Here is a 72,089-nt window from a genome sequence, read left to right as displayed (position 1 = left end):
AATAATAATTGACCTCTAAGGTTTGCAGAAAGAATTTGAGATAGGGAATAAGGTGTGTTTTTTCCCTCCACTTGAGTTCCAAACTTTTGAGAATCTGGATTGACAGAACATCACTCTTTAACCTGATGATTTGCAGTGGCTTCACTGAAAATTGTCATGAGATGACAGGAAAGATGAAGGCTGTTTCAGACAAGCAAGCCATCACTTCACAGTGCGATGGCTGGACGATGAACCTGCATGTTTGGACACATCTGGAGGCTTCTGAGAATCTGGATATTAAGCTAGTCTAGGGAAGAGTGGAGCTGTGTGATGAGCACATTTTAAGAAGTGGAGGGAGGCAGAGCCAAGCCAGGGGTGGGGAGAAGGATGGAAATATAAGATACTCACTTATTTGAATCCCCTCACTGAGTGAACAGAGAAGAGCGAAGCTGCATGGCTGTGTTCCAAAATATTTTGCTCAAGGAAACTCCTCCAGGAAAACTAGGGTATTGCTAGGTTTTTGCCAGTCGCTATGGATCCCAGCATATACTGATAATATCTGTACAAATTAGCAGCCAATGAGCTTTGGCAGCCTGTGTGGTGGAGACTGGACCTTTATCCAAGTATATATTTGTTTATTTGTATTTACAAATACAGGTGTATTTCCTTTTCACAAAATGCAGGGATTGCACAAGAACGGCACACACAGTAGACATGAGCTGAGAACCATCGTGATTCAGCAATGCATGCCACCTATTTATCCCCATTTGATTGACAAATGCGACTCTTCCCTTCACACCTTCAAGGTGTTGACCACTATGAGTCCCCCTGCAGACATGAAATTGCTTTGAATAGCTGGTTTTGTCTTGACCTTCAGCCCAGGGCAAAGAGGGCCAGTGGGCAGACAGTGGACATGCAAGACCAGCACAGAACAATTTTCCTTCTATCACCTGCCATGGAGCATGGATCAAGGAGGGAAACTTTAGTACACACGATAAAAGCCACTTTTACAGATCAAATTTTAAGGAGGCCAAAGCAGATTGATGGAACAGCTTGCCCTCTGCAATAAATCTATTGCGATTTTATTTTTTGAAAAATATGATACTGTTTTAAACGTAATATGCTACAGATGGGTGGAGAAAATCTGGAATGCTACCAAATTTCTTAGCCTGTGTGGTTACACACTGATGATTAATAGCTTAGGATACAAAACTGTGAATGTCTTCATTTAGCATTAAACTCCATGGCACTAAAACACAAATAAAACGAACGAACCTCTTGTTCTGACCGTACTGTCATCAGAGTGTACGATATCAAATACTGCTGCACTTCACTTGGCAAAGCATCCTGAGCACTGATGTCACTGGTCCCTAAACGTCTTGTCTACAGAGGCTACCTTCTTATGGTGATCACTCGTAGCCGAGTAAGATTGTCTTCCATAAACACAGTTTTAACAATGAGTCCATAACCTGAAGCACCACTTTAGCTAATGGGGCCTCCTGCTGCTGCCGCGCCGCCAGAGCCCAATTTCTGTTCTTATCCTGAAGCAAAGTTCTTAACCTGAAGCATTATTTCTGGGTTAGCGGAGTCTGTAACCTGAAGCGTATGTAACTCGAGGTACCACTGTAATAATATTCTATCTGATGTTATCACGTACATAAATAATTCACTCACCTTCTTTGGAACATCCGTCCCTGTTATCTCTCTGAGGAAAGCTTCTGGTGTTTGGAGAATAACCCATTTAAGCATTTTCTTCGTTTCATTATTTTACATGTCTATTACATATGGAAGAATGATCCATCTATCTGCTTACATTTCCAACATTTATTTGACACATTTTTATACATCTTGGCCAGTTTTAAGATAGTTTCTTCTAAGTGCAGAGCAAGCACAAGGTCCCAGGTTCAATCCCAGAATCTCCAGTAGGGCTGGGAGACATTTCTTGCTCAAAACCTTGAAGAACAACTGACATCCCCTGAGCTAGATGGGCCAGTGGTCCATCTGATGAGGCAGCTCCCTATGTTTCTAAAGCCGGCTTAAGCCATGCTAATTCCAAGCCAGTGTCCGTCCAAGTCTCCCCAAGCCAAGATGCTGAGAGCAAACAAGGCCAGATGCTGATGCTGACAGCCTCTGTTTCCCACAACATCGGCTCTCTGGCAAGCTCACGGAGAAGCACCCAGTGGTTTTCCCATGAAAATATAAATAACTTTTTAATTTAAAATTAAAACAAAACATGTTATCCAGAAACATATCATCCTTATTCCCCCCATTCCCCTCCCCACAGAACCCACCCACCCCCACCCCCTGACTTCCCTCAGTTCCAGTCTTTGGTTTCTCTAAAAATGCTGTTTTCTGCATGTTACACAGTAGTATAAATCCTCAAACTATTTAGCTGATTATTATCAATAAAAAGTTTGTGAATGTTTATTCAAAACCAGCCAAGGAGTCCAGTTTGCTTTGTTGCGTCTTCAAATACTTTGTAAAGGGTTCCCATTTATCTTTAAAGTCACAGTTATCCTTGTCCCGTAGCTTGTATGTCAGTTTTGCCAGTTCTGCATAGTCCATCAATTTTTCTTGCCATGATTCTTTAGTTGGGGTTTCTTCAGTCTTCCATCCTTGTGCTATTTAAACTCTCACGGCCGTTGTAGCATACATGAAAATGCTGACAGTATTAAGATAAAATTAACAGTGTAACTAATGTTCGAGTGATGTAAAAGTGGAGAACTGATTAATAGGTTTGTAGTAAAATATGCAGGAATGAAAGATTAACAAAATGAACCAAGGAAAGAGGAGGGAAGTCATTGGATAGTTAACAGCATGCAAAATGTCTATTTTAAGATGTAAAATTGAAAACTTAATAAAAATTATATTTAAAAAAGACATTTTGGTAGCTGAGATCGAAATGGGTGTTACCCAGGAAAAAGGTCAGCAGTTCGAATCCCTGCTGCGGGGTGCGCTCCCGCTGCTCGGTCCCAGCGCCTGCCAACCTAGCAGTTCGAAAGCACCTCCGGGTGCAAGTAGATAAATAGGGACCGCTTACCAGCGGGAAGGTAAACGGCGTTTCCGTGTGCTGCGCTGGCGCGCCAGATGCAGCTTGTCACGCTGGCCACTTGACCCGGAAGTGTCTCCAGACAGCGCTGGCCCCTGGCCTCTTGAGTGAGATGGGCGCACCAACCCCAGAATCTGTCAAGACTGGCCCGTACGGGCAGGGGTACCTTTACCTTTACCTTTACAAGAGGGAGACTGGCTTCACCCACTTTAAAGGTAAATGGACCCCTGGCCATTAGGTCCAGTCGTGGCCGACTCTGGGGTTGTGGCACTCATCTCGCTTTATTGGCTAAGGGAGCCGGCATACAGCTTCCAGGTCATGTGGCCAGCATGACTAAGCTGCTTCTGGCAAACCAGAGCAGCGTACGGAAACACCGTTTACCTTCCCGTCGGAGCGGTACCTATTTATCTACTTGCACTTTGACGTGCTTTCGAACTGCTAGATTGGCAGGAGCTGGGACCGAGCAACAGGAGCTCACCCCGTTGCGGGGATTCGAACCGCCGACCTTCTGATCGGCAAGTCCTAGGCTCTGTGGTTTAATCCACAGCACCTCTCTCCTTATGGTAGGACAATTCCTTGGAGGCATTGCATAGGTACGATCACCCAGCGCACTTTAAAATAGCATTCGGGGATGCCTCCGCCTCGTGCAAATTTATTGCAAGCAAATATTTTCACCTGAGGTCTAGTGAGCTGACAGCAGCATTCTACCACAAACAGCTTATCTGTGAAGTGGAATCGCTGCCATGAAACAAGGGTGACTTCTGGGGTCGAGTGTTTCTTGAACGCACAGGTATTCCTCACGCACAAAGGATGTGTTTGCATTATAAACCTGAACGCAGGATTTCAGAACAACGGGTGACCCAACACTCGACACTGCAATGTGCCTAACCGGCGTGCAACCTTTCATTCGACGCGAATCTCTTTCACGTTTACAAAAAATTATATAGCACTTGATGGCAGCCACTGTAGCAAAACCTTGAACCCGTTTACGATAAACATTAAAATTTATCTTTCCAGAACAAGATGCACTGAAAATACATGGCGTGTTGGTGGCGTTTCTAATTCCTTCCATTACAAAGCTCTTGACTTCGCAGCTTTCAACTGCTCGTTTCTAACATGCGACAATGGCTCTGAGAAAGAATGGCGTACTGTGGATTACTTCCAATAGCACAGGTTGGGGGTAGGACTTACAGTTTTATAACCTCCAATGGTGGAACCAGGTTGGCTGTCCTTGGCTAAATTGTGTAGTGCATTCTTGACTCTCTCATGGTGGCTTCAAGATATCTGTAGCCTTAATAGCAGAAAATGTTCAGCTGAACATACTCATGGATATTCCATGAAGCACAATGCTGGAAGATGCAAAATACATAAAGGAAAATTAATTTATGGCAGGAGTCAGCCATGGGCCGGTCCACCGTCCCTCAGACCATGTGGTGGGCCAGAGTATATTTTGGAAAAAAATGAACAAATTCCTATGCCCCACAAATAACCCAAAGCACACATTCTACTCATGTAAAAACACAAATAACCCAGAGATGCATGTTAAATAAAAGTACACATTCTACTCATGTAAAAACACACTGATTCCCGGACCGTCTGCAGGCCGGATTGAGAAGGTGATTGGGCCGCAACCGGCCCCCAGGCCTTAGGTTGCCTACCCCTGATTTATGGCTACCATTCCCTCTTCTTTTTCTTTGGCGATCACTCGTAGCTGAGTAAGATTGTCTTCCATAAACACGGTTTTAACAGTGAGTCCGTAAGTGACTGTGGAGACCAATTCTGGATCCACACGTCCTTCCACAGTGGAGACATAGGTTTCCGGGCAGGAGTTGATCGTGGTGAGGGTTTGCCACGCATGTCTTCCTCTTAGCACGCTTCTCCCTTGCGTCCTGAGTTCAAGTGTCTTCAAAGTCTATGACACCTTTGGTAAAGGCTGTTCTCCAACTGGAGAGCTCACAGGCCAGTGTTTCCCAGTTGTTGGTGTTTATACTACATTTTTTTTAGATTTGCCTTGAGACAGTCTTTGAACCTCTTTTGTTGACCACCAGCATTACACTTTCCATTTTTAAGTTCGGAATAGAGTAGTTGCTTTGGAAGACGATAATCAGGCATCCACACAACATGACCAGCTACCATTCTAGATGGCTGTAAATGCAACCACCCTGGGAACCGTTTCTGCGTTGGCTTAAAGGCAAGATAAAAGCACATGCTATCTTGTGGTGCAGGGAACGATTGCAATATGTGGAGAAAGTGCAGCAAAATTTCTGCCTTGGGAGAAAGCGCCTTATTCCTCCGCAACAACTGGATGACAGCTATGCTTTTATCGTTCTAAGCATTTTCATCTGAAAATGCCCCTGAAGTGACCTCTTGTTCTCTTCTCTCGCATTCTGAAATTCCTTCTCACCCAAGGAAATTACATTGGATAGCTTTTCTGTTTGCAGGGAACTTTCTGGCATACTGCTTTCTATTTGCAGGGAGTTAAAATGGTGCTTTTGAATTACGGTGCTAGAGGAGACTCTTGAGAGTCCCATGGACTGCAAGAAGATCAAACCTCTCCATCCTGAAGGAAATCAGCCCTGAGTGCTCACTGGAAGGACAGATCGTGAAGCTGAGGCTGCAATACTTTGGCCACCTCATGAGAAGAGAAGACTCCTTGGAAAAGACCCTGATGTTAGGAAAGATGGAGGGCACAAGGAGAAGGGGATGACAGAGGACGAGATGGTTGGACAGTGTTCTCGAAGCTACCAGCATGAGTTTGACCAAACTGTGGGAGACAGGAGTGCCTGGTGTGCTCTAGACCATAGGGTCACAAAGAGTCAGACAAGACTAAACAACAACAAAAGAAGGAGGAGAAGGCAGTGAAACTGTTCTCCTTCCCTATAGCCAGTAGTGTTTTGCCTCATACTACCACCTCAGCATTCTTGCACCTAATTCTCATCTCATTCTGCTGCATGTTTAAACAGTCTTTGGTGATGCTCTTTAGAATCACAGAATTAAGGCTAGACGGGAATCTCCAAAGCCAGTCAGCTTAACAGAGGATGCTCTAACACTGACTAAAGCATACTTTTGATTACTATGTAAAGAAACATGTTGCTCTTGAGCACCCAACACAGAGGAGAGGTGGTTTGCCCATGCAACAGCCTTGGTGAAAGGATCGGGATGTTGCCCTTTTGGGATGGGAGTCAATCACGTGCCTGAACATTCACCTTGTGCGTTACAGATGACTGGGATGTCTGGCACAAGAAATCAGCTTCCCCAAAAGATCAGACTTTTCTCCATAAGGAAAAAGGTGGGAAACTGCCCTTGGAAACAAACAAATGCTCCATAAACAGACCACCTGGAAGCATCCGAAGCACCTAGGACTCAGCTACATTAGTAAAAAAAAAAGCCAGCGTTTTAAATGCATTATAAACATGCAACACCAGGTGGCGCTGTAAAGAACAAAACTTTTCTAAGTGATTTTACATAGGGTTTTCTCTTTCTTCCATTATAACAATTTAATGTATGACTTATTCATAGCATCCCACCCCCTGCCCCCAGCCATGTGTAAGTCAACACTTTGACTGGCAATTGGACTGGCGCTACTGAAAAGTCTTGTGACATCAGGAAAAGATGCACATTCTGTCTGTGGCGTTAGATCAGCAATGGCTCTTTCGAAACACGAGCAAGTACCTGATGCCATGGCCGAGTGCGAATGCAATGTGTGCAATGCAATTAAACTCCATCCCTGTGATTAAGCTTTCCATCAGAATGGCTTTTAAATGGTTGACAACAGCCTGATGAAGTATTTTCTCCTGTGTATTCATTTGCAAACAACTTCGCAATGGCAATTGTTTCATCTTTGAATGGACATGCCTAAATGCGCTCTAGTTAAATCCATCCAATTATCCTGCAATTGTCTGCGCGGGTCGCATGTGGGACGTCCTTTGCTTCCCCCAAACTGTGAAAATTCAAGCTTATCCATGTAGGAGGGGTGGCCATCCTGTGTGTGGGTTTCTTATTTTACCCGAAAAGGAAATATCCCTTATGGCCCTTCATCTTTTTCCTATTCTCCTTCCAAGAAGCTACAACAATGAGGAAAAACGACAATGCCAGTGTGGTATCATGGATGCCCTGAGCAAATGGCCTTTGCATTTTATCACTTTTCTTAGGCAACTACAAATGCAGTATTCCCACGAGGCCAAAGACTGAACTTTATCTAGAATTCAGCTTGGATTTACTATAATTTGCTTTTCATTAATCCCTCCGTTAGCTACAACAAGGGAAGCATAGCCTTGAGCAAAAAGTGGACGGACACAAGGTCCAAATTGCAGGAACCTGGGCAGCAGCATTTCGATTCTGTTAACGAGGATAGCAGTATTGAGCTCAGCCAAATAGAGCATAGGTGTTGCCACTGGAAAGAAGGGAGACTGCAGGCTGGTAAATGTCTTTTGACAAACTTAGCCCAATGGGATATCAATTCTATTTAAGCAGTATAATTACACTTTTAATAATAATTACCCTCATCTGAGGTTTAGCTAATGCTGGTTTACCTAGTATTAGTTACTCTTTGCCCCTGCTTTCTTGTCATATCCTGCCTGCCCAAAGCAGATGTGATTCATGCAATTAATTACACCGCTGAGGATATGAAGTTGCCCTATAGTGGTCCATTTAATCCCTTCTGGCCAGCAGACCAGATCTAATGGTGGCCAACCCTCTGTGGGCCACATTTCAGAGATGGGCAGGGCCACCCACCTTTCCATCACCTGATATCCTATATCCCCTGGCAGCAGTGACATAGCAACCTCTGCCGGCACCTGGGGCAGAGCTTATTTTAAGAAATTGCCAAAAGTTGCTGAGTTTTTTTTAAAAGATACAGTGGTACCTTGGGATGCGAACGGGATCTGTTCCTGAAGTGAACGCAACCTGCGTCTGCACGTCTGTGCGTGTGTGTGTGTCATGCTTTGCCACTTCTGCGCATGCGCGCGCGGTGAAATCCAGAAGTAACGCGCTCCGCTACTAGTGGGGCCCTAAGCTATAGCTTGTTCAGCTTATACATAAATCCTGAGTGCACCCGGTGTCTGCTTTTAACAGGGACTGCATCCAGTTGGGAGCTCACGAAGCGGATCCGAGCGTATCAGCCAAATTATAAATGGGCACCGAAAGCAAGTCGCACTGCCAATGCTGTCGGGAACTCCCACTCGGCGCTAAGCAGCGCTGCTTTTAGCAGACATCGGATCCAATTGGGAGCGCCAAGAGGGGCTTCCGCTTGACGTCTGATCTAATTGGCACCACACGCGAGAGCCACAAAGAAGCCACACATATTTGTGGCTGTGGCTTTAGCTAATACCCATACGATGTCACATGGCATCAGGTGAATGACAGGTGGGCGTGGCTGGGGAAAGGGAGAGCCCCACAAGCCAAATCAGGACTCCTCGTTGGCTTAATTTGGCCAATGGGCTGGGTTTTCTCCTTCTCTCTCTCATGGGTTTCCAAAGGCCTCAGCCAGGGGGCATTTCTGAGGCTGCTATACAGTGCAGCCTCTCAAACAGCTTCCATAATAATAATAATAATAATAATAATAATTTATTTTTTATACTCCGCCCATCTGACTGGCCACTCTGGGAGGCTTCAAACCAAATATCATAAACAATACAGCGTCAGACATTAAAAACTTCCCTAAACAGGGCTGCCTTCAGGTGTCTTTTAAAAGTAAAATACCGTATTTTTTGCTCTATAAGACTCACTTTTTCCCTCCTAAAAAGGGGAAATGTGTGTGCATCTTATGGAGCGAATGCACACTGTGCAGCTATCCCAGAAACCAGAACAGCAAGAGGGATTGCTGCTTTCACTGTGCAGAGATCCCTCTTGCTGTTCTGGCTTCTGAGATTCAGAATATTTTTTTTCTTGTTTTCCTCCTCCAAAAACTAGGTGCGTCTTGTGGTCTGGTGTGCCTTATAGACCGAAAAATACGGTAGTTGTTTATTGCCCTGGCATCTGCTGGGAGGGCGTTCCACATGGCAGGCGCCACTACCGAGAAGGCCCTCTGCCTGGTTCCCCGTAACCTCACTTCTCACAGCGAGGGAACTGCCAGAAGGCCCTCGTGCTGGATCTCAGTGTCAGGGCTGGATGATGGGGGTGGAGACGTTCCTTCAGGTATACAGGACCATGAGCTACAGACAGTTGCCATGGATGATAGGAGCTGTTTTCCAACAACATCTGGACAGTGCTAGTTTGGTGAAGGCCACACAGTTCCTGGAAACGCCAGGAACTGAACATACAGAATGTGTGCATGTTTTCAGCTATCCCACCCTCTTCATCCCACTGCAAGGACACTCTCTGAACATGCAAAATGCTCCCCTCCCTCTATATTTCTGTATGCTGTGGTATTTATTCTTAGACAACTCCCCCTAATCTTGGACAGCTCCTGGCCGCTCCAAGCAGCTGGATTTTTTTTTTTTACCACAACCAGAGCGGGAGGCTGAAGGAAATGGTTTTGTTGTTTTGAACCTCGACTGACTGTAGAACGAAAAAGAAGTTTTGAGTTTTCACAGCTGCCTGGTGAGAAGCAGCCCAAGCGGCAAGAGAGCACCGTTCCTTCTGAAGGATGAAGGCTGTTTTTCAAGATTCATTCTACCACCTGTGTGCCTGCTTCTTCCGATGTGTCTCAGTTTGAAGATGGTAAATAAACCCGTATTACAAACTCCCAGAAATCTCGAGCATTCTCCCCTCCAAAGGAAATGCTGTACCCAAGAGAGGCTGTACCCAGAACTTAGGAAATGAGCCTCTTTCATTTCTGCAGTTTTAAATCATTGGTGGGTTTTTTGGTTTGTTGCATGGGAGTAGCCAGGATTTCTGTTAGGGGGCTGACTTCTGAAGGAGCATCTCCACCCCCATCGTTCTGCCCAGACACTGAGGTCCAGCGCTGAGGGGCTTGTGGCGGTTCCCTCACTGCGAGAAGCCAAGTTACAGGGAACCACGCAGAGGGCCTTCTTGGTAGTGGCACCTGCCCTGTGGAACGCCCTCCCACCAGATGTCACAGAGATAAACAACTACCAGACTTTTAGACGACATCTGAAGGCAGCCCTGTTTAGGGAAGCTTTTAATGTTTGATGCATTACTGTATTTTAATATTTTGTTGGGAACCACCCAGAGTGGCTGGGTGGGGTATAAATAAATTATTATTATTATTATTATTATTATTATTATTATTATTATTAATACGTTTCCAGTACGTTTCCGAGCACGATTCAAAGTGTTGGTGCTGACCTTTAAAGCCCTAAACGGCCTCGGTCCTGTATACCTGAAAGGAGCGTCTCCACCCCCATCGTTCAGCCCGGACACTGAGATCCAGTGCCGAGGGCCTTCTGGCGGTTCCGTCATTGCGAGAAGTGAGGCTACAGGGAACCAGACAGAGGGCCTTCTCGGTAGTGGCGCCCGCCCTGTGGAACGCCCTCCCATCAGATGTCAAAGAGATAAAGAATTACCTGACATTCAGAAAACATCTTAAGGCAGCCCTGTTCAGGGAAGTTTTTAATATGTAATGCTGTACTGTTTTTAACACTGATTGGGAGCCGCCCAGAGAGTCTGGGGAAACTCAGCCAGATGGGCGGGGTATAAATAATAAATTATTATTATTATTATTATTATTATTATTATTATTATTATTATTATTATTATTGGCAGGTTGTGTGTATGTGGGAGAGACAGAACCTCAGTTAGTTAAGTATTTTTATTTATTTACTTGATGTTGGGGGGGGAGAGTTGCCCCCCTACCCCTGATTGGCTACACCCATGGTCTATTGTACTGTCTTTTGTATTTTTACATTTTGTTCGCAGGTAGTGTTGGCTTTTATTGGCAGTTGTAAGGTGCTTTGTGGCAGAACGCGCACCTCAGAACTCCCTGCCTATATATGTCAGGCAGGTGCCTTCATTGTATGCTTTCTACAGCTGACAAAAACATTTTGTTTAGGCGAGCATATAGAAGAAGGATGAAATGGATATTAATGAATAGAGGATGTGGTTATAGAGGAAAAGATGGACATATGTGTGCAACAGGAGTGAGAAACCTGATTTTTTATTAAAAAAAATGGATTAAATTAAATAATTTGGTTTGATTCGTGAAAATTTGGAAAACTAATAAAAATAATTTGGGGGGGGGAATTAGAATGCTGCCATGTCTTTTAACCTGGCTTTTAGCTTATTGTTGGTTTTAATTAATTTTAATTGTTTTAAATAGTTGTTTCTAAGTGCTTTTTGCTGATAATTTTTATTGATTTATTCTTTCCGCAAACCACTTGGAGGTTGTTGTTTTTTGAATTGCACTCAAATGATATATAAATCTTGTGAAATAAATAAAACAAAGAATATGTCAAACACTATAACATAATATAAAGTCATGTACTCTCAGTATATTGATGCCAGGATTATATACAATGCAAGCAATACTGGTCATGAATAAAAGTTAATAGCAACAGACGCAGGGCCCTCAAGAATTAATGTATTTCTAGGCCACCATGTTGTATAATATGAGGGCGGTGTACAATATTAACACATAAATCACCGTTTAAAAACAACAGCAGATAACACTGGTCAACAACAAATTTGTTGTCTGCGTTTTTTCAGTTGATTTAGGACGAATCTGATGCACTGAATCCAAAAATCACATTGGTTTTGCTCAATCAGGTCAAGTTTTTGAGCTATGGCCACATGTCTTTTTTATGTTTTTGTTCACGTACGCTTGTGTGGAGCATTTTAGAAGAAGTTGGTGGGGGTAAAATGCCATGTCGAATAATTGTTTTGATTGGAAATGATTATTTTAATGACAAGAAGTATTCAGGTTCAATAGTTCTGGATGATTATGTCGAAAAGGGATCAGTTTGAAGTCATAAAACCTCGAAATCTTCCATAAATCGGTGCGGCAAAGCATAAAGTTGAGGGATCAAAACTAAGTTAATGGGGCAGCCGCCCCACGAAGAATTGTCAAAGGACTCTGCCGAACTGTTGGCATCCAGATTGAAGGGAAAAAACCTCCTCTCTGACAGTGCTTGCATCAGCTTCTTCCGCAACAGGCATCAAGAGTACTTCCGTTTTTTCTCGGAAGAGAAGGACTTGGTGTACTGTGCAGATATTGCGCAGCTTCTGCTCAAGCTTGGAGTGCCACAGTACGAACCCAAAGATTGGAGACTGTTCATTGACAGCAGCAAGCGATCACTGAAATGTGTTCTACTACACAAGGGCACCCAGTTTGCCTCTATACCCCTGGCTCACTCGAGTACACTGAAGGAGAACTATAAAGCGATGAAGTATGTGCTGGAGAAAATTGGTTATGATCAGCATAAGTGGTTTATTTGTTTTGACCTGAAGATGGTGAACTTTTTGTTGGGACAACAAAGTACCCATGTTTCCTATGCATGTGGGATAGTAGGGACCGTGCTCAGCATTACACGAAGAAGGACTGGCCTCTGCGGGAGGAATTGGTGCCTTGCAAAGAAAGGAACGTCATCAACGACCCTCTGGTGGACAGAGACAGAATACTCTTCCCACCGCTGCACATCAAGCTTGGCTTAATCAAGCAGTTCACCGAGGCTCTGGACAAGGATGGTGACTTCTTCACTTACTTGTGCCAGGCTTTTCCAGGATTGACCATGGAGAAGTTGAAAGCTGGCATCTTTGACGGTCCTCAGATCCGTCAGCTCATCAGAGATCCAGAGTTTGGAAACTCAATGAACAAAGTGGAACAGGAAGCATGGAAGGCATTTGTTCTGGTAGTGAATAACTTTCTTAGCAACAATAAGGCCAGAAACTATGCAGAACTTGTCAACAACATGCTGACTGCTTTCAGAAACCTGGGCTGCAACATGAGCGTCTAGATGCACTACCTATTTTCACATATGGACCGGTTTCCTGAGAACCTGGGTTCAATGAGTGACGAGCAGGGGGAGAGATTCCATCAGGACATGAAAGAGATGGAGACCAGGTATCAGGGTCGCTGGGACGCAGTCATGATGGCTGACTACTGTTGGACTCTGAAGAGAGACCTCCCTGCCGCTGAGCATTCCAGGAGTTCCAAGAAACAGAAGTTCAAGCCCTGAAGTCTGAAAAATGGTGAAGCTACATGCAATTTACGTGTACTTACCTTTATCAATGCCCACCATTCAGTTTACAGTAATCAATGTTTCTATCAGGTAATCAAATATATGTTGTTGGAAAAACATTTTTTTCTCTTAAAAACATATTTAGCATGATATGTGTTGACAAAAATCAGCTGATAATGTCACAAAAATGTAATCGATTTTGTCACAAGACCTGATTTTTTTCAAATCAACATAGCACAAAGACCTGACCTGATGGAGAAAAACGGATGCCATTTCCTGATTCAGCAGTGCAAATATACCCTAAACCAGTTGTAGAAATCTAGACAACATTCAAAAAGTAAAAAATTGTTGCCCAGTGTAATCATTACAGTGGTACCTCGGGTTACATATGCTTCAGGTTACATATGCTTCAGGTTACAGACTCCGCTAACCCAGAAATATTACCTCGGATTAAGAACTTTGCTTCAGGATGAGAACAGAAATCATGCTCTGGCGGCACAGCAGCAGCAGGAGGCCCCATTAGCTAAAGTGGTGCTTCAGGTTAAGATCAGTTTCAGGTTAAGAACAGACCTCCAGAACGAATTAAGTACTTAACCTGAGGAACACCTGTAATGTAGCTGGCCAATCAAAAGCAAAAATCGATCAGGTGCAAAAGCACGCATTAGGATCCACTTGTGGAATCCTTCTGTCATGCTGCTGTATATATACATCTGAAGCCCCGTTCTCTAAGATTTATAAGTCAGTCCAAAGGAAGGACACTTGCTAAGTGAATTAATGAGGTCTTCAGCTTGTGGCATTTCAGCAACCCAGCCCTGTATCCTCACTTTCTGTGATTGTGAGGGAGCTTCCTGCAAATGTTCCACCCTTGGGAGGCTGATGTGGTTAGTAACAAGTTCCATTTCTTGATTGCTTATTGAAACTTGAGTAAACTTCCATACACAACAATTTTTCTTATCAAGTAATTTCTGAATGACAGTGTGTACTTCCTTTGGCCACTAGAGGTCTGTTCAACACTGTAAAAAGAAATTGCATATGCTGGCCTTATACTGTGTTCCTTGCATTTCAAAATATGGATTACTTCAAGCATCATGCACCACCACCGGTGATTTATGAACCACACCAACAGCCAATGATGCTCTGGAATACAACTTCCCTCTTGAGTTTTCTGTTGAAAAGAAGACCAAAATCCACCATTCAACCAGCCTTGCATATTCATCTGTACACCCACCCCCCTAGAATTTCAGGGGGGAAATTGGCCACAGATAAAGTACACAGTGATAGATTTTAGGGACACAAGAAGAAAGACTGGGAGAGACTTGTCTTAAATAATTTTCTGCTTCTTTCTGGCAGATGGCAGCTACTCTCAAATTCCATATAGCTTATAAAACATTCACAAGCGATGGCCCACCCTTTTCCACCTTGTCAGTCCATTCTCTGCTCTGTGGTGCAACTGTAGTCGGTTTACACATTAGCCCTCTCATTTCTGTAGAAGCCTCAGTGTGACTGCAGAGGCCATAAAGCACGACAGCCACTACAGGCACATGCCTCCAATGAAGAAATTAAATGAAGCATTATTATAAAGCGTGAGGCCCTGAACGTCTTTCATGCAGAGCCATCATCCCAACTCAGTAAATCTGTCCTTGGATAAAGGCCACCAGAGCCAAACACCTTTTGCTCTTTCCATGCACATTGTATATTGTTAACTAGAGCAGATATAATAGATTCCACCAAGGTGCTTGCTCTTGCTCTGCTCCTGGTAATATTGCCGATGTTCGGTCATGTTGGATATGTACCATGCTTTACATCCTCCCACACACAATGGAGTGGCATTAACATGGAGCTCATACCACATGATTTGTCCTAACCACATGTACACAAGATGGTACCTGAAGTAGGAACAGTCACAGAAGCAACAGTATACAGTGCTACCTTGGTTTTCGAATCTAATCCATTCCAGAAGACCGTTCGAGTTCTTAAATGTTCAGAAACTTAAAACTCAATAGCCGACAGCTAGTCCTCAGGATCTTGCGCTCAGCAGAAGTTGTGTGGCACGTTCAGCTTCAGAGGCGTGTTCGAAAACCGAAGCATTTACTTCTAGGTTTATGGTGTTTGAAAACCGACATGTTCATCCACAGAGATGTTTGAAAACTGAGGTACCACTATACCTTATTGGTAACATGGAAACACTGTCCATACCTTCCAACATTCCTCAGATGAAAATAGGGACATTTCTCTCTCCATCCCCTCCACAACTGACCCTCCTCAACCCCACATTTTTGGTGTTGCCCCCCCCCCAAGCATTTCTTATCAGAAGAAGGGTGAGTGCCGCCACCATACAACACACACACACTCTAACATCCAGAGAAAACCCCTTAATCCTGGTTTTATTTTATTCTTTGGTAGAGAACAACAACAAAAAAAAACCATACACCAATAAATATTTTTTTAGAAAGGGGCAAGAATAGATGCAGATGCGCAAAGCATTAAAAAATAAAAATCAAGACTCCTTGTGTCCCTCTCCCCCAGTGGCGTAGCGTGGGTTATCAGCACCCGGGGCAAGACAAGTAATTTGCACCCTCTAACCCGTGGATTTCCCTAACCCCCAGATGTTGCGCCCGGTGCGCCCGGCCCCCCCTGCACCCCCATGCTACGCCACTGCTCTCCCCCTTTCTTCCTGCCCTTTGCATGGGCCTCTTCTCCTCCTCCAGTAGCAGCTATGAGCTGCCCAAGGGAGGAAGCCAGCAGCAGCAGTGGCCACGAAGAGACCATGGGATGCTCCCTTGCAGCCACCACCCGGGACAAGCAGCAGCTCCTCCTCCTCTCTGAGCTCAGCGGTGGTGGCACTGGTGGAGTAATCGGGGCATTTTTGGATCAAATCAGAAGCCAGGGTGGCTTTTGAAATTCTGGGACTGTCCCTGGAAAATAGGGGCACTTGGAGGGTATGCACTGTCCAAGACATTTATCGCAAGTAGGAGCAGCGACATCATTTATCGAAGCTGGTTGCTTTAGACAGAAGCAACTGCAGGCCAATCATTAAGGCCTCTTCTAAATAACTATGCAATTATCTCAAACTGTGATCCGTGGGTCCCAGTACTTCCTTGGGACCTATCATAGTACATTTCTACTATGTGTAAATGTAAGGTAAAAGGGTAAAGGACGGTTAAGTCCAGTCAGAGGTGGCTATGGGGTTGTGGTGCTCATCTCACTTTCAGGCTGAGAGAGCCGGTGTTTGTCCACAGACAGCTTTCCTGGGTCATGTGGCCCGCAACAGTACACCGTGATGGAAGCCAGAGTGCATGGAAACGCCGTTTACCTTCCTGCCACAGCGGTACCTATTTATCTACTTGCACTGGTGTGCTTTCAAACTGCTAGGTTGGCAGGAGCTGGGACAGAGCAACCGGAGCTCACCCCGTCGCGGGGATTTGCACTGCCGACCGTCTGATCGGCAAGCCCAAGAGGTTCAGTAGTAAACCACAGCGCCACCCTTGTCCCATGCTACTAAATGAATGTTCCTCAGTGCCAGGGTTCCCATCATACCAGGGCCTCCCACCCTCAGATGGATTCTCATAACTCGACCTTGTGCCTGGAATCCCAATTAACTCTCCATTCTTCCCCTGGAGCTCATTTATTGACACATTGGCATGTGCTTGGGGGGTAAACCTGACCCTGCCTCAACAATATGTCTCAGATCCCGATCTCGCAAAGGCTGCTCACAGCTTGACAAACCGCGATGTGCACATTCCCGCAAGATCAAAATCCAAATAATTATGTAGCAAAGCACTGCCAAGTGGAAGAGCACACAACGGTTGTTGGGAGATGCCAGAATGGTACTCTTTTTGCTTTGCTTTCAGGGCAAGTGTGGCTTGGCCCTTGCCCCTTTATTGATGATAATATAATTCTCTGGATTTAGTCGCTAACACTTTCTTTTCCGCTTGGCAGGGAGCAAACGTTTGCTGAACCCAAACTGAGCATGAATTCCATTCTAAGCTAATCCCGCTGCTCAATTTGGAAGTGTTCCCGAAACAACACACTCCTCCGCTAACATTTCATGCCAAACGAGAACTTGCCTTCCAATGCCTTCACTAGCTTCTTTTTTTTTTCTTTATTCCCATTTAACGGGACAAGGTAAATATTGGGCTTTACTTATACATTGCCAACATTTTGCTATGGATGTGTATGGAAAACAAAGGATCTAAACAGATTCCTATTGCTGCTCTCCCAGCACTGTTTCCTCCAGGTTTCCCAGGAAAAGGAAACCTATTTTCATCGGCTAAATGTTGGAGTTATGTGACCCACAGGTCAAGGAGATAAGTAACTATACAACCTTTAGAAGACATCTGAAGGCAGCCCTGCACAGTCGTACCTGGGATCTCGAAAGGGCTTAGTAGCCAAACAAATCAGCTCTCAAACGCCGCAAACCAGGAAGTAGGTTTTTCGGAAGCCGAACTTCTGACGCGGCTTCCACGGCTTCTGATTGAGTGCAGGAAGCTCCTGCAGCCAATCAGAAGCTGTGCCTTGGTTTTTGAACGGTTCTGGGAGTTGGACTCCCAGAATGGATTAAGTTCGAGATCTAAGGTACAACTGTATAGGGAAGTTTTTTTAAAAAAAATGTTTAATGTTTTTATATATGTTGGAAGCCACCCAGAGTGGCTGGAGCAACCCAGTCAGATGGGTGGGGTATAAATAAGAAAATTATTATTAGGGAATAGAGCATCCCTATTTTCATTGGAAGTGTGTAAGAAGAGAGAGAGTGTGTGTTTGTGTGTGTGTGTGACTGAAATCCCAATTTACTCTACGAGATGTACTATATATATGTAATGTATTGTAAGTCTATTAATAAAGCTTGTTACATTGCAAAAAAAGAAAAAGAAAAAAGGATGGCATCCTAAGCCTGTAGTATAGTCTGCGAGCAAAAACAATAAGGCCATTTCTATATATTTTGCTAAATCAAAGTGGTACTCTGAATATTCAGCCCTTTTCTAGATTTATTATTATTAACAATAATTTTATTTATCTGAATGCACGTGAAGCCCATTCTTCACCATGGAGTCTCATTGTAGGTTCCATATAGTTTTTTAAAAATAAATATGCTGCAGAAGAAAAGTTTGGATTTGATATCCCGCTTTATCACTACCCTAAGGAGTCTCAAAGCAGCTAACAATCTCCTTTCCTTTTCCTCCCCCACAACAAACACTCTGTGAGGTGAGTGAGGCTGAGAGACTTCAGAGATGTGTGACTAGCCCAAGGTCACCCAGCAGCTGCATGTGGAGGAGCAGGGAAGCGAACCCGGTTCCCCAGATTACGAGTCCACTGCTCTTAACCACTACGCCACACTGGCTCCTACACTGCATAGTTCATAGCAACCACAAAACCATCAGTCAGACTGGGGATGGGAGACATGTGGCCTTCTGAATGTTGCTGGACTCCAGCTTTCATAGGAACATAGGAAGTTACTTTATACTGAGCCATGCCATTGGGTCCATCTAGCTCAGTATTGTCTACACTGATTGGCAGCACCTCTCTAGTGTTCCAGACCAGGTCCTCTCCCATCTCTACCTGGAAATGCCCAAGGATTGAACCTGGAACCTCTGCATGCAAAGCATATAAATATATCAGCATCCACCACTGGGCTACTGGGCTTCTCCCATCAGTCCCAGTCAGCACGGCCAATAGTCAATGAAGATGGGGGTTGTTAGCATCTGGTTCCCCATCTCCGCGGGTTCCCCGTCTCCAAATTAGACCATATCAAATGGTGCATTATGATGGTTGGGTGCAGTGCTTTTTTCAAGAGGTACTCTCCTTTTCCTACTCATATTGAAATACTGCCCCTCAATGAGGCCAAACTTAGATTCACAAAATGTTTAAGGGTATGTGTACCCCTTTGTCCCCCCAGGGGAAAAAAACACTGGTTGGATGTCTCCCACAGTGTGGATTGTACACAGTAACTAGTCTGTCACATACATGCAATTGCCAACATTCGCAGCCTGGTTTTTTTCCATCACATGGCAAAATGTTAGGTTGCTGAGCATTCCCAAAATGAGTTTGCCAACGTTCCCCCCGTAATTCTCAACAATCCCATGAATTCTGACACCGTCTACACCAATATAATATATTCCTGACTTCTGTTTTAAATCTGCTAAGACAGTTCTTCAGATTTCAGAAGAAACTGAAACTGTTATCTGATTCCCTCTCTCCCTCCCCTTCCCAATTGCTTCCTTTCATCTGATTTGTTTAGTGGAACTTGGGAAAATTTGCTTCACAACGTGCTCTTTTTCGTCTGTGTGTGTCTGTGTTTTTCACAAAAGTGCTAAGCCAAGCTGGTGCATCAAGGAGAGTTTTAACTCTTTAGGGATATCAGGTTTATATCCCCATCCTATCCTCCTAAGTAAACATGCAGTCGGCAGTGGCAGCCTTAAAGGATTAATTAGAATCCGTGGAGGAAAGAAGGAAAAGGATAATAAGACTTCCCTTGCCTTAGATAAAACCATCAGCGGTTTGTGAATTGGGAGTCAAGAATCGCTGTTGAACATGCAGTTGGTTGCCAGTAAGAGAGAAAACGTTATATCTAAAAATTGTCTTATATTTTTAACCCTTCATTTTAAAATACAAACTTCACTGCTGCTTTGTCTTAAAGAAGGAATATATAGTCATGTGTTATTAAGCATATACACCGCACAGCAATGTAAAGTGAATCAAATCAAATCTAGATCAAGTTGAGCCCCTGCATTATTCTTACATACCATGATAAATGTGGTATCTAAACCAGTTTGGGGTTTTGTGCAAGCAAATGAAGTAAATAAATATTGTTGTGGTTGCATGGCGGTGGTGCATGCATACGTAAGTTGGTTTCCAACAGCCACTCTCTCAGCCTTCTGTCACATTCTTGTGTGACCAAGAGATAATACCCAAGGGAAGACCCAACTCCAGTGGTGTTCCTTCACTTCTTTCCACAAAAGGGAGTGACTGTTTTCTCTTCTACAGAAAACATAAAAGTGCTGCGCTTGGGGATAGCATTGAAGGGAATTGTTGTTGATTTTTAATTTATTGAAAATGCTGACCTGCCTTTCGGCAATACGATCCACAAGGTAACCACCATACAACACAATTTGATTAAAAGCAACCTCCAAATTTTAAAAACCTCACACTGAATTCTAAGCACCACAAAGTGTGTTCTCCTTCATGGAGAGCACGTGTTGCGGTGGGGTCTGCTGAGCCACCCCTCTGTTACCAGGCAGGGTCTCTAAAGATGGCCTGGGGCAGTGATTGGTTCACTGGGTTGCTGGGGTAAAAGTTATGTTGCAATTTTGGTGGGAGGGGTAAAATGTTTAAATACTCTGCACGCAGCCTGGAGCTTTCTCTTTGCTGTGTGCAACGGATCACCCGCCCACCCGCCCTTGAGTAAGGGGTTGTTGCATTGACCTTGCTATGCCTGTCATGGGGTCGTCTGCCGTTGGGGCAGGGGCTTGGTAGGAATTTTGTCCATCTGGCTGATTGGCTGGGCCATTTGGTTTTTGCCTACTGCGTAGCAAATCGTCACAACTTGTAAGGTTGCGGTTAGGCATTGGTTATAAATTGGTGGAGGAGGGGTTAGGATAGGCTGGGCCTGCCCCACCATGGTTGCTGCGGAAAGGGAATTCCGTTAAAGGAATCCTGGGGCTTACCATCTTTTCGTCCAATCCCTGGAATGGGACTAGGGCCGGCAAGCCTTCGGGGAGCAGGCGGGTGAGAATTGAGGGTCTGTGACTCAGCTCCATTTCTCCCCGACTTGCTTTCCCCTGCACTGTCTTTCGGTGGTGCCCAGAAGTCAGTTCTGTCCCCAGGCAGGGGGACAGATAGTCTTAACCAATGCCTAAACAACCACTCACGGTTTTGTATTTAAATAAAGTTGTGGCCAAAATTGTGCCAAAAACCTTAAACAAAAATTAAGTGTGCGTTGTGAGTTATTTGGGGGGTGGCTTGGGGACCTCGACACGCAATAACCCTGCAACAAAACATGTCTCTCCTGTAATGGTCTTTGCAGCCACAACAGGCACTGCAACCTTCCAACTGTTTGACTTCACCCCAAAGGTGCACTCCTCCATTGTCTCCTGAGACAGACAGTTGCAAGCAACAATAACTCTAAAACTTCCTGTTACTAAAAAATCTTTTAAACATGTCTTCTAAGCTGGCATTCAAATGGGTGTATGGGGAGGGGCCTCTAGTGGGGGACAGGTCATGTTCCTTCTCGGGTAGTTTGTTCAACTTTGGTGCCCACCCTGCACTCAGCTCTCACTTGTGGATCCTGGATGTTGTCAGCATACGACAGGGGCCACACCCCTGGTGAGGGTAGCCAATGAGTGTCAAATCCTTGGTGAGTTAGGGACTTCCTCTGCATGTGAAGATAAACTCCAGTAGATTGAGTGGATGAGACCAATAGTAGGTCCAATGGTCAAGAAGGCAGTTTCTGCATGTGCTATAGCGGGAAATGAGGGGCAGATGGGGCTTGGCAACCTGGGAAGGTAGCTCATCTAGGAGGAGGAAAACTCTGATCCTAAACCTCTGCTACCTTGTGGCCATACTCATCTGTGAGAAACAGTTCATGAGTAAACCCTGAGGAAGAATCCATTCTTTGAAGGACATTTTCTGGAGAAGAAAATGCTCATCCGTGAGAAACACTTCATGAGTAAACCCTGAGGAACAATCCATTCTTTGAAGGACATCTTCTGGAGAACAGAATGCTAAGGAGTAAACCCTACACAAATCTAGTGTGGAGTCCCTAAGATGGTTGGATGGTGGCTTATATGCCTTCTTCCAGTAACTCCTGCAGCCAAGATGGTGCCAAACGAACTGCTCTGCTTTCCTTTGGACCACATCAATGAAGTCCTAAGTCCGTGACATTGCCCCTCCCTTTATTCCATAATACTCCTCAGGAGCACCCACTCTTCTCCCTATTAATTTCTCCCATTGTGCATAGCCACCTGCAGAAATAAACAGTTCCTGCTGCTGGGCTGCCTCCATTAACCCTACCTTTAACCATTACAAAAAAGCTCCTGTTTGCTGTGAGCTACTAGCATATGCATCTGATTAAAGAGGCTGCAGTCTCCCTAAGCAGCTTTGCTGGCAGCCGATCTTGGAGCTGTTGGAACATGATTGTTTGGCCATGAATCAGCCACATGGTGTAAACTGAGGCTGAAGCAGCCAACACTAGCAAGCGCTGAAATCTGGAAAGAGCACTCTGCAATTTCATCTGTGTTCTACTAACCCATTTTTCATGATGCAATACCACTGGCTTTGGTGAAATGACATAGAGGGGAAATGAAGCCCTGCTACACGTGGGATGGATCCCTTCCCCATCTCATCTCACACTGTCACATTAACGAACAAATTTGGCTAACAAGCCCCTTATTGTGGTTTTGGCATACACACAAAATAACACTTGTTTGCTTCAACATTAATTAATGCAGAACAATTGTCACACTGATGCATCATTAACATGAAACAGAATTTCCCACTTGGTTTCAAATTGGGTGTTGTGGGAAAGCTGGGAGAATCTTATGAGGCAGCTGGGTTAAGTTGGACTTGATGCAGTAAATGCCTAAAATCTGATGGAGTGGTACACGTTGCTAAACACAGGGTATTTGCTGAGTGCTTGGGGAATGGCTCCACATATTTGATTTTTTGCCACCGGAAACATTAGTGGAACCTGGATGCCATGCAAAGCAGTATAAACTTTGAATATACAGTGGTACCTCGGGTTACAGACGCTTCAGGTTACAGACGCTTCAGATTACAGACGCTTCAGGTTACAGACTCCGCTAACTCAGAAATAGTGCTTCAGGTTAAGAACTTTGCTTCAGGATGAGAACAGAAATTGTGCTCCAGCAGCGCGGTGGCAGCACGAGGCCCCATTAGCTAAAGTGGTGCTTCAGGTTAAGAACACTTTCAGGTTAAGAACGGACCTCCAGAACGAATTAAGTACTTAACCCGAGGTACCACTGTACATCGTAAGTGACCATTTTGGCCTGGAGGTAAGACAAAGAGGCCATTTGGTATAACCATTCATTTGGTTCTTGGTGTATCTCCTTTACCAAAGGTGTCATGGGCTTTGAAGACGCTCAAACTCAGGACGAAAGGGAGAAATGTGCTAAGAGGAAGGCACGCTTGGCAAACCCTCACCGTGATCAACTCCCACCAGGAAACCAATGTCCCCACTGTGGAAGGACGTGTGGATCCAGAATTGGCCTCCACAGTCACCTACGGACTCACTGTTAAAACCGTGTTTATGGAAGACAATCTTACTCAGCTATGAGTGATCGCCAAAGAAGAAGAAAGAAGTATCTCTTGAAGTTTGTCTGTGTTGCAACTTGCTTTGATGACTTGATTTGAACACATAAAGCTACTTGCTAAACACATACTGATATGTATTTATTTCACTGTGTGTCTCTTCCAAGCAAGGTGCAGAGGTTGGCCACACAAGAATGGGTTTTTCCCCATTGGTGGATCTCCTATTTGTGGACTGCTTTCCCCAAGGAAACTTGCCTGACACCATAGGAAAATAAGAAGAGCCTCCTGGATCAGGCTGATGATTCATATGGTCCAACATCCATTTCTCACAATGGACAACCAGATGCCTATGGGAAATCTGCAAGCAGGACCAGGGTATATCACTCTCACCAACCCACCAACAATTGGCATTCAGAGGTATATTGCCTCCAACTGTGGAGGTAGAACCTAACTTTATCATCCATGAATTTGGCTAATTCTCTTTTAAAGTAGCCAGTGACCATCATTACCTCTATCGGAAACAAATTCCATAGTTTAACCAGGTGCTGGGTGAAGTACTTTTTTTCTAGAATCTTTCAGCATTCAGCTTCATTCGACATCCACAAGTTCTAATATTATGTGATGAGAGAGAAAAAATAATAATTTTATAACACTTTTGGGAAAGATCAGAAATCAGGATGACCAAGTATTTTTAAAAGACTGGAATAATTTTCTAATATATTTGGAGAGATCGCTGTAAACAGTAGAAATCATTGGCAGGAATACAAATGACACTTGTAATGTAACATGGATTTTGGATACTATGATTATATAACAGATAGATTGCAGTAAAAGATGCAGGAATAAAATTTAGAATTGGAACCCATGGAAGGAAGGAAGGAGGTCTCAGGGTTTGAAAGAACCCATTTTTTAATGTGTGAAAATGTTATGTTTATGGTGTATAACTTTTATGTTAAACTAATAAAATTTTATTTTTTTTAAAAAAGGATTTGTACTTTTTATAGTATTGTTGGGCGAGCACTTTTAATAACTTTGTTTCAACCCCCCCCCTTTGTTGTCTGGTTTTGAACTGATTTTAGCTGTTTTGTATACAGCAATAAATAAATGTAATAAATAAATAAAAATCAAGGCATACAATTGCAGGAAGGAAGTGGGGAAAAGGTGACAATTGGATAGGAAAAGAAAATAGTATGGGGTATTTTATGAGAGTTAAGATTACAGTAGACACTAGGAGTTTAGCCACACAAAAGCAACAAAGCAGGCTTATACTATTGAAAACGAGAAGCTCTTGATCTTCATATTGTATGGTCAGTAGACTCAGCCAGAAATTGCTCAACTCCAGGCATCCCCAAACTTCAGCTCTCCAGATGTTTTGGCCTACAACTCCCATGATCCCTAGCTAACAGGACCAGTGGTCAGGGATGATGGGAATTGTAGACCAAAACATCTAGAGTGCTGAAGGTTGGAGATGCCTGTTCTACTCCCTCACGGTTAACTATAACTTATGCGAATTAGCCAGCTCTCGGCATTCTGCCATGGTCTAGTTTCCCAAACTTGGCCCTCCATCTGTTTTTGGACTACAACTCCCATCATCCCTAGCTAGCAGGGCCAGTGGTCACGGTTGATGGGAATTGTAGTCCAAAAACAGCTAGAGACCCAAGTTTGGGAAACCATGGTTTACTCTAGAGTGACCAAGAAGAACTTGGAATGGGGTTATGCAGATAGAAGCAGTCTTGATTTTCAGGGGCTGGAGTCAACAGGAACATGGACCATAGATCAACTATTTACAACATTCAAAAGGATAATCGGTGATAAGCTGTTGCCATTCACTCCTACAGAAGAGACAGGTAAAGTACTGTGCTTGGTGAGACTATCTGAATGAAGGCAGCATCTGCCCCCTGCTCCCGACACTATGAGGTGTGTTTGTCTGAATAATCTTCTTCTCTTCAGTCCAGTCGTAAGATGCAGCCCACAAAGGGCTTATCAAAATTAATGGAAGCAGCTGGCATTGGTGGATTCCACCCTCTGTTTCTTTCCTTAATGCTAGAGTATTGCATGATTATTTTACCTCTGACATTTCCACCGCTGGGGGTGGGGGATCACGAAGAGTTCATTACAGTAATTATCACTCAAGTGATGGGGAAAACCGTGATTATGCAACTTATAAAAATGCAGAGAGGGGAGCTGCTCTGATTATGACTGATTACTTTTGCTAACAAGCTCTGGCACTAATCAGAACAGGCTGACTAGGATAATAAGAACCTTGGTGGAAACCTAATCTGGATATCACCTACAAGAGATCAGACAGGGCTGCTTGGGAGACGTAATCTCTTCCTGGGCTGAAACATTCTTTTAATGTCTCATGCTTTACAAACCAACCAACCAACCAAACTCTCCATTCTCATGAATAGTCATATTGAAAAAATGACAACGAAGAACAAAAATGTAGCTATTTAACACCAGGGTTCAGTGGCATAGTGGGGGTGGGGCACAGGGGTGCTTTCCCCGGGTGCAAATTGCTAGGGAAACAAAATTTCAACACATGGTGTCTGAATACAGTGGAACCTCGGATTACAAACACTTTGGGTTACAAACACCTCGGGTTACAGACTCTGCTAACCCGGAAGTAGTATCTCAGGTTAAGAACTTTACCTCAGGATGAGAAAAGAAATTGTGTGGTGGCGCGGCAGCAGCAGGAGGCCCCATTAGCTAAAGTGGTACCTCAGGTTAAGAACGGTTTCAGGTTTAGAACAGACCTCCAGAACGAATTAAGTTCTTAACCCGAGGTACCAATGTACAGCTGTGTGCTTCCATTGCTGGTCTCCATTGAAAACAGCTTCTCCAATGCAAACCAGTAAGTGACCTCTCCAGACAATGTAACAACTCTTCTTTTCTTTCTTTTTTCTGCAGCTGCGATCTCCTGGGTGATGCGGATGCCATTTACCATTTCCCTCTCCTCCCCCCACCTGCGCAGCCCCGGGCGCTGGCAACCCACACTACGCCACTGCCTGGGTTTCCACGGGAAGTCAATTTCAGCAACATTGGGGTTCTTCTACTCAATTGTGTAGTTGTGGCCAAAGGTGAATCTCTTCTGTTACTGGGCGGCATTTTGCAAAATGCTGACACTTTGTGGACTGAGGATGTCATGAAGCACTGCTGAGCATTGGCTCTGAACCAATGATCAAAAGAGAGAGAAGATTCAGACTGCAAGCTCATGTTATGTAAATTGGGTTTGCTCTCATATTGCACTACAGGTTACTGCAGGTACTACTTTGGAATGTGATCCTGCCTGCCAGGATCAGAACTGGCACATAGTTATCCGCTCCATCCTGTTAGCAAACGAAAATGCCTTGCTTCCAGTTTTGATAGCCCAACCTTTAGATAAAGCTCTAGAGCAGGTTTACATGAAATCTTTAAACCACTGTCAAACCAATGTATGCTTATTTGGAAATAAGTCCCATTAAATTCAGAGGAATTTACTTTTTAGAAGATGCACACATAGGATCAGGTCTACCATCTAAAGAAGGAACATTGGGGCTTCCATTCTAAAGCATGTGTGTTTTGACTTTAGTCTTGCATGTTCTACTTTTTAAATTTTATCTTTGTGAAATACTGATGTCTTAAATGTACAAAAAAAGAGAGGGCATATCAAAGTCTCTTAATGGAGAAGATAGAACTAAACTGTACCATATACTTCCAAGAATGTCCTCTTGATTAAGAACATGGAATAGTAGCTTAGAAATCCACCTCGCCTGGGATTCTTGGTAAGAATTCAGCAGCTACGTAGTCCTTGAGAACTTGACAGTGAGCGGTCTACCATTGAACCAAGTTCTACCTTCTGCTTTCCCCCAAGCTAAGGAATGTTGAAGGGTTGAAGGAAATCAGCCCTGAGTGCTCACTGGAAGGACAGATCCTGAAGCTGAGGCTCCAATACTTTGGTCACCCCATGAGAAGAGAAGACTCCCTGGAAAAGACCCTGATGTTGGGAAAGATTGAGGGCACAAGGAGAAGGGACGACAGAGGACGAGATGGTTGGACAGTGTTCTTGAAGCTACCAGCATGAGTTTGACCAAGCTGCAGGAGGCAGTGGAAGACAGGAGTGCCTGGCGTGCTCTGGTCCATGGGGTCACAAAGAGTCGGACACGACTAAACGACTAAACAAGAACAAGGAATGTTGGAAACAGGGTTCTATGAAGTAGGGAACACAAGCGAAGAACTGTCAGCACCTTCACAACACTAAGGCTATAAGCGTCCTGTTGGATCAGACCAACTGGTCTATCCAATTCATCAATCACCTCCCAGCGACCAACCAGATGTTGACAGGATGTTCACAAACAGGGCCCATAGGAAATACCCTTCTTCCATTGACATCCCCTCAGTAATAGGTTGCTTCTGAATATTCTAGCTAGTCATAAGGACTGATTGCAGATGATCTGGCGGGGAGTCGTGTCAGATCAGAACCACTTTGAATTTGTAGCACACACAGACGCCTTTGATTACATTTTGTTTTTCTGATTTGCTCACAGATGACCTCAGATACATATATGTGTGAAACAACACACTGTAATGGCTGCTTGTTCTGACAATGGTTTTATTCATTTGTTTCTTTGTGTTCCTAGCTATTGAAGCATAAGCTCATCTGCAATACTTTGGTTTTTGTTCTCTTGAAAGCATAGGACAAATGCTGCTATTGTATATTCTCTGCACACCTACCTGTTCGTAACATTCAGGCCGAAGGGGGAGATATTGATTTCTCTTCTCGTCTCACTACAACTATTGTGATGGATTACTCAGGCTCTCAAACTCCCTGTTGCAGGTTAGCGGTTCTTCTTTGCCCATAGTTTTTTTTTTTTTTAATATCTTCTTAGGCAACTTTCTTTATTCTGACATTAGGGAGGGAATATGTCAGTCAGCTCTGCACCTCAAAGAAGTTTTCAGCATAGATTCCCGCTGTGGCTGCTGCAAAACCATTAGTGAAGGCAACAGCTCAAATGGACAGGACTTCAGTAGGAGACTCGCTGTACAGAGGCAGCTGCCGCCACCTTCAGGCCTAAATCTCAGACGTCACTAATTATATTTTGGAAGTGTGATGGGGGTGATGGCTCTGTGTTTGCTGCACAACGGCGCAACGGATTAGAATGTGTGCAAGCGAAATGGATGCATAAATCAAGATTAGCGCCTTGGGACCTATGACTAGCACTGTACCCAGAAACCAACAGGAAGTCAGGTGCTGGTGCAGGAGCAAGTCTGCCAAACATGTAGTTCAGCAAGCCAAAGTTGATCACAAGCCGTGTTTGGTAGTAGATGAGGGACTCGCTTGTCTGGTGTTTTTCATGCCTGCCTATAACTATAAAACAGGGGTGGATTCAACCAGAAGATGAGTTGCAAGTCTTTGAGGCCTGAGTTGGAACCAAGTCAGCTGAGATCTGCTCCTTTTAGCTAAAGCTTCTAGTCTGGGAATGTCCTGATGGGCACAACTGCAAGCTGTACATTTACTGTTTTTGAGACACGCATGTGCTCTTCTTCCTCAGATTGGACTCAGGGGAAACTTGTTTTTATTATTTCAGCAGAATCCACACATGTATCTTTACAGGAAGGAAGGCAGCAAAATGACATAACTCCTGCACCCATTCCTGTTCGATGGTACTTCAATACACGACCAAAGTTATAATGTCCTATCATAAAAATGATTCTGACATAGTTTGCCTCCTCCTCCTCTTATGTAATTTTATGTATATGTGTACACCATCCCCAGAATGAGAGAACTGGAAAGGACTTTGAAGATAATCTAGTCCAGATGTGGGAGATTTTGGCCTTCCAGACGTTGCTGGACTGCAACGCCTATCGGCGACAGAAAGCATGGCCAATGGACAGCAATGAGGGGAGTTAGCAACAACTGGGGGACCAAAGGTTCCGCACAAACTGATCTAGTCCAATTCCCTGCCAGTGCAGAAAATCCCAAATTTTCAAAATCTGTATTTCCAGTGCTTTCCCCCCAGCTGGAACTCACAGGACCTGAGTTCTGGCAACTCTCAGATGGGTTCCACTGCCCATTATAAGAGAACAAGGTGAGTTCACGGTGAGTTCTGACACCTCTTTTTCTAGAAAAATACTAGTGTTTTATGATTCTATTCTTCTTTTAAATGTGCAAGATGGTTCTTTCTTTCTTTCTTTCTTTCTTTCTTTCTTTCTTTCTTTCTTTCTTTCTTTCTTTCTTTCTTTCTTTCTTTCTTTCTTTCTTTCTTTCTTTCTTTCTTTCTTTCCTTCCTTCCTTCCTTCCTTCCTTCCTTCCTTCCTTCCTTCCTTCCTTCCTTCCTTCCTTCCTTCCTTCCTTCCTTCCTTTGTATATGTTGGTCTATGACTATTAAGTGGTTCAGAATATTGTAGATGCATTGTGCTGTAATATACTTGGCAGCCACTCTGACCTAAGAGATGGCATTACTTATTAGTAACAGAGAAAGCAATCAAGAAATTGAATATTTCAGCTCTATCCCTAAATAAACCAACCTAAATAATACACGACCAAAACGAATTGTTTCCACACAAACCACCACAAGATCTACAATAAGGAGACGGGGGAAAAACCCTCAATCCCCAACGAAACCACTAAGCAACACCACCTCCCCCCCCCCCAGTGATCGAAAACTCGCTTCCCCTCCCCCCGCGTCCATTTATCCCGCCTCTTCCCGCCTTCGGCCCTCGACCTCCGCCTCGCAACTGTTCCTCCCTCCGCTTCGGTTCCGCCCGGCCTTCGCCACTCGCGCATACGCATGCGCAGCCCATCCACCCTTTCAAAAATGAGAAGGGCGGAAACAAACAAACACGCACGTACGCCGCCTCCCCCCCCTTTACACATGCGCGCTCCCTCGCGCCTTCCTTTCCTCTTATCGAGGGAGGGGGAGGGGGTTCCGTGGCGGAAGGTGCCTTTCGTCATCGCTGTCATCATGGCGGCGGCCGCAGCAGCTGGGCCGCGAGCCGAGCGCGAGGATCCCTGTCAACGCCTCCTTGGGCCGCGCGTGCGCAATGGCCCGCCTGAGCGCGAGAGAGCGACGGAGGGGAACGTTTCCTTTTCCTCCTAAGCTCCGCCCACAACTCCTCCCTCCCTTTCCCCCCCCTCCCCCGACTTTCACCCACCATAGCCCGAGCCAGCCTAGGCCGGAGCGGTGACTGGAGGACCCAGGGGGAGCTCCCGCCGCCGCCACCAGTAGCACCACCACTACCACCTTCCCTGAGGGAGCCTGCGGGGGTCGGCTTCGCCGCGGCCTACAGCTCAGCTGCCGCCATGCAGATCACCCTGAAGACGCTGCAGCAGCAAACCTTCAAGATAGACATCGACCCTGAGGAGACGGTGCGGCCTGAGGGAGCGGGAGAGCCGAGCTTGTGGGCTAGGCCCAGGCCTGGGGTTGGGCTGCGCGGCGGGGGTCTGAGGGGAAGGTTCGGCTGACAGGAGTCGTGGGGTGGCGAGGAGCGAGCGAGAGCCCCGTTTCGAGGCCTCCTTCGAGGCGGTTTTCCTCAGAAGTTGCGGTAGGGGAAAGTTGGAGGGCGGGAGGGAGGCCGGGAAACCGGGGTGTTTGGTTTTTATTGGGGGGAGGGAGGGAAGAATCCATGGCGCGGGCTGGTGGTCGGGAGGCCTCGGGGCCCCTCCGGCGGGACTGAGCCGAGCCCAGGCTGCAGGTTCCGTTCCCCGGCGAGGCCTTTGACGCAGGCTCCGTTGCAAGGCGGGGAAGGGGATGTGCCTCCTCCGCCGACCCCCCTCCAGGCCTGGGAAGGAGGCGACTCCCGTTGCAATCTATACTCGATGCCCGTCCAGCTTGTATATCTGCCGTGCAAGGGGCTCCAACGGTGGTTGGAGGGGCAGAGCGGGGGCTGGTGGGTGGCTCTGGCGGCGTCCTCGAGCGGGGCTTTGCCATGACTGTGCATTATTTCGCTTCGCATGAGGAAGGGGCGTGTGCGAGTTGGGTGCCTGCTGGCTGGATTGCTTGCCTGCCTGGCTGCTCGCGCGCGCGCTCCCGCCCTCTGGGCATGCAGTGGGGGAAAAGGGCCGTGTCCCTGAGAGGTGGGCAGTGAGAGGGTATGCTAAGGCGTTTTTTGGGGGGTGGGGTTCTTCCTGAAGGTTAAATTTTCCCCGCTTGTGCAGCGATCCGTGCTTTTCCTGTTTTGGATTGAATCAGAAAAGGACGCGCTACGCATCGAAGTGTAGACCGTTTCTTTTATATATATATATCTGTTTTCGAGGCTACCAGCATGAGTTTGACCAAACTGCGGGAGGCAGTAGAGGACAGAGGTGCCTGGCGTTCTCTGGTCCATGGGGTCACGAAGAGTCGGACACGACTAAACGACTAAACAACAACAACAACATCTGTGTCTCTTAAAGTTTATGCCCGGTTGCTAAACTGGTGTGCCTAGTGCTGGAGAAAATAGGGCGATGCAGGCTCCTCCATAGACTGCTCCAAATGGTTATTCCAAGCCAAACCCTCATTACATTATAAGTAGGTAGCAGAGGAGCAATCTTTGCACCCGCATATTAAAATACTTCTTAAGGCAGTCAGTGTGATGTAAGTGTTGGGATGTGTGTTTTTCCTCTCCCTGGTGTCAGCTGTATTGATTTGTCTCTTCAGAAAGGTGATTAGGAAGCAGGAATGTTGTTCTGTTGTTGGTTAATAGTGGCACTTTATGCAGTCGGTGATATGAATGCTGAACCTTTTGGAGAAAATGGGGAAAGGTATATAGACATGTTGCACTTTGTGACATTTGAGCTATAAGTGGTCAATGAAAGTGAACCTATATTGTCACACAATTTTTTTAAAAAATGTTGCTCCCTTCACATTAGTATGTGAGGGGTAGATACAACACCCTTAATATTCTGCACTGAGCTGCGCTCTGTGTCTTTCCACTCCTCTTTCCAGAGTTCTTGTCTCTCACTGTGGTACTTCATCACAGAAAGCACACTTTCTGAAAACTTGTAAGAAAGGAATTTGTATAGAATTCCATTAGAAACTTGACCCTTTAAAAGCTTAATGTTTTCCTTGCATACCATAAATTATAGAGAATCTCAGCAAGAAGGTAGACGTTGCAAGTCATTCCTTAAAATTGCAAAATGTGCAGGAAACAAATAAATTTGAAGACATTGTTTTGATGTATTTTCCTTGGACTGTACCAGACCTTTCCTTCCTTTCCTATCCCGACAAACAAAACAACAACCGTCTTTGCTCCAGAGGGTCTTTCAGTCCTCTGGAGAAGATTTTGTGGGTGGTGGGGCTGCATAGGAAAGAGAGAACCATGGGAAAGGGAAGTCTCATGGGCACTGGTGGAAGCCTGCTCCGCATGCAGACTAGCAAAACTGGGTGTTGCTCTGAGAGTGCAGTTTTCAGCTTTAGTAGTGTATTTTGTGTCATAACTATCTTGAAACCTTTCTTGGTATACCTCTACAACCATGTATCTATAGATAGGTTAAGTAAACTTATAAAATAACCTAAACTGTAGAACAACTGGTAGGTCTGCTGTAAAATGTTTCTTCATGTCTGATTTTAAAAATTATGATTAGATGCCCCTTTCTGAAGTAATATAGAATATGGCTGTCTGTCATGAAGGATGGTTCTGTCCAGTTTTTCCTGTCAGGTTTATGTGCAGCTCCATTGATACTGCTTCATGTTTGCTAAAATGCTTCCCCAACCAACTGGGTGCTTGTATAATAGTTACTATTACACCTTCCTGAAGCCACCCTATAGCCTTACATTTGCAGATTTATTACCAAGGAAGGTGGTGGCGGCACTGGTGGGAAGTTGGGACAAATCTGGCATACCTGTAGCTATGAAAGCTTTTTCCATAGACAATGTTGATTTTGGATGTAGCAGTTCTGTTCTTGGCTTTGCAAGCCAAACGGATGTATCAGTAAGATCTCAGAACTGTTTTAATCCTTGTGCTTGGAAGGTAGAAAATGTATAAACATTGCTTTGGAGTATGGGGAATGATGTATTTTTGATCTTCAGTCATCATGAACTCCCTGGTTGTCTTTAGGCAAGCTACTATCTCAACCTCAAATATTTTGTTTGTCTACTTTGGGGATCATATAGTGCTATTGTATGAAGTTGTTAGGATTACTAGGATCAATGGAGAGTACTTTGAACAGTTAATGTTTCTATTGTACTTTTTCAAATTGATGTTTATACGGAGGAGAAATTATGTGTATGTATTGTGTGGACTGATTTCAGTCATCAAGAAAAAGTGCTGATGGGAGTTAGGATTCTTGCAAAATCAGGCGGATCACAGGTTCCCCATCCGTGCACTAGGTTTCATTCTTCTGCAATATGAGGATAATGCCGAACTACTTTACAGAATTGTTGTAAGGATGACATGGTTATATGTTAAGTACTCATGGCACTAAACAAGTAAATACTGTTTAGATAAACAGTGTCCTTGAATTGTTGGTACTCACCACTTCTAGCATTGCTTAAACTTTATTTGAAGCCTTGGTAATGCCAAATGCACATTGAAGATGTGGACTAAAAATCATAACAATAGTATACAAACCCCTGGTTTGGGCAGGTGGGGGGTGGGGAGCAGTTCAACTGAGCAACATTGGTGCTAAGGCGAAAAACGTTTCACCACACTACAGTACTGGAACCACTGACATTTAAAGGTTTATTGTTTGAATGTTTTCTGCTGGTCTGTAGATTGCTGCAGGCTTCACCTCTATGATCTCTTTTGCATTCCGTATTTAGAAGTGTATCTTTGGAAAATGCCATTTTGATGAGCTGTAGATTTCAGGAAATATGAAAGAAATGCCAGTAATTTATTGCCTACTTCATGGCTTTTTTGGGGGAGTCGTTCAGTGGTTCTGTGTTCAGCTAAGGAAAACACAAGGTGGATACAGTTTTTCTTAGTAACTTTGTATATTTAAGCCAGGGCTGGTGATAGCCAATTGCCTGGTAGTCTGTTGAGCAAATTTGTCATTCAGATAATTTCATAAAAATCCTCATGGTAAGGAGCACTCTCAAGAGCTCTTTTGTTTTAAAGGGTGATAGAGCAGGCACTATTTCCTGGGGTTCTGATGCTTGCTTCACAACCATCAAATAGAGTTTTGTATAATAAATGCAAATAGTAAACACGTTATAACAAAATATGTTCAACACATTATAATAAAGTTTTATCTTCTAATTTGATGTGCAAATCAATGTTAACTATTTAAACTTCTAGCATGAAGTAGGAACCCCATGTAAATAAGAAGTGTCCAGCCCTCTGCTTGATTATTTTCCTCATTCTCTAATTTATCTGTCTCAGACTTGAAAGCCACATTAAAGGTGTAAAGGTAAAGGACCCCTGGATGGTTAAGTCCCATCAAACGCAACTGTGGGATGCAGCGCTCATCTCACTTTCAGGCCGCGGGAGCCGACATTTATCCACAGTTTTCCGGGTCATGACTAAACTGCTTCTGGTGCAACAGAACCCTGTGACAGAAACCAGAGTACACGGAAACGCCATTTACGCCACAGTGGTACTTATTTATCTACTTGCACTGGTGTGCTTTCGAACTGCTAGGTTAGCAGAAGCTGGGACAGAACTATGGGAGCTCACCCCATCACGTGGATTCGAATTGCCAAACCTTCTGATCGGCAAGCCCAGAGGCTCAACGGTTTAGACCATGGTACCATCCACGTCCCTCAGTGAATCACCTCATTCATTGTGGGGAGGATCTACCTTGCTACTCCAGCAGATTATGTCATCGCTTGCTCCTATTCAGAGATGTATTTACCCCTTCCCTGCAGCACAGCAAACAGGTGCTAAAATAGTGTTGAGAAGTACCTACTTCAAAATGTCAAGAGAAGGGGTGTGTTACTGACCACAAGGAGTTAGTAAAGGGAAACAGGCAACACTGCTCACTTGCCAATGTCCTGCCCATCATAGCTTACAGTCCTTTTAGCCAGCAAATACATTTTCTGGAAACTGGACAACTCATGAAATTGTTCAGGGTAAATGTTAAGGAATCTAATGTTGGTGCTCTGTTCAGTTGTATTCTGCATTGTATCTAGGCTTTTCAATTTGTTACCAACCAGTATTAGAAACTCAGATATATAAACTAATAGCCAAATGGCACCTAGATTTGAACCTAGGTTTTGGTCGTCACAATGCACTGTCCCCCCACCCGGTGAACATCAAATAAAACAATCTACCACTGCTCCTTAGTAAACATAAGATTGCAGCCTTAGTAAATGAAATTCTTTGTAGAATGAATGGATCTGCAAATTCTTTTCCTCACTGTTATTTTTATCTCAAAACTATGGGACAGTTTTACTTTTTCAGGGAATAGACTTATGCATGGCAGTTCCAATGCTATTCAGATCACTTTCAGCAGTGTTCATTTACAAGTCTTTGTTTTCTTCATTTGTGCTTCTACAGTCCTTTCAAGGACATCTTCTTTCCAGAGGCAGCTTCCAAGTATTTCACACCTAAATTACAGAAATTACAAACATGCAGCATTGTAGTTAGGTGACCATGGTTTTGAACAAAGGTAGGGATGATGCTGGAACAAAGATAGATAAAAGTATATGCTTGGCAGTTCATCATTTTCTTTCTGGCAAAACCATGAGTGATTATGCAGTAAAGTTCTTAACTTGTGCATGTGCAGAATTGAAAATATAGTTGAATTGACTCAATGTAAAGTTGAACTTTAAGATTTTTCATCCCATATTGTTAATTGTTTGTCAGTCTCTGGTACATTGTACCGTCTTTTACTTTGATGACTTCGTGAATTCTGATTTGATCCATGCCTCTTGGATTAATGCATGGATTGAAATGTAAAGTATTTCTGAATGCCCTGAAGCAGTTCTCTCTTAAGTTTTGAGAGACTGTTTTAAAATACTTGTTTAAACCATTAACTTTGAATACTAATATTTATGTGGATTACAAGAATTGCAGATTAATGTGGAAATATGTTGGAACAGAACTGTGGGTGAGCATCTGTGAAAGTTACTAGGACTGGAGATGGACTCATCCATCCTTGGTACTAAGCCTACTGTATGCACTAATCTGGACCTCCACCCATCTAAAATATGAGATGAGCAAGTAAATTGGAGGGCAGAAGGAAAGGTTGAAAATTCCTATTGCCTGGCAATACAAGATTCTCAGGCATGCTGCCATGAAGTATAAAGGTGTAAAGTCATCAATGGCATTCCTGAAAGATCTTCTCTTCTCATATCCCCACTCCCTTGGCAGATTGACAGTCAAATTAAAACTCTTCCTGGTCATGGCATTTTTGCTATTGTCAGCGTGTTCTACGTGCTACTGAATGAATATGCTTTTGTCATGGGAAGGGAAATTGCATCAGACTTATTAATAAAGATCTGGACTTAAATTAAAGGCAGTATCTTCCTTATAGAAAGACAGTGCTGTCTAGTTACTCTTAATGCTGATGAGTACTTCTGGAACTATTGCTGACCGAAGGACAACATGCTGCATTAAATAGACTTGTATAAGCTCAGTTCTTTAAGTTAATACTGTGGAATCTTTGGACCTTCATGTGGTGTAAATTCAGACACAAAATTGTATCAAAAAGCTTAAAAAGGTAAAGGTAAAGGTACCCCTGCCCGTACGGGCCAGTCTTGACAGACTCTGGGGTTGTGCGCCCATCTCACTCAAGAGGCCAGGGGCCAGCGCTGTCCGGAGACACTTCCGGGTCACATGGCCAGCGTGGCGAGCCAGAGCTGCACACGGAAACGCCGTTTACCTTCCCGCTAGTAAGCGGTCCCTATTTATCTACTTGCACCCGGGGGTGCTTTCGAACTGCTAGGTTGGCAGGCGCTGGGACCGAGCAACGGGAGCGCACCCCGCCGTGGGGATTCGAACCGCCGACCTTTCGATCGGCAAGCCCTAGGCGCTGAGGCTTTTACCCACAGCGCCACCCAAAAGCTTAAATGCACACAAAAAATGTACTGGTATTTTTTATACGTTATCTCCTGTTGTCTGATTTTATTGTGTTAACTTCTTAATCGAGTTGTGGGGGTTGATCTCTTGCAAATGTTATTGACCACTTCAGGCATTTTTTGTGAAGAGGCAGGGTATATATATACACTTTTATTAGTCACCAGTACACAGTCAAGAGCTCCAAACTAATGCACAGAGTTTTGTGGTTCTTGAAACATAATTACCATCTTGAATTCTCAGATTTTCATCCTTGATCACTAAAATAGCATTAAGGATCTGACACTTGGCAAAAGGAATATAAGAACACTGAAACTGAGAGCATGCCACATCACACTTTTGTGGACTGCGACATAGATTCGTGGATGTTGATAGCAAAGTATATCTGGGCAAACTCTTTTAGCACTAACTCAGCCTTTCTCAACCTTGGGTCCCCAGATGTTTTGGGGCTACAACTCCCATCATCCCTGACCAGTGGTCCTGTGAGCTAGGGATTATGGGAGTTGTAGGCCAAAAACATCTGATGACCTGCCCACCTTCAAATTTGGCTCATGATTCTGGTCTGTGGAGCTAAAAAGTTTCCCTACCGCTAGACTAGAGTTTTAGGTTTGCATGTGGGAATCAAATTCCTATTCAGCTTCGCTGAGTAGCTTAATTTGCCTTGCAGAATTTTTAGGGTAAAGTGAGACCCTGAGCAGAAGGGTGGGGGTACAAATGTGATTAACTAAATCTGTGTCCTATGGGCTGAACATTTTGAAAGTTTAAACTGAAGTGTTGAGCATAGGTGTGTATTTAATGTTTGGATTACATGTAATCTTTTCAGTTGACAGAATTATCTAATTGTTGAAGAATTACTAATACAGAAAATGCTTCCAGCAGAGCAGGAATGGACACCTGTGGCTCTCTAAGATGTCTCTAGTTTCCAATCATCCTTGGCCATTGGCCATGCTGACTGGGGCTCATGGGAGTTGTATTTCCTCAGCATATAGAAAGCCACAAGTTCCCCATATGCAATAGAGGAAACAAAACTTTGTATCACAGACAAAGAATGTTGCCATCACAGGTGTCCTAATGTTTATATATATGTTTATATATATGTATATATTTGAAAACACTGTTCATAAGAGTTCTAACTAAAGTTTCTCACTAAACTGTTTGTTGTAGGTGAAAGCGTTGAAAGAGAAGATTGAATCAGAAAAGGGGAAAGATGCTTTTCCAGTAGCAGGCCAAAAATTAATATATGCAGGTAATGTTTTTGCAAATAGAAATTATTTCTAGGTGTTCCTGTAAGAGGAACAAAAAAAGTTGGCAGGTTACAAAGAGTTCCATCCAGCTGACATGAGAAGCTTTTCAATCTTATTGGGGAGGGATTTAGGCACATACTTAACTCTCTCCTTACTACCAGTTGGGCTTAATAAATGCTTAATTTTGGGCTTGATCACACCCAAAGAAACCAAGAGTTAATCTCTTGGGTAATATATGGAATTGATAGAAGAATTCTCCTTGACCATTGTTTTCCTAGAATAAAGAATTTGTATATGGCTAGGAATTCAGCTTCCTTTTGGAATTAACTTATTTTGCATCTGATGCTTCAGCTAAATTACAATAATCTGCATCATGGGTAGGCAAACTAAGGCCCGGGGGCCGGATCCGGCCCAATCGCCTACTAAATCCAGCCCGTGGACAGTCCAGGAATCAGCATGTTTTTACATGAGTAGAATGTGTCCTTTTACGTAAAATGCATCTCTAGGTTATTTGTGGGGCATAGGAATTTGTTCATCCCCCCCAAAAAATATATATAGTGCGGCTCCCCACAAGATCTGAGGGACAGTGGACTGGCCCCCTGCTGAAAAAGTTTGCTGACCCCTGATCTACGGCATTTATATAGCATATTCCAACAAAGCACTTAACATACATAATCTCAGTTATGTACCCTTACAACAAGCTGTCGCTAATTGATAGTGGGATATAAACACTGAAGGGGATAAATGGAAGAATTTATGGACAAAAGCACAATATAAATCTCTGCCACCAACTACTACAGAAGATTCACTTTAAATTGTTGCATGGATATTTAACACCAAGATGTATCTTATATCAAGCCCAATAGCTTAGTTATATTGGAGAGGATGCCAAATTATAGATGCATACCAGCAGATGCGGTGGGAGTAATAGAAGTTTTTAATCTCACATTAAAGAAACATGAACAAGCCCATTAATATAATAAGTTTTTTTAGAACTGACTCACATTTTCCTTACTGCCATAGCTACTAAAATGGAACAATAGTGTTTTCTCAGGTGGAAACTCGGTTCTGCACTAAGGCAAGCTTTGCCATCAGTACACGCATTTCAACTCTCCGGAGAGCATCCCCACTCTCCTACGACTGCACGCTATTCTGGAGGTTCTCCTGTGTGTGCCCCTGAGCCAGTTTCTTTTTTTTCTTTTCTTTTTTTAATAATTTTTTATTAAATTTTCTTTTACAAATTAACCAACACAATCATGTTCTCAAATTTCCAATTTTTTGTACTTCCACCAGCTCCTCCACCAATCATCCATATTTTCTATTCATTACACATTTTTCATGACTTGTATTGCCAGTTAATAGTAACTTATCGCTTCTGGTTTTTTTTACAATACATCTTTAACAATCACAAAGCCTCTTTGCCCCTGAGCCAGTTTCTAGGAGCGGGGGGAAGCCTTGGTGCACAAGTGGAAGTCCTTGTGCAGGACTTCCATTGTTGGGACTCCAAAGGTGAATCCTGCCCTGAGATAGGGAGGGGTTCGTTTCTGTGTAGGGAACAGCCCTAATTTCTGTGTATCTACTTGACAATGAAGAGATATGTTTCTGCCTATCACATTAGCAGTTGTTTGCTGTTAACTTATTATTTAGCAATATTGTAGCTACAGTACAGACAACTGCCAGAAAGTGAGAAGTGGCTGTCCTTTAAAGAATCCCTCCTTTTGTGTGTCACTGGCTAAAAATGCCTGGTGTGTATTTGGGCTAGCTTAGTGTACTAGACTGACTTAATTAGGTAAAGAAAATTGCTTTCCCTCTTCAATATTCAAAATCAATTAAGCTGGAATAAGTTCTGCTGTAGACTAGTTGAATTGTTAGAGCAAATGGAGGTTACATTGTAAACAAGCAATGGGACTCAGGCGAAATTCAATACAAGGTGGATTTTTTTTGAATGACTGCTTATACAGAAACTAAGAAAGTCAGTGAATGAACATAGCATGAAAAAGGATGACTAGGAGCTACACGGTGTTTCCTTAACTTGCAGCATGGAGAACTTAAATGTTTTATCACCCCATAGTAGCCAAGAAAAGTGACACACATGGAGACATTGGATAGAATCATTTGTCTGGAGGTTGCAGTCAAATGACTACATGTGCTGCTACCTTAGCTACCATATTTTTCCGTGTATAAGACTAGGTTTCCCCCCTAAAAAATAATGTCAAAAATTAGGGGGCGTCTTATACTCTGGGCCATCTCCCCCATTTTCTTAAATCTGAGTCCCCCAAAATAGGGGGTGTCTTATACATGGGGGCGTCTTATAGACGAAAAAATACGGTATATCCTTAGCTAAATGACTATCGCCATTTGACTCCATCTTTAGATTTCAACACAGAGTGAACACAATGCAATTGCATTTATGAGATCACGTTAAATGTGAAGAAAAACTAACATGAATGACTTTAATTTTCTAGGTAAAATTCTTAATGATGATACTGCTCTTAAAGAATACAAAATCGATGAAAAGAACTTTGTGGTGGTTATGGTGACAAAAGTAAGTCTCAGTGTAATCAGTAATATTCTGGCATGGGTGGCAGGGGGTTGCTCTTAAATTGTTCTTTATTGACTTGTAATATAAGAAAACAGGCTGTTGGTAACATTTATCCTGAGGTTTTCTAGTTTTGTAATATATTAAGAGAACATTCAGCACTATAATAACAGAAAAAACAAGAATGTTGAAATGTATACTATAAAGGTTTGTGAGAATTTGTTTGCTGTGAAGTGCATGTAGCAGTGGTGAATATATTTTTCAAAAATGTGGAAGTAGCTAAATTTTACTTATTAACTCAAGAGTTTATATTCTCTTCTCTCTTACATCTCTTGGAATTTATTGGATCCTGGCTATTTATATATCTGTTGAAAAATACACTTGGTTTAACATACACCTTTATCTAAATTACTGTTAAGTGTGAATTTTCATTATTTCAAATACTGGTATCCTAGACAGTTCTGATCAGATCCTCCCCTGTTTGTCAGATTAAATTAGAGCAAATAGTAGATGGGCAGCTGACATAACTGAAAACTGTCCATCCTTGAGATACATTTTGTTTGTATTATAATTGACTGCATGATGAAACTATATTTTGATGTTAAGGTTATGGTGGGATGTGTTGAAAATTGTCAGGTTAAAAATGATCTGCCTTGCTAGCTTTTTTCCTCCTGATTTTGGAGGATGGGTCCTTGACTGACTCCAGCTACAAAAGCTGAGGCTGCTGAACAGACCCTTGGGTTAGGGTTGTCAACCTGGTCCCTACCGCCCACTAGTGGGCATTTCAGGATTCTAGGTGGGTGGTAGGGGGTTCTATGGCACAAGCTGAATCCTCCTTCCATTGAGCACTGGTGGGCGCTAAGGAAATTTTACCATCAAGAAAGATGCATTAGTGGGCGGTAGGTATAAAAAGGTTGACTACCTCTGCGTCAGGGTATAGTTTAGGTTTTTTTGTTGCCATTGTTGATATTAGTCTTTTGGCATCTCTATTTTTAGATCTTACAGTGTATCTGGAAATTGTTCAATTTGGTTGTGTACTTTTTGATGTGTTTTGTTTTATTGCTTGAATACTTTTGTTATTTTGTAATTATGTAAATCATCTTATGTTGTAAGCTGCCTGGAGCATAATTTTAAAGTATGGTAAGGCGGCCTACAAATCTTGATGATGATGAAATAGAGCAATGACTCTGCAGCTTTCTGTAATGTGCATTTTGTTGCTTGATTGGCAACAGTCTTTCAGTTTGTCTTTCTGAGAATGTGGCCTCCTCAAGGCCACTAAAAATAGCAATGAACTAAACCCATAACCAGACCTTGGTGGCCATATTATCTGTGTCTATTTGAACATATTGATGACTGATGGTTTTCAACAATGGTTAAACAGAATTTTCCTGAATTGCTTTTCAAATGACCTGATTGTGTTCCTGCTGCAAAAAGGTTTTCTTTACTGGCAGGCATTTAGCTTACTGTATAGATCTATTCAGGGATGGTTTGATTGTTAACCCTTTCTACATTGATGTGTCCTGTTTTGTAAACTGCACAAATACGTCCAGTAAAACCTGTATGGTGCTGGAAGAATCAGATCAGATTGGTTGGCTCACACTACCACTATTTGTGGATGCTCTGAAACATACTCAATATCCTTTCAGTATAAGTTTGGTAGTGAAGGGCCAGCTGTCTTTCATGGAAAAATACCTTTCACCACTGATCTCCACATTGTAAAAATTCCCCAAAAGTTTGAAATAAAGTCAACAGTTCTTGGAACACAGTTTGAAAACTACTGCTCTGGTAGAAACAGCATAACCATATTTATGCGATTGGGTATAAATTATATTTCTATAATAACTGCACAGTTGTTTTAAGAATGTTGAAAAGAACACACTTAGGGTATTGCATGACGCATGCGGTAATACCAAGTGACACAAAATGTGCACTGTGGTTTTCTAGCCATAAAGGGTTATAGCCGACTAAGTTTTAAACTGAAGTTGATGGATCTAAATTTACTCGTTCTCATTAATTTCAGTTGGTCTAATCTGAGTAAGACTAGTATTGGATACAACCTATAATGAATATTTCTATTCAAATACAGTGGTACCTCGGGTTACAGACGCTTCAGGTTACAGGTTACGTACTCTGCTAACCCAGAAATAGTACCTCAGGTTAAGAACTGTTTCAGGTTAAGAAAGGACCTCCAGACCGAATTAAGTTTGTAACCCGAGGTACCATTGTACATCACAGGTCGTCTCATCACTTTGCATTGACCACATCATTGCAGTTTTAGTAATTCCAAGGGGCTACTGTTGTGTGTAATATCTTTCATGTACAGTGGCTGCTTTTGCCATGCTAATGCAAACCCATCAGATTTCTTTTGGAATCTTACATATGCTCATGAGAAGCTAACACTGCAACAGGCATATGGAGTGATATAAATCAGTATTTGTGTGGTGGATGTAACTTCCAAGATGAGCCCTGAGAGGTATATGAAAATGGCCAATCACTGGTGCATGCTAAAAATGAAAAAAGATGGCTTGTGAATTTGATTCATTTAGATTTCTTCGTTTTATAGCCCAAAGCAGCTGCTGCTCCAGCTCCATCCCCAACTACAACCCAGCAGTCAAATGATACCACCACTACTGTTAGTTCTTCTACGATAGCTGCTGCAGCCCCCAAACCTACACCTGTTCCAGCTTCTGCCCCTGCGCCAGTTTCAGCACCTGCACCAGCTGCCCCGACACCAGCTGCAGTGGCTTGTGAACCTGTGCCTGTAAGTGCTCCTGTAGAAGAGAAACCAGCAGATAAACCAGTAGAGACACCAGCTGCCACTAGCCCAACATCTACAGACAGGTATGAGCAGATTATTAGAAACCAGAGTCCTGTTTATTATCACCACTTATACTAAATTTGGCACTAGGACTTCTTGGAGGGCATCAAAATTGCTGAAAAAGAGAAATATTAATTTTCAACCCTCCTACATGCTTCCTTCCAAAAATCCTGTTTTATTTTTTAAAAAGCCAATGCTTCAGTATAGAGCACCAATGCATTTCTATCTTGTACAAGTCTTTTTACTAACTTCTGAAAATGGTTAATATGCCATGAATAGTAGTAGTAGTAGTAATAATAATAATAATAATAATAATAATAATAATAATAATAATATATTATTAATTATACCCCGCCCATCTGGCTGGGTTTCCAGTTGAGTTACTGTGTGACGTTGTCAATATGGTGTTAACTTTGAGCTTTTATATATGTTTGTTAATAGAACTTATACAACAGTAGCTTGCAAGTATACTTGCTCAAGGTGATTTTGCAATAATTACAATATGGCAATGTAGCTTTTCCACAGGATGAACCAAAAACAGTAGATTTAGCCATGTTCTAGTTTTATTAAGTATTTCACTAGAGTGCAAGTTGATAGGTTGTTAAACATTTCCATTTCCTCCCCTGAAAAGTGATTAAATGATGCACCAAAGGAAGCTACTTGGAAACTGGGCATGAACATCTGTTCAGTCAGTTTCAGCAAACAATGAGTCAGTCTGAGAGTTGGTAAAATTTGTGTGCATTTGAAGCTTGACCCTTGGTCAGATGTCAGTAGACTACAGCTACTGAATGTGCCACTTGCATTATTTTGTACTTTACCCTCATATCCCTGGTTGAATTTCTGTTGTGAGCAATTAAGCCAATACCTGTAATGGTGGGTGCTAGTCTGTATTTTTCATAATCCAGTTTGTGTCTCCATGGATTGCAACTACTGTGGGAAAGGAACTTTGGACAACTTTTAATAGCAGCATTTTGTTTGGGTACAAACAGATGTATATGTTGCAGACAAACCATTTTTGATTATTCATAAGCAAAATTATAATATAAGCCCCTTGAACTCTAAACCTTTTTAAAAGAAATGAGTGGTTTTTGTTCTGTTACAGTACCACAGGTGATATTTTGCGATCCAATCTCTTTGAGGATGCTACAAGTGCACTTGGTAAGTATTTTCTGATAGTTGTTTGAGTGCCTCTTCTATGAAAGACTCGCAAAAAGCACCACTTGCACCCTACTTGAGACATTAGCGTTGTAATTCAAAAAATGTGACACTTTGAAATGTCAGCGTTAGTGAATATTTTAATATGGCAAGTGAGTTTATCTGCAGAGAACAATCTCCATTCTTATTATACAACAAACTTTACTTGCACCTCCTGGTTTCACTATCTTGCCTTTCTTAAATCTGTGTCAAAAGCACATGCTCCAAATTAATTGCAAGCCATATAATTAAGCAGTCAAAGTTTGCAGCTATTAACGTTGGTAGTTTTACAAGAGGGTAGATTTCTGGGGGGGAGTTGGAGGGAGACAGTATGTCCCAAGTATTAACTACATTGGACTTGTTTTTAACCATAGGGACAAAGGCATTTGTAAAACTTAAGGGGTAAATACCAGTTGTCACCTGCCAAGATGGCAACTCTAGAAATGTAGAATAATACGTATCCAATTTTGATGTGTTCAATGGGGAATTGCCGAATTGATCAATTTTATTAATTAAGTTCTTACTTTGCTTAGCCAGTTACTTACAGGAAAGTTCTAATTGTAAGGTGTTGAGGGTTGCTAGGGTAGGGGAATGGGTAGGATCAGTAGGGGGATCTGATGATAGAGAGCTTATTGTTGGTACTGAAAGCCACCCAGAGTGGTTGGGGCAACCCAGTCAGATGCAGAGGGTATAAGTAGTACATTATTCTTAATAAATTATTACTACTTTTCTAAAAATTTATTATCTATGTTGTTAAGAAGTACTTCTGGAAAAACGAGGGCCTTGTCTGCTTTATGTATTGAAGATTGCTGCATAGAATCCTGTTGTACTGTGGATCCACCTCCACCTCTCTCTCCCCACCCCTCTCTAACAGTATTGGCTAATAATTCTCAATTACAGTTGGTCACTTGAATAGCTTTTGCATTAAGCTTGACACTTCAAAAGTAAAAAAACCCAGACTGATCGGCATCTGTCTAAGAAAAACACTTTCTAGCCTTGTACATCAAATGGCTTTCTTAAGCCAGACGTTATTATAATTAATTAATGACTGCAGGAAGGAATGGATATTTTTGACACCTTTCCTCCACCTTCTTTAAATCTGCATGTTTCTTTCATCTTAATCTTTGCTCCTCTGTTCTTCCTAGTAACAGGTCAGTCCTATGAAAATATGGTGACTGAGATCATGTCGATGGGCTATGAGCGAGAGCAAGTAATTGCTGCACTGAGAGCCAGCTTCAACAATCCTGATAGAGCAGTGGAGTATCTTCTGATGGTGAGCATGTTCTCTTGATATTCATAATTTCTTGTTATGCCTTCTGCCACTGACTTTGGGTGTGGCACAGTCATTAACAGAAAGAAAAATCAAAGGTTGGGAGGTGAATAAAAACTGAAAATAAAACGTTATAGCTGACCTGTTATCTTTCATTCTGCTGTTAAAACAAATGTAATTTTCAGCCATAATCCAAATGATTGCAGCTCTCCTCTTTACTGTTTAAAAAAATGTGTAGCCTTTTTGATTTGCAAGAAAGAAGGATGCTTTGGAAATGGCAAATATATGAGAAATGAGTTTGGATCCAGAAAGAAGTGTGTGAAAAAAGTGTGTCTTTCATGTTCAGGCAGATCTGGCAAGCCAATCTTGATATGGTCCAATAAAACCAGTCTTCTCTCTCTGACCTTTAACGAAAACAAGTTCCTTCACAGGGATCTTCATCTCCTTAGGGCATGTACAGATAATGTGAGCTTTCTTTTTGCAACCAACATTGGCAGGGCACTTTCTTACATCCTCAGTGCTTTGTTCTCTTAGCAGTAGCCCATACCTCATAACATCTCAGAGTTGGGAGTTCAGAGGGCAACAACTCTCTGCCAGTTCCAATTAGGTTGCTCATATGTGTGAATGTCCCTAGTCTTGTTCTCTGTTTAGAAGCCATTGTAGGTCAATCCCCACTGGTTAGGATGGTAGTAACGCGCAAGCAATTTTTATCCCACAGATGAAGATTCTTCAACCTGTGAAAGAAAGAAATATAGCTGCTGCTCAAATTAGTGAATGCTATATATATGTGTGTTTGATTGTAATATACAGTTTAATATAAAATATGTATAATATATAAATATTAAAATAATAGTAATTTATAACACAACTACAAGTACTTGGCAATCATTTTTAATGATTTTTATGTGATTTTACACACATTTTTTTACAAAAACTATTAATAGGGCAAGTTTAAAATTATTGGAAATTATACAAAACATTTAAAATATTCAATATTTCTTACGCAAAATTAAATTATATTAATTTAACCATAATATCTTTTGAATTCCCAAGTTATTTTACAGCTTTTTAACACCCCTCATTTTTGGAATTGGAAAGTTTAAAAATTCAACACTCCCTGATTGACCATGCTGATGGCATTTGGAGTCAAAAAACCCCCCCAAAGGGCTGCAGGTTACCTATCCTGAGAATATGTAAAGGTGACTTCTGAAACGTGGTGTGTTTCTTTTACTATAAAGTGTACACGTTGGCTCCAGAAGCCATTGCCCACTCCTGAACCATCTATTGCAAAATCATTTGTAAAGTTTCCTACCTGCAATATATTGGTGACCTTGGCATTGCAAAATATCTGAGTATTTAATACATAAAATGGTTGGACAAGGTTTCCTAATCATTTAAGGGAGACTACTTGTATGTTGTCTGCTTCTACTAATTCAGCTGTTTCAATCTTAAGTTCACCCCTGGTTAAGTAACGTTCATACATTTCATCCCCTTTGTGTCAGTTCTAGATAGTAAATGTTATAACCCATTTTTGTATAGATTACTTTTTTTTTTAGTCACGTCAAGCTGAGCAGAATTGCTTAGGTGGAAAGCTAAGTCGCTGCTTGTTTAGCTGTGGTCATGCGTCTTCGAGAACAGGCTTGCTAAGTTTTCAGTTAACTATAAAGAAGTGCAAATTACTTTCATTGGAGCAGGGAAATGGAGGCACAAACTCTTTAGAATGAAAATGCTAATTGTGTAAATGAATAATACTGAAGAAGATATGCTTGCTAGTTGCTTCCATTCTAGTTTGAGTGTTAGCAACTCCAGCCCTTTTGTTCTCTTATGGGGGCAAAAAACTTCATCTGGGATCTGGGTCTATCAGACTTTCAGATTTGTGTATCATAGGCATTGTGTATCATTGCTGCATCTTAATTTCTGTACACAATAAAACATTTGTTTATTTAGCTTAGGTCTGCTGGCTGTTATTTACCTGAACTTCTTTGGTGTGGCATTGATTAGCTTTGTGTTCCTACTTCGGTGATTTTGGTCTTGGTTTGTCTTTGCACACTTTTCTGAAAAGGCAGGTGTGGCTTAAAATGTGAAAAGCAACCTCAGTTGCCAAAACAATCCCTGCAACAGCCAAGCTTCACACTGATTGTTTCTGCATGGCAGAAGGTTTTTAGCATAAAACAGGAAAGCTGCAAATCCTTGCCTCTGCTGGGCCATCCACCAGCCTTTGGGACCTAGATAGCTTTGCCAACCTGCCCTCCCACCTGTATAATTGACAATTAGATTGTGGATGAGGTTGCCTGACCTGGCATACATCACAAAGACTTGGGTGGATTAGCTGCCCAGGTCTGACCTCTTCCAGCTGTGCTCCGTACTTAGTGCAACACCAGCATAGATTGGAAGAATTAGAGTGTGGCTGTCACTTACATAACTTTATATTAATCAGAAAAGCCTTTATACTTGGGCTACAGTTTCAAGGGTTTGTACCTGACACCAGATCATAGTCAGAACATGGCTCCTCTTGGTGTCCTCTTACTGCACACCCCGCTGGCTGAGGCAGTCTAGGGTTTGGTATTGGAGAGCATCAGTGTTCAGTCTGAGACTGCCTTAGTTAACCTCAGTTTCAAAAATCTGTTGCCAAGAAGTGTGAGGCTTTGTGAGAAGAACAGGCCCAAATCGCCCTTTGGTTCAGGGTATTAGTTGAACCACAGGTTTTCCTTTATTAAAACCAAGATCCCTTTAGTTGGAATTGGATGTAACATTCGTAGTATTTTTCAAAGCCCCCAGATTCTGGAAGCAAGTCCTCTGACCTTCAATTGAAGCTCTCTGCATGCAGATCTGCTTGTTATTTTAAAATATGGCCTGTCTCAAATGGTGCAAGAAGTTGGAGGTAGAGGGGAAACAGTTTCAGAGAAGTGGAATTTTATCCAGCGCTTGATTTGGACATGTATGTCGCCTTGTATTTCACCTATTACAGCGAATGCTGATGATCTTTGACAAACATTGAGTGTCTGATAACTTGGGAATATACTGGTGATAGTTTACAGTCGCCTAAATGTGCCTCCATTAATTCACTTGTGTATTTCCAAGAAGTGGCCAAATATATGTCCTATTTTAAGCCACTAACAAAAAATATGACTGGACTTCACTGGAACATAAACACTTTGCCATTGCCCAGCAGCACTTTACACACTATGCCTGTTTGGAAGGCTTGTTAATTCTGATTTCTTTTAACACGACTGTGCTCATTTTAGGGTATCCCAGGAGACAGAGAGAGTCAAGGAATGGCTGACCCCCCTCAAGCAGCCAGCACAGTTGCTTCTCCATCTTCAGCAACAGCAGCAGCGGCTGCAGCGGCAGCAGCTGCAGCAGCAACTACCACAACCACAACTACTACTAGTTCTACAGGAGGTAAGGTTTCCATACTCTAAAAGTTCTGCACAAATCCATTGGATGGTTCAATTTGGATAACGTGTTTGTATGCACATTCCTTCCCTGTGACTGCTTCCCTTAAGACCTGGAACTTTCTGACTTGTGTTTTTTCCATAGTACATGTCTGTAGGAGCAACTAACTGCCCTCGGTAGTTTCTGTTGCAGTCTGTCTTGGAAATCAGTTCTATGCAGACTGATTAATAAATCTTTTTTCACTTGGTAATAACTGGTAAAATACAACTGACCACCAACATGTATCTGAAATGTTGAATTTTTTGGGTGTGTGGAGAGCAAATACTTGATGCCATTTAGAATGAGCTAAAATGAACTTATTACTGCAGAGGTTCACCCATTATTAATACATTGCTTTGCAGGCTTTCAATGTACGTTGAAAATTTCGCACTTGAAAATTAGGTGCCTCCTCACTCCTAAAACTATTCCAGCAGTGTGTGTGCTGCTGCTTTCTTGGATTTGTGATTTTGAGGTTAAAATAAGGCTCAAGTAACTTAGCCATCTCATAAAAATGACTTACTAATTTTTGTAGCGAAAAGGTAGCAATAAATAGAAATAAATGCCTATATTATGGGAGATTCAGGTAGGCAGTAAAAAATGAATAATATATATGATAGCAAAAACTTGATTTGTCACTTGCTCACTTTTCAGCCTCTCTAAAACAAATATCAATTACCGGTACTTAGAATATACATTTTATGCTCTAGAGTGAGCTTTATAGTGGTTTTTCTACATCACGACAAAGTATTAAAAGTTTTGATAAAATTCATTGCTCTACTTTGGATTTTGTAGGGCCTGATGCCTGACCGTTGGTCTGATTTTTGTTTATAAGTCAATTTTTTTAAAAAAAACAACAAAACAAAACGCCCTTGTACACCAGACAGTAAGCATGGTGTTCACAAGAAAAATTAGCAATTTGCTCTGTCATGCACCTCAGGCAAGAAACTGAGGAATTATTTTAATCTCTTTCTTGTCACTTTGAGTAAGAAAGTTCTAAGCCTTGGGAGTTAAAGACATGTCAACCCTATATGATTCAGGGCATCATACCTGTTGAAAAAGGCTTTTCGGCGGGAGGACAACAACTCCCATGATATTCCATGGTAAAATATTTAATAAATATTTATTTTATATGTATGCATCGATATATAAAAAATCTTCCCACACCTTTTTCCTTTTCAGGACACCCACTTGAATTTTTACGAAACCAGCCTCAGTTCCAGCAGATGAGGCAAATTATTCAGCAGAATCCATCTCTTCTGCCTGCATTGCTACAGCAAATAGGGCGGGAAAATCCTCAATTATTGCAGGTGACTTTTAAAACATTTTGGGTTGTCTCTGTGTTTTCAGGTGGTTTATTTATATGCATGGGGAGAGGGAGGCAGTAAAGTTGATGAGGCACATTAACTTCAGTTAACTTTTTAAAATTTAAAGCATGCATAAATATATCATCGTAAGGCACTCCTGATTATTACTTGTCGGCATTTTTGATTGCATTATTAGTACAAACAGAAGTGGTTGTGCTTAAGGCTATTGGTAGGAATGAATATGCTTTATTTCAGTGTATTGTTTGCTTTTGTCCTCCCATGCACCACAGCAAATAAGCCAACACCAAGAACATTTTATTCAGATGTTAAATGAACCTGTTCAGGAGTCTGGTCAAGGGGGCGGTGGCAGCGGTGGCGGAGGAGGAAGCGTAGCTGAAGCTGGAAGCCGTCACATGAATTACATTCAAGTAACACCTCAGGAAAAAGAAGCTATAGAAAGAGTGAGTGCAGCATTTTTGTCTCTGTGTTCTTGAAGTAGAGAATAGCTTCCCGTTCTCTGTTTCCATACCTTCTATTTCCAAAGTTGAGAGCAGGAGTATATAGCCAAAGTGGCGTCATTTTGTGCACTTATATGACACTGTGGTTATCTAGGTCTGGTAGAAGATCCTGGTAGCGTACATCAAGCCAGCATGGTCTTCCTGTTGGTTGAAAAAGTATAGTGAATCCTTCACTCTAGAAGACCACTGGTGGTATTTAGTATACAGGTGGATGTGTCTTAAGGGCTAATCCAGAGCTTTCCAAACTGTGTGTCGCGACACATTAGTGTGTCAGCAGCAGTGTGTAGGAGTGTCGCGAACGCTGTCCGCACTCTTCTGGGGCTAGAAAGGGGTTAGTTTAACCTCCAGTTTGCTAGCAAAACTGAAATACTGCATTGCAAAATGGTGCATATCTAAAAAGTGTGTCACCAACATGAAAGCTTGGAAAGCTCTGGGCTAGTCTATTGGTAACTGCATCTCACCAGGGTCGGTGATGGATCTTGAGATGATTAGGTGAGTTGCAGGTTGAAGCTTACATGTAGTCATTCCCAGCTGCTTCTGCTCACCTGACATTGCTGTGAAGTGGTCAGAACATGCAGTTGACTCACATTGAAGCTACAGGGACCCAACCTCAGCCTGAATGGATGCAGACTGTTCTGAAGATGTAGCATCTTGCAAGTAGAACTCTGGACAATGGAGTTATGGATACAGCAGTTATGGAAAGTAGTGACCTTGGTTGGAACTGTGCCTGATCCAAAGTCCCTAAGGTGGAAAAGGAGCCTTCCTTGACTGGACAGGTGTTCCTAGTGAGAGTGATAACGTTTGCCTGTGGCTGGTCTGGGTCTGTTCAGCTAGCATTGATTGATAAGATTGATGCCACAGGCCAGGAGTTGCATTTCTCCTACTTAAAAGGGAGGCTCCCAACTTACCATATGGTATCATCCTGGATTTTATTCCTGAGCTCTTGTTGAACTTCTTCAAGGCATTTATTTTCTCCCTGCCCTGGATGGTGAAGTGGTAGTAACCTCACTGACATATCTCAGACAGCCAGGTGAAAATGGCATCTTTCCTAAACTCTTGCTTGAGTCCAGTACTGATGTCGTGAGATAAAAAAAAAATCTATGAAAACTGCAACTTCCTCACCTGATCTGAATTCTGCTCTTCTTACTCTTGGATGCTGTCAGTGAAGATTTGAGGGGTGCCATGTGTTTACACATCCTGTAATTCCATATTATACAATGGCAGACCATCCAGAGTCTTCACTACTGATCAGTCCATCCTTTACTCTGTCAGTTGTGCCTCAAAATTGAGAGCCCAGGAAGCAAGATCTCAGGAACTTTATTGTGGGTATGTCAAGCCTGCCTCAAAAAAGCATTTGTACAGCATGTATGTACAAAGACCAAGTTGTCAAAACCAAGTTGGTTATTGTTCTTTGGGGTGGGGGAGATTGTGAAAGCATCTGACTTCATGGCACCATGTGGATTGCAAATTGGGTGTTTGTACAGAAGGTACTAATTAACTTGTAGGCATGAGGTGCAAATTGTAGGCAGTCGTTTCTTATGGGCAGTATTGATGAGTGATTGAAAGGTCACAGAGGTTTTTTCCTCCTCCAGGACTGTATTGCTGTGCTATAAGGAGTTTGAACTTGTTAACCTTTCTGGTTTTACATTGCTTAATTTACCTATGTGAACATTTTTCTTTTATTTATTTCAACAATTGCTGTGTATTTTAGTAATAATAGTGATAGTAGTAACTGAAGCTGCCTGCTTTTTGTGGGAGGAGTGGAAAAGGGAAGGGGACCTGTTGCTAGGTAGAGTAGGAGCAAGTTATTTGGACAAAGTGCCAGCAAATGGCAGCAGAATTGTCTACCTGGAATTTATGCTCAGCAAGGAGGCTTGTGCCTGAAATGTGAATTCTAATATCTTTTTCCATCCTACAGTTAAAGGCGCTAGGATTTCCTGAAGGACTTGTGATACAAGCGTATTTTGCATGTGAGAAGAATGAAAACTTGGCAGCCAACTTCCTTCTACAACAGAACTTTGATGAAGATTGAAAGGGAGAGACTTTTAAAATCTCACACATCACACCAGTGCATTACACTTACTGTTCACTGGATTGTCTGGGATACTTGGGCTCATATCCATGATACTTTGTGTAAGGTTGGGGGGAGGGAGAGAAAATATTGAAAGGACACAAGGAAAGACAAGCACATCTGCTCTAAATTGGCAGGTGTAGCAGATCAAAGTGTAAAATACTATACAACCAAAAACCAGCTTTTTTGCAGATACTTAGTTCCTTTCTTCTATAAATTGTAAGTTCATGCCCCCTCCCCCAGGTTTTCACTCTTTTAGTGTACTAGCTCCCAAAATTAGTGTGGTGCCCTGCTTTATTTCTTTTTAATTAACATTGGTCTTGGAGATAGCAAAGGCTACCTAGAATCAACAGTCTGTATTTCATGATAACACTGGATAACGGCTTCATAAATTTAAGGAAAAAATATATTTGAATAAACGTTAAAATATGCCAAAAATGTAGGTGGTGGGTTATTTTTGCTGCTTCAGAAGTATCGTAATTACTGCAAGAGGCCCATTATTTCACATGAAGTGCTGGATTAAAAATTCAAATTAAACCACTCATTGTTTTAGATTATTGATCACTGATTTTTGAGGTATGTTCTTTTCCCTGCCCCCTTCCTTTCATAATAAATGGAGAGGCTATATACACAAAGCTAAACTTAGACCTTTTTTTCTTTTGGGGCAAATACTACAAGTTAACTGAATTACTGCTTACTTCAATGTTGGGTTACAGTAAAGTTTGGTTTTTTTAAAAAAAATGAACAACCATTGCATGTTTTGGGTTTGATGTATCCCTTTTTGTGAATTGAGCACTTTTTTATTGCCAATGAAGAAAATGTAAACTCTCCATCCTTGTGAAAGTATTTATGAAGAAATCAGATTCCATCCTACCTATATTTTGTTCAAAGTGAAATTGATCAATGAATACAGCTGCAAGTATTTCAAAACTAGGTGTCTTAAATGCTTGTAATCTTATAGTTTCAATCTCTGGGACTCTAAAGGCTATCGTCATTGTATTGCTTTAAAAAGGACTGTAATGTTCCAGTAACTTGCCTTCTCTTCTGTTTTAAAAGCATTGTGAAAATATTTTGCTCTTGAAGAGATGTTCAGAACATGGGAAAATAGATGAACAATCAAGTTATTGGATCCCTAAAGATTATGCACACACACCCTTTACTTCCTATTAAAAGTAACATCTAATTGTATGATTTTGAGTGTTTTTCTTACTGACAAAGAGATATTTTCTGTATGTTTGATTATCCTGAAGTGGTTCTGTATAGTCGTCCCGTTCCCCCCCCCCCCCCGAATTACTGCTTGAAAATACAGTGGTACCTCGGGTTACATACGCTTCAGGTTACATACGCTTCAGGTTACAGACTCCGCTAACCTCCGCTACCTCGGGTTAATAACTTTGCTTCAGGATGAGAACAGAAATTGTGCTCCATCGGCTCAGCAGCAGTGGGAGGCCCCATTAGCTAAAGTGGTGCTTCAGGTTAAGAACAATTTCAGGTTAAGAACGGACCTCCGGAACAAATTAAGTACTTAACCCAATGTACCACTGTACTGATTATGTCAACAAGGATCAGTCCTTGGGCCAAATCAGGATGCCTGGTTCCTCAGTTCTAAAATCAGATACAGTGGACCCTCTTGTTATGAATTTAATTCGTTTTGGGGGCCAAAAAATCCATAACTAGAGGCATCGCTTCTGCGCATGCGCTCAGCGTGATCGAGCACTTCTGTGCATGCGAGTGGCAAAACCCGGAATAATACACTTCTGGGTTTGCTACTTTTGCAACCTGAAAATTACGTATCCAGAGCAGTACGTAACCCAAGGGTCCACTGTCTATAGAAAAGAGTGGCAGGCATTATATTAGGGTGGTCATGCACACATATTAGGGCTTATTTCAATGTGAAGTAAGTGCATGGAATGCCATGAGTTGGATTTTTCAAAAGCATGCTTTCTGCCACATTTAGTCTGCATAACTTCAGCCTAATTTACAAGCAGTAGACATGCTCAAGCTCTGGACTATACCACTTCAGATTGTGGATAGAAAATTGTTTTTGAAAGCTCTGCAAAAATGCACTTGGCTTTATTTTTAAAGCTTGTTATATTAAACAACACAATGTTACTTCTGTAGCAGTTTCTCTTAAGGGAATAAAAAAAAAAATCTGATATCTTCATGCTCTTGAGAAAACTCTTTTGTATATTTTATAGAGTTAAGAGAGCCCTCTACTGGCCAGTTCCGTGATATATTTGAGTATATTGTGTAGGCGATTAGCCTCTGATTTAAAGATTTGGATTGCCCACCACCTGTAAAGCAGAAATAAATTAAGGTCTATTTCACTTATCATTGCGCAAAAGCACACTCCTTTCAGTCACAGGTGCACAGCAAAAAAAGGCAGTTTCCTCGCACTGTAAGGTGTTACTTGCGTTGCATGCTTTCAGATACCTGTTTGTTTAAAAAAACATCCGTTTTTTGATATGTGTGGAGCCTGCAAGAAATGTTTCCCTGTTCCTGTTTAGAGTTCTAGCCAGCTATGATCTCTGCCAGCAATTCCAACCCCTTCTGCCTGGAGAAAAAAGAAGCAGCCAGTTTTCCACGAATGTTGAGTGTGCTCAGTTCCCATGAGTCTGCTTTTTGGGGAGTGGATGGTACTTGCTTGCTTCCTGCAGCCACACAGAATGGGTGAAGACTTTGATCCCAGTTCACAGGCTCCCTAAAACACTGGAGAAACCAGTTTTAGCAGGGATAACAGCGAGACACAAGAAGCGTAGTTGAGACTACAGCGCCCCATCACATTTGTTTCAGTTTTCTCTGTCTAGACTTAACATGCTGATCCTAAGTACGTTTAATTTAAAAGAACTTCCTTTAGATATGTGTTCCAAGAATGCAGCTAAAGATCTTACAGCTATATATTTGGCAGGAGTTTTCCTCCCCTTCTGCATCCCATTTTTTTAAAATTGGGAACTTTTGCCTTTAATAATGTTTTCTTGTAGGTGCTGCTAATATTTTAAATGTGTACACTGTATGCTCTTGCCAAGGGACTAAGCATTTTCAGGCAGGGTGGAATTGAATGGATTGTTCCATCAGTGTAAGCATTTCTCCCCTCTTGCCCCTGACCACCATGTTCTGTTCTGGGGCTTCTTCTGACCCTCCACAGCAGATTTGGAGGAGGCAAGAGGGGGGAGCCCTGCAGTATTTGCAGCCTGGCCTATCATAGAGACAGCAGCAGAAGGCATTGCAGGCTGGCTCAGTCCCACCACCAGAACACAGGACTTGCTGATCAGAAGGTCAGTGGTTCGAATCCCCACGACGGAGTGAGCTCCCATTGCTCGGTCCCTGCTCATGCCAACCTAGCAGTTCGAAAGCACGTCAAAGTGCAAGTAGATAAATAGGTACCACTCTGGCGGGAAGGTAAACGGCGTTTCCGTGCGCTGCTCTGGTTTGCCAGAAGCGGCTTAGTCATGCTGGCCACATGACCCGGAAGATGTACGCCAGCTCCCTCGGGCAATAAAGCGAGATGAGCGCCGCAACCCCAGAGTCAGCCACGACTGGACCTAATTGGTCAGGGGTCCCTTTACCAGGCTCTGCAAGCACTATAGATCCTCTACGTGTCCCTATTTTCCAGGGACCGCCCCGGATTTACAGAAGCCGTCCCGATTTCTGATTTGATCCTGGAATGTCCCGCTTTTCGGAGAAAGGGAGGGTTTGGAGTTATGTGACGCTTGAGCCAAGGAGATAAGTAACCTTTAGAAGACACCTGAAGGCAGCCCTGTATAGGGGAGTTTTTATAAATGTTTAATGTTTAATTATATTTTTATAGAGGTTGGAGCTGCCCAGAGTGGCTGGGACAACCCAGTCAAATGGGTGGGGTATAAAGATTATTATTATTATTAAGGATGTCCCTATGTTCATCGGAGCAATGTTGGAGCAATTGTAAGGGGAGGCCTGTGCTTGCAGATGTGAGTGGAAGGATACTACAGTACTGCTCAATCCACACACACCCCAGCTTGGCATAAGGTGGTAGCTGCCCTGCTTCCTAAAGCAGGGGAAGATTTCAAGTATTGCGTACCACATTCTAGTCCAGTAGTTCTCAAACCTTTTTCTCTGGGAGAAAAGACCCAGTGTGGTGTAGTGGTTAAGAGCGGTAGTCTTGTAATCTGGTGAACCGGGTTGATTCCCTGCTCCTCCACATGCAGCTGCTGGGTGACCTTGGGCTAGTCACACTTCTTTGAAGTTTCTCAGCCTCACTCATCTCACAGAGTGTTTGTTGTGGGGGAGGAAGGGAAAGGAGATTGTGAGCTGCTTTGAGACTCCTTTAAAGGGAGTGAAGCTCGTTAAAGGGAGTGAAGCTCACTGGAAGGACAGATTGTGAAGCTGAGGCTCCAGTACTTTGGCCACCTCATGAGAAGAGAAGACTCCCTGGAAAAGACCCTGATGTTGGGAAAGATGGAGGGCACAAGGAGAAGGGGACGACAGAGGACGAGATGGTTGGATAGTGTTTTCGAGGTTACCAGCATGAGTTTGACCAAACTGCGGGAGGCAGTGGAGGACAGAGGTGCCTGGCGTGCTCTGGTCCATGGGGTCACGAAGAGTCGGACACGACTAAACGACTAAACAACAAAGGGAGTGAAAGGCGGGATATCAAATCCAAACTCCTCTTCTTTTTCTGTGCAGCACTTTTAAGAATTAAAATTTGCTTGCGCCACACCAGTTTTTTTATTGATAAGAAATATACTGGAAAACCAGAAGACACAACAAGTAGATTTTATTTAATTTAATAAATGTGTATAGCACCCTTCCTCCAAAGACCCCAGGGTGGTTCACAACAGGAAAAACACAGCATGAGAATAGAAAATGCCAAGCAAGGCATGAAGGCTTCCCTTGTTGGCACCTGGTGTTCGGAAGTAACTTGTCCTCTAGCTATCAGGTGCAAAAGCCATCAGTCCAAGTGGGAAAGGGATGAGTTGTGCTCACCCCCTGCCGTCTAGGTTGCTCTCTTAAAACAGAGAACAGCTGTGTCCCATCCAGCCCCCCACTGTGGCTCCCTGCCTGATTTTAACTTTTATTTAATACAGAGCATTTGTCCTTGCATCAGAAGACATATGGCGAAACAATGGCCCATTAAACGAACATTCGCTGGCTTTCATCAGCTTGCTTTGCAGGTTCAGCATTCTTTCATGTGTGTGTTTCCTTTAAATGTTGGTTTTCCGCACTAAAAATCCATTACATGCAAAAGAAAGTCACATTAAATTTGGAGGGAAGTTTTTTTAAAATATATATTAAATGAGCTAATGATAACCTTTTAGTAATAGTGGCAATGCTGCCCTTTGTTTTTGATTTGGCTGCAGTCTAGCGAGGGAGAAACTTCCCTTTCAACTTTTAAATGGCACATTCTGCATATTTGCAGCAGGAAAACATTGGGTCCTTTAAAGTGAGAGGCAGGCGCAGATTATTATCCAGGGGATGCTCTGGAAATGTATGGTAAGCGGCAGCCTTCCCCAAGTCTAACTTCCAGGGCTCTCAGCCCTGCCCTTTGCCCCTCTTTTTTGAAAAATAAAATGATCTCTCACACATGGATCAATTACTATCCTCTGAAATACTTTTTAAACGCCGGGGAGTTGACAGCTGTACCAATAGTCCTATTCCTTTGGGGGGCACTATAGCACAGCTTTTTAAAGCCTTGCATAGAGGACTCGGTTGACTTCAAAAGCAAGTCGGAGTCTTCTTTCCTTTAAAAGCATGCAATTATCTTGAGAGGTGGGGGAGAAGGACGAATTCCCAACGGGATTCAGCCAAAGGTATGTTATATGCATCCTATTCTTCCTGCACTTTTCGGTTGTTACTTAACTTGAAAGGTCAAGAAGAGAGCTATGAATGTTAAGAAGCTGCAGTAGTAGCTCAGTCGTGGACATATGCTAGGCTAGGAGAATGTTCTGCTGGGGGCATGTTCTACCAACACAAACTGATCTGCACAGTGATTCAGGCACATTAAGAGTAGCTCCATATGTTTTTGGGCGAGCCAACTGGATGAACTCGGGTGACATGCATCGAGGCTATTCTTGGCCCATGGTTAACCCGGTCCTGAGTTTTTGGCTATTCTGTAGATGTCGGAAAAGCTGTTTTTGTAAACTGAAGAAAGTTATCAATCTTCTCTCTAGAACGATCAAACATTCCTAGATAAAGGAGAGCGTTTTCGATGGCTCAGTTCAATACTTTGGTGTCTGCATTCAGGGAAGGTTGTTTTTTGAGGCGGCCTCTCAGCATTTGAAAGTTTATCCTTGGGAAAGCAGCTCAGCCCATGTTCTTCTACAATGTATTTTTTTTAACAGGTTATAAGATCCTGATTTATTTTCCTCTGCATTTAGGGAACTTGGATAAATTCCGTGTTTCAGTTTTGATGGCACATTCCAACCCTAAGGGTATATATGATCATGTTCGTTGCTGTGATCACAATGATGAAAATGTCAGATGCATTTCGAGTTTGCATTTTAAAAAACCATTTCTGACTGTTTTTGGATTTTGCTATACCCTTTAAAAGGCACAATTTCTATGTATGTGTATTGTGATTTCTCTCTCTCTCTGCTGTAGTTGATTTGTTAATCCTGCATTGCATTTGACGTTGATGGTCTGTAGATCAAGTAAAGTGAAATTGAATAGCAATTAAGAAAAGTGGGAACTTGTCGTCAAGTTCTGAACACTTCTTGTCTTGCCAAAATGAACACTGCAAACGAACAGTGTTTTGACAACATCAGAAATATGCGAAAAATGAATGGCTCTTCTCGTCTTTCAAACAAATGTAATAGAAATGGTTGCAGGGATTATTGCCAGATTATTGAGTGCGGGTAACTTTGGAAAGCAGTGCTGCAGAAGAATGACCCAGAACCGTATGAACCAATGAGCTATTGAACAGTGAGTGCAAGTTATTTGAATGTGACACATGCCGGCATGTACCAGGAAACAAGGTATGAGATGGAGCTGACTGCTCAGAGGAACCCAATCGTATTTCAATACAAAGGGTTTTTTTAAAATTACATAATCGCCAGAGACATTTATGTTATCTCCAGCACTATCTGTCTCCTGAATTTGTTTTAATGAGGGACAGATTTTAATACACAGGATTTAATTAGGGATAGTTAAACTGGATCAGAAAACCCATGAAACCACCACACCCAAAGGTCTCCTTCGCTAGAAATGAAATCCGAAACCATTTTATGAATAAGCTGGATGAAAAAAATGCATGTAGCCTTCCCTCCATTCCCGCCCCCCCCCCTTTTGAAGCATGAGTTTGTTTTGGAAGCACTTTAATTGGGACATGTGGGGCAAAAATAGGAAGCTACAGGAGAAATCACTGAGTAACAGTATTTGTTCATCTAGCAATTCCCCCCCCTCTCTCTCTCTCTCTTTCTTTCTTTCTCTCTCTCTCTCTGACATTTTTTATTGAATTTTTCACAATACAATAAAAATAAACAAACTAATCTACAGGAAATAAAGAGAAGAAAGAAACTAAAGAAAGAAGAAACAGAAAAAAACCCACCCTGTAAGTTCCTCCCTCAGCACGATATCTAAACTTCCATCCCCTACAAAGGAAGATGTGCCCTGCCAGCTCTCACCTGGGCTCCCCCCTCTCTCCTCACAGCCCCTCACCCTGTGAGATCTTCCCTTCCCTGCCACTTCCCCTTCATCTGCGTACATTCTTACCAAAGCACAATGAGAGAGAGTAATGATACAGGAATAAAAATAAACTATCGAGGAATATAAAAGTCAAGAGAGAAAAAGAGAGAAAGAAATAGATAGAAAGACCTCCAGCTATCCACCTGTCTGTTGTGTATACAATATTTCTTCAAAATAGTCAAGGGTAGCAATCGCTTTCCAGGGCCTGGAGTGGGTTCCCCTTGCTCCCACTCACTATTTCAGGATGCCTGGGATTGAATGAGACATTTTATGCATGCTACAAGACCTGTGCTCTATTGCCGAGCCACTATCAGCCCAAAGTGCCTTCTCCCAGCTTGGGGTCTATTACTGGTCTTACACGCCACTGCAATCTCTGCCGAGTGATAGCAAAATTCCAACCTCCCCAGAGTTGTGTTTCTGTTGAGAGGATCGCGGCACGGTGGAAGCTGGTGTCATTGAGTAATATGGTTTATTAGCACACATTGACACATGGAAGTCTGCAACGGAAGAACTATAGAACATTATAACCCAAGTGTGTACAGTCATACCTTGGTTTTTGAACAGCTAGTTCTTGACCCAAACGCCGCAAACCCGGAAGTGACTGTTCTGGTTTGCAAACTAATTTTTGGAAGAGGAATGTCCGACGGGGCTTCCACGGCTTCTGATTGGCTGTAGGAGCTTCCTGTAGCCAATCAGAAGCTACGCTTTGGTTTCCGAACATTTTGGAAGTTGAACGGACTTCTGGAATGGGTTTCGTTCGGCTTCCAAGGTACCACTGTATATCATTGCCTCTCTCTTAGCTTCAGCAAGCTTGGCTCCAAAGCAGTAGTCAGCCATGGCTGCTGGTCTCTTAGTGCAGCCTTTTCCAGCCAGTGGCGTTGCAGCAGGGGCGGGCACATGTACGACATTGCTCTGTATGGCACATGCGCTGTACACAGCAGTTTGCCACCCTGGGTGTCACTCCTGTTTCCAGCCACCATGATTGACTAAGGGCTGGGCAATATCCAGTTGTCAACATCATGATATATCGGCAGCTAAAAACATTGGGGTATACCACGATGTCTGAAACAAGGATGGAACCATGTAGAAGCAAATGGGCGTAATGTCCTGGCAGCTGCTACCTAGACTGAGAGAGGTGGAGAGAAGGAAGCAGCTAAATCTTGTGTTGATTTCTGGATGGGGCAGAGACGGAAACAGGAAGAGTGAGACACTGGAGGGGGAACCCCCACATCCAGATTCTCATTAGGAGAAGCCTTGTAGCCTCAATATTATTATTAGGAGGAGAGATACATTGCTTCCCATGGAGAAGAAGGGTAATAAAGGACTCCCAAGTTCAGAGCCAATGAAGAAGGGAGACTAGTCACCCATCAATAAGCAATTCCTTCCTGTTTTCCCCACCCCCCTAACAACTCTCCCTCATATGCCAATTCCCCTACAAACTGTGATGGAGCTCCCATCAGATGTCAAGGAGATGAACAACGATATAACCTTTAGAAGACATCTGAAGGCAGCCTGTATTAGGGAAGCTTTTTAATGTTCAATGTCTTATTATGTTTTTATGAGAAAAGAAATGACAAACCTAGACAGCATCTTAAAAAGCAGAGACATCACCTTGCCAACAAAGGTCCGTATAGTTAAAGCTATGGTTTTCCCAGTAGTGATGTATGGAAGTGAGAGCTGGACCATAAAGAAGGCTGATCGCCAAATAATTGATGCTTTTGAATTATGGTGCTGGAGGAGACTCTTGAGAGTCCCATGGACTGCAAGAAGATCAAACCTCTCCATTCTGAAGGAAATTAGCCCTGAGTGCTCACTGGAAGGACAGATCGTGAAGCTGAGGCTCCAATACTTTGGCCACCTCATGAGAAGAGAAGACTCCCTGGAAAAGACCCTGATGTTGGGAAAGATTAAGGGCACAAGGAGAAGGGGACGTCAGAGGACGAGATGGTTGGAGAGTGTTCTCAAAGCTACTAGCATGAGTTTGACCAAAGTGTGGGAGGCAGTGGAAGACAGGAGTGCCTGGCGTGCTCTGGTCCATGGGGTCACGAAGAGTCGGACATGACTAAACGACTAAACAACATGTTTTTATACATGTTGGAAGCTCCACAGAGTGGTTGGGGCAGCCCAGTCAGATGCATGGGGTACAAATAATACATTGTTGTTGTTGTTGTTGTTACACTGTTATTATTTATTGTATATAAGCCGCTTTGTGACTTGTGTGAGTGAAAAGTGGCACAGAAGTATAATACAAGGTGTGACCAGAAAGTTCGGTGAATGGCCACAGAAATCGGACAGTGAGAAATATTCAAACATACATACCTTACAGGCCTTCAAAGTAGGCCCCCTCTGATACAATGCACCGTTGACAACATTCATAGAACTGTTGAAAACTTCTGAAGAAGCCCTCTTTTCGTACTGCTTTCAGTTCCCTCATCACAGCAGCTTGGACACTTGTGAAATGTTGGAAAATCTGTGCCCTTTCAGTGCAGTTTTCAGTTTTGGAATAAGAAATAAATCCGGTGGGGCCATACTGGGAAAATATGGAGGGTGGGTGTTATGTATTGAGTTGAATAGGATCTAAAATGCAGCAGTCTGATTGGTCCTAGAACAATGCAGCAGTATGATTGGTCTGCAGGAGCCACCCAATCCAGCTCCAGATGGAAGTGAATCCACAACCTGATTGGCCTACAGGAGAATTCCGGAATTAGCCATTCATGTGAAGCCCATTGTGTAAATAATGTATATAAAGCAGATACTTTGGAGAAACTTTCATTTCCTCCTCACCACTATGAGCTGAATAAAGAGCATGAAATCCACTCTCAACTCTGAGTATATTTCAGTGGGACAACTCAGTAACCTTGTTAATTATTTCACATGGAATATGCAATACTTCCACCATCATTCGGATGGACAAGTGCCGATCTCGCATCAATAACTCACAAACTCTGTCGACATTTGCCGCCGTTATGATTGTCAACAGTCTGCCAGACCGAGGGCCATCTTTGATGGTTTGCCGCCCTTCATGGAAATGCTTAAACCACTCATACACTGTCTTTCAAGTTACAGCTTCATCTCCGTACAGAACTGTGATCATTTTGTGGGTTTCCAATGCCAATTGTATGTTCGAATATTTCTCCCTGTTGGATTTCTGTGACCATTCACCAAACTTTCCGGTCACACCTTGTACATAAAATGAAATGAATGTTACACACACACACACACACACACACACACACACCTACCTTAAATGCACTCCTGGGTAATTCAAATTATTCTGTTTTTACTATGAGCTGGATTCCATTTACTAGTGCTGCCAGTAGAAGACCCCAAGAAGGACTTCTACTGGAGGAATGGGCTGTTTCCCCCTTCTTCCCACCTCTACATCGCTCAAATTGGCCAAGGGGGAATGTCAGGAGAAACCCCAGAACTGCACATTGGGAGAGAAGGGAGATTGTTCCATACAGCAACCAAAAATACTAACACTGACAGAGTGATCTGCTAAGCACCACATTGAACGTATTTCTACAATTCCAGTTACTGGTGTCTGTTCTGTATTTCTACATTTTGTAAGCCTCTTGGGATAGCAGCATTACAGAAAAGCAGAGTATAAGTCAAATAAAGAAAAATCTTAACTTGCAAGAAAAGAAGGGGGGAAATGTATGGTTTAGCACGGTACTCTTGTTCTCCAACTAAACCTCATGCTAGTAACCTCATCCACCTCTGACTGTCCACACTGACTTCCACCATAGAAAATATCCCATAAGCCACTTTGATGATTTCGATACGAATACAAGGATTGGCAACATTACAACTCCTGTCAGAAATGGAATGAAGCGGCTTTAGCGCAAAGATACTTAAAAGAAGAAGAAAAAACTCCACTAGAAAACCAAGATGTAAAAGTTTCTGCTACTGACAGTTGGAAAGTAATTTATCATGTTACTAAATAAAACCCAGCAAGAATTACAGGCTTATCGCAATATTGGGAAACATCAGCATATGGGAACGATCAGGTTTATGTAAAAATACCTGGGCAGCTTTCAACTATATTTGTCACTCACTGAAACATTCTGAGCTATCTTTGTAAATGTCAGGCTATAATTCCACCCTCCCCAATAGTTCTCCCCCCCACTTTCCTCTATTTCTATGTTTCCTTGTTTGTACCTGTTGAATACTGCAGAAACATACGACTGTTGTTTTAAGCAAATATAGTGTCTCCTTGCCAACAGGAAAATCCTGTTTTGGAGAGCTTTCTTTTACCAAGGTGCCATGATGCATGAAAACATTTGTGTATTGCCACATCAGAATATGCTACTGCTTTTTCACTTTTATCCCCCCCCCCTTCAGTCAAATAGAGCAGTTAGAAGGCAGCATCGACCATTAATCAAAGCTGATGTGGAGGTCATGCATAACTTTCTGATGCATTTGTGAACCACACTGCAAGTGGCTCAAATTATTTTGTTGTTTAGTCGTTTAGTCGTGTCCGACTCTTCGTGACCCCATGGACCAGAGAACGCCAGGCACCTCTGTCCTCTACTGCCTCCCGCAGTTTGGTCAAACTCATGCTGGTAGCCTCGAAAACACTATCCAACCATCTCGTCCTCTGTCGCCCCCTTCTCCTTGTGCCCTCCATCTTTCCCAACATCAGGGTCTTCTCCAGGGAGTCTTCTCTTCTCATGAGGTGGCCAAAGTACTGGAGCCTCAGCTTCACAATCTGTCCTTCCAGTGAGCACTCAGGGTTGATTTCCTTCAGTATGGAGAGGTTTGATCTTCTTGCAGTCCATGGGACTCTCAAGAGTCTCCTCCAGCACCAAATTATAGACATTTGAATTTAGTGTTTATGTAATTTTTTTTAAGCACAGTCTAATTTCCCCCATAATGAATTATGGTGCTGGAGGAGACACTTGAGAGTCCCATGGACTGCAAGAAGATCCAACCGATCCGTTCTTAAGGAAATCAGCCCTGAGTGCTCACTGGAAGGACAGATCGTGAAGCTGAGGCTCCAATACTTTGGCCACCTCATGGGAAGAGAAGACTCCCTGGAAGAGACCCTGATGTTGGCACAAGGAGAATGGGACAACAGAGGATGAGATGGTTGGACAGTGTTCTCGAAGCTACCAGCATGAGTTTGACCAAACTGCAGGAAGCAGTGGAAGACAGGAGTGCCTGGCGTGCTCTGGTCCACGGGGTCACAAAGAGTCGGACATGACTAAACGACTAAACTACAACAACAATTTCCCCCCACATCATGTGACACCTGGTTTTTTGGGAAGTGTATTGACCTAGCCAACAATATTCCAGTGAGGTCACCCATTCATTCAAAAGTGACAATTTGTTAAAAAGTACAGAAAATCAATAAAAATAATTACTTCAGAGGAGCAACGCAGAGGATGCACATCTATTTAAAGACATCAACAATATTCTCAATGGCAGCCCTCCAGAGGGCAGTGCAGAGTTATTTAAACATCTGGCCTGTTCAAGTGCTTCAGCTCCTGTTTGCCTGTAGTCCTCAATCAGATACAGTTTCGTGACAAAAGGTAGAGGTTTACTATGCCAAGTTCAGTGTTTACTATTTTTTATTTAGAGCTCTTGACAGCTTGAGACCAGTTCATGATCAAGGTGTCTCCCCTGCCAGGTAAGTAGAGACCAGTTAACCTGGAGAGTCAACTTGCCCTATAGGTGCCTACTCAATGGCTTCAGTTTGTGAAACTGCCATGCAATGTTCATTCCACATCTGTGTGGAGCCAATCTTTCAGTAGGGCAGATTGTTTTATGATGTTTTAGGTACACTGATTAATGCCTTTAAAAAATTAATACACACACACACGGCATAATATACAGTGGTACCTCTGGTTACGTACTTAATTCGTTCTGGAGGTCTGTTCTTAACCTGAAACTGTTCTTAACCTGAAGCACCACTTTAGCTAATGGGGCCTCCTGCTGCCGCCATGCCACTGCCGCACAATTTCTGTTCTCATCCTGTAGCAAAGTTCTTAACCTGAGGTACCATTTCTGTGTTAGCGGAGTCTGTAACCTGAAGCATCTGTAACTTGAAGCGTATGTAACCCGAGGTACCACTGTATATATATAAAAATATACAGTGGTACCTCGGGTTACAGATGTTTCAGGTTACAGACACCGCTAACCCAGAAATTGTACCTCGGGTTAAGAACTTTGCTTCAGGATGAGAACAGAAATTGTGCGGTGGGCGGCAGCGGGAGGCCCCATTAGCTAAAGTGGTACCTCAGGTTAAGAACAGTTTCAGGTTAAGACGGACCTCCGGAACAAATTAAGTTCTTAACCCGAGGTACCACTGTATAATATAATATATAAGAGGTAATAACCAAATCACACCCACCCACTCATTTTTATCAAGTTTCTTTCCACCACACGTCATGCAAAGGAGCCGGACGCCATTGCTTTACCTAAGAGTGGCTATGAGAGTCTTAAGTGGCCTTACAGTTAATACAAATCAACCCTGGCTCTATTTTTAAGTTGCAACAATCTGATTGTGACCGCTGAAGGTTTTGACGCTAGATTTTTATCATGAACCCAATACGTCTGAAGGCAAACGCCAATCGCTTTAAATTACCCCATGCTATAAAGAGCATGAAGAGCAAAGCATGACAACCGCTTGTTCTGGTCTTGTTTTACGAGTTTAGTTCTGTATTGTGTAGGAAAAGTGCTTGATTTCTGTGTTCAACATCTTATTTTACGCGATGTCCTTTGGTTTGTACATTTTACCTCAGCCTGCTTTCAGCCACTTCCTACCTGCCTACTTTCCCTGCTTTCTGCCACACCAGTCCTGTCCATTAATTCCACTGGGCCTGCTCTGAATATGACTAACATGGATTACAAACCACAATCCTTTATTGCTCTCATTTTCCATTCCATTTTCCATCCTTCCAACGGAGGGAAAGAGAGTGGCTCACTTTAGTTCACTCTGAAGTCTGAGGTGAAATCTGAGCAAGAGAATTCCCAGGGACTGACATTTGTTGTCAGCCTGCTATGCCAATTCCCACTTCTAAATATGATTGCCTGGTTCTGTTTGGAACAATTGGAAGAAGACTGACTGCTTCCAGGTGGGTGATCTCTAGTGTTTCCTAGGACTCAGCTACATTAGTCAAAAAACAGCGTTTTATATGTGTTATAAGCATGCAACACTAGAGAGCGCTGTAGAGCACAACACTTTTCTATGCGATTTTACATAGGTGTTTCCCCCGCTTTTCTTATAACAATTTAATTTATAGCCTTTTGTGTAGATCTATCCCTAGTCATTGTTCCTCCAACGTAAGCCTCAATTCACTTTCTACACTGTTAGAGGTACTGCGCCTTTTCTATGTTCTGTCTCCACATTCCCTGTAACTTTTGGAGGTGGGTGCCATTTTATGACTCTGTCTTTGTTTTTAAAGGAATCAAAGCCCTGGGACAGCTCAGTCAGCAGAGCATGAGACTTTTAACCTCAGGGTTGTGGGTTCAAGTCCCATGTTGGGCTAAATATGCCTGCGTTGTAGGGGGTTGGACTAAATGACCCTCATGAGAGCCAGTGTGGTGTAGTGGTTAAGAGCGGTAGTCTTGTAATCTGGGGAACCGGGTTCGCTTCCCCGCTCCTCCACATGCAGCTGCTGGGTGACCTTGGGCTAGTCACACTTCTCTGAAGTCTCTCAGCCTCACTCACCTCACAGAGGGTTTGTTGTGGGGGAGGAAAGGGAAAGGAGATTGTTAGCTGCTTTGAGACTCCTACTGGTAGTGATAAAGTGGGATATCAAATCCAATCTCTTCTTCTTCTTCATGGTCCCTTCCAACTCTACAATTCGATGGTTCTATGAAATGATGGAACGACTGTGCACTGGTTCTCTTTCCAGTATATCACTGTTCGTGTAACCTTTCCCCTACCTTTTTTTATTTTAAGAGAAGTGCAGCGCTAAAGGCACCTACACCAACAGCGCTTGCAGTCCTTTTCAATTCTTCTGAGAAAAGACGAAAGAACCACAAAGAAATATAGGATGGGAATGACTGGATGGTGGCATTGTGAATGCCTTGCAAAAAGTGACAGAATGGAGCTCGACAACGCTGCACTAAATTTGCTGGTATGTGGCTGGATCCCACCTACAAAAGAATGACCCTCCAGGAGGGGCGTATGTCTCAGTTAATATAGGTGTAAATATTAGGTGGCATCTCGTCAAGCAATTTAAGTTCCATGGATTTCCAAGGGGAGATAGCAAAGTATGTTTTTAACTGAACTGCACCCATTCATTGGAGATTTTAAAACCTGATTTAGATGGATATTCAAAGAACGTGCATGGAAAGCTGAAAGATGAACAGCTAACTGTTCTGTCTAACACTTAATAAGAAGAGTCATTCTAGATCAGGCCCAAGGCCCATTTTTTATTATTATTATTATTATTATTATTATTATTATTATTATTATTACGTATTACATACTGCCTTTTATCAAAAGATCCCAGGGCGGTGTACAACATTAAAAACACATTACAGAACAGCAATGATAAAAACATAATACAAAGCATAAGCCTAATAATAAAATAGTCATAATAATAACAACTGTCCTCTCCCTCACTTTCACAGGCCATAGATTATTGAATATCCATAGGCCTGGGTAAAGAGCAATGTTTTTGCCTGGTGCCTAAAAATATGTAGTGATGGCCCCCGGCGAGCCTCTCTTAGGGAAGCATTTCCATGCACTCCAATATTTCTCTGATGGAAATAGGGATGGCCTATTCAATTAATAATAATAATAATAATAATAATAATAATAATACCTCCATCTGACTGGGTTGCCGCTGTGGGCAGCTTTCAACACCCATAAAAACATAATAAGACATTAAACATTAAAAAAACCCCTCCCTATACAGTGCTGTATTCAGAAGTCTTCTAAAGGTAGCATAGTTACTTATTTGCTTGACTCAGGAGTTGCATAACTCCATACCCTCCAACATCTCTCTGATGAAAATAGGGACATCCTAAGGGAAAGCGGGGCATTTTGGGATCAAATCAGAAACTGGGATGGCTTCTGTAAATCTGGGATTGTCCCTGGAAAATAGGGACACTTGGAGGGTCTGCATTTCACAATCGGGGAGCCAACAGAGAAAAGGCCCGTTCTCTTGTTGCCACCCCCAAAATTCTCTGGTATGGGGGACATAAAGAATGGCCTTAGATGACAAGAGCAGGGTCCAGGTTGGTTCAAACAGGGGGAGGTGATCCTTAAGGTGACCCTGAGCTGTGTGAGGCTTTATAGGTCAACACCAGCACCCTGCTGTCGCAGTGGATTATGGGAAACTTGCAAGCAGGACCTCAGTTCAACACCCCTCTCTCTCCACATGTGTACACAGCAACTGGCGCACAGAGGTGCATTGCCTCCAGCTGCTGAGGTACAAGGGTCGCTCATTAAAGATTTCCCCTGATCCACTTCCGGTTATTGTAGGAGGATGAAATTGCACATGTATAATGACGCATCTCTCCATAGGTAACGTGGTAATTTGTAGCTCTGAACTCCTAACAGTTTCTCTGTTACGGGAGCTTAACATGGAGTAATGTCTGATATTGGAACCAGTTGAATGCAGAGGGGTCACCAGGTTCCTATACTTGAAGGGGCGCACACCATGGGAGACGTTTGATGAGATGAAAGGGACTTATGGGGAGGATGACCCATTGTATGACGTAGTCAAGCACTGGCATTGTCAGCTTAAGTGTGGTCAGACTTCAGTGGAACAGCTCCCATTCCTGGGCAACCACAGTCCACCATTGAAGAAGACACTATCCAGCAAGTGGAGGCTGCCATTTTGGAGGATCGCCACATACTGTAACCATTCGCCAACTAGCTGCAGATGTCTACAGTGTGGGCTCTGTAGAAAAAATTATCCATGACCATTTGCACATGGGAAAGGTGTCTGAACGGTGGGTTCCCCGGCTGCTGATGCCTTTCCAGAAGCAGGAACGAGTCACATGCTCATGGGCTCTTTTGGCCATGTGTCACCAAAACCATGATGACTTCTTTGCCAGACTAATTACTCAGGACGAAACATGGGTCCATCTTTATGACCCAGAGCTAAATTCCAGTCCAAACAATGCTAGCACTCTGCCTCATCACCTCCAAAGCAGAAGAAGAAAAAGAAGAAGAGGAGGAGGAGGAGGAGGAGGAGGAGGAGTTTGGATTTGATATCCCGCTTTATCACTACCCGAGAGTCTCAAAGCGGCTAACAACCTCCTTTCCCTTTCTCCCCCACAAAAAACACTCTGTGAGGTGAGTGGGGCTGAGAGACTTCAAGCGTGACTAGCCCAAGGTCACCCGGCAGCTGCGTGTGGAAGAGCGGGAAAGCGAACCCGGTTCACCAGATTACGAGTCTACCGCTCTTAACCACTACACCACACTGGCTCTCATGTCCAACTGTCAGCGGGCAATGTCATGCTCACAGCCCTTAGGGACCAGTGTGGATTAGTGATGATGGATTCCCTGGCAAAGGGTACCACAATTACCAGGACATACTACGCTTCACTGCTGCAGAAATTGCGGAAGGCCATCAAAATCAAAAGCCATGGTATGCTGACCAAAGGTGTCTGCCTCCTGCAGGATAATGCCCTGGTTCACAACTCACATGTTGCTCAGACGGAAGCACGGTCCTATGGCTATGCAATCCTCCCTCACCCCCTTATTCTCCTGACCTCGCACCATCAGATTTCCACCTCTTTCCAAACATGAAGTTATTTTTGAAGGGCAAGCTTTTATCAGACGACG

General features: G+C 42.9%; 1 protein-coding gene across 2 annotated transcripts; it reads left to right on the top strand.

Annotated features, from left to right (window-relative positions):
- The first annotated feature begins 30,459 nt into the window (after positions 1-30,459).
- Positions 30,460-54,865, top strand: RAD23B (RAD23 homolog B, nucleotide excision repair protein). 2 transcript variants are annotated; one of them, XM_081894515.1, is made up of 10 exons: positions 30,460-30,715; positions 38,449-38,530; positions 40,994-41,073; positions 43,631-43,908; positions 44,988-45,043; positions 46,225-46,352; positions 49,595-49,751; positions 50,964-51,091; positions 51,361-51,549; positions 53,525-54,865. In XM_081894515.1, the coding sequence occupies exons 1-10, from the start codon at positions 30,650-30,652 to the stop codon at positions 53,636-53,638; spliced, it is 1,278 nt and encodes a 425-aa protein (XP_081750641.1). In that variant the 5' UTR covers positions 30,460-30,649; the 3' UTR covers positions 53,639-54,865. The 2 variants fall into 2 exon arrangements, with proteins under 2 accessions (XP_081750641.1, XP_081750642.1); XM_081894516.1 differs by having other exon boundaries at positions 30,461-30,715; positions 51,379-51,549.
- Positions 54,866-72,089: the final 17,224 nt, after the last annotated feature.

The sequence above is a fragment of the Podarcis melisellensis genome (assembly GCF_964234715.1).
Source record: "Podarcis melisellensis genome assembly, chromosome: 17".
In the NCBI taxonomy this organism is placed as follows: Eukaryota; Metazoa; Chordata; class Lepidosauria; order Squamata; family Lacertidae; genus Podarcis; species Podarcis melisellensis.
This window is presented reverse-complemented; position numbering and strand designations above follow the sequence as displayed.

Bases quoted from the DNA above. Each gene is read 5' to 3' on its own strand.
- RAD23B (XM_081894515.1), top strand. From the start codon at position 30,650: ATGCAGATCACCCTGAAGACGCTGCAGCAGCAAACCTTCAAGATAGAC. The intron at 38,531-40,993 runs GTAATGTTTTTG...TTAATTTTCTAG, and splicing joins CCAAAAATTAATATATGCAG to GTAAAATTCTTAATGATGAT. The intron at 51,092-51,360 runs GTGACTTTTAAA...TGTTTGCTTTTG, and splicing joins AAAATCCTCAATTATTGCAG to TCCTCCCATGCACCACAGCA.